Source organism: Hakea prostrata, chromosome 8, assembly GCF_041222555.1.
Source record: "Hakea prostrata isolate BN-2017 chromosome 8, UWA_Hpros_2, whole genome shotgun sequence".
In the NCBI taxonomy this organism is placed as follows: domain Eukaryota; kingdom Viridiplantae; phylum Streptophyta; class Magnoliopsida; order Proteales; family Proteaceae; genus Hakea; species Hakea prostrata.
This window is the reverse complement of record NC_142607.1, coordinates 16,749,166-16,821,254: the sequence shown is the minus strand read 5'-3', so window position 1 is coordinate 16,821,254 and position 72,089 is coordinate 16,749,166. Positions and strand designations below refer to the sequence as shown.

Sequence of the window (72,089 nt, the reverse complement as noted above, 5' to 3'; positions counted from 1 at the left end):
AATGAAATGGTGAAATCGATGTTCAAGAAACTCGTTCAAGTGATAATTTGACAGATTTATCTACTGAGAAGTTGCATACTTCAAATCTTAAGAAGCTGGTATATGATATTGGAATGTACGTACTTAAAGATACTCAATGATGTTATCATCAGGGGGAGTAAAATACGTGCTGCACTCTTTTTCCCTTAACCAAGGTTTTGTCCCACTAGGTTTTCCTAGTAAGGTTTTTAATGAGGCAGCTACCAATAAGTATTATTTAGATATGTATATTCTTTTTCCTTCACTAAGATTTTTTCCCACAGGGTTTTTTCTTAGTAAGGTTTTAACGAGGTACATTATCTATTGATGGACATCCAAGGGGGAGTGTTATAAATAATATTGATTGTGGATATCCATCACCCTCCAATAGACAATACTTCCAATTGAAGATCTCAACCACCTCAGCATACAATCTTGGTGATTCACATTCCCATCTTAACTGAAGATTACAGTGATCTCAACACGCAATGTTGGCAGTCAGTATTTCCATTCTATGCACCTTCTATCTTGGGCGGCAATCTATCTTTCCATATCAAGAATATCTTATTATGTGCAAGAATCATATATTGTATTTCCATATCAGAGTAGATGCTCCTTCTACTATAAATATGTAATAGTTCTGATTGAACTTAGCTTGTCTTTCTTCTTTGTATTCAATATCTTCTTTATTTTATAACAGTATCAATATAGTTTTTATAAATGAGAGTAATGTTATTTTTTTTACTTCTGAATTTTAATGAAGGGAAAAATAAAAATTACATATTCAAAGTTAAACAACCACTTAACACCTGGAGTTTACTCTCTCTAGTCCATATTGTCTCCTTCCTCTCTATTTCTTCCTATTTCTTCCTATGGTGATGATCTGATTACTGCATTTTTGCCTACTATGAGTGATCTCAGATCATACACTCCTACTACACCGATCTAGATATATCTTACCCTTTACACGCCTTACTCCCCCCTCCCTCTCATCATGTTCTGGATCTGGGCACCCGAATGCTGCTACTTTGCCTATAATGAAAATCTTTTAGCTTAGATCTGGACTGAAGGGCTAGAATCTGGTTCCTGAAATGCATTCATTTGCGGTAAGTTTGTCTCCCCCCCCCCCCTTCTTTCATTAATGACTAATACTTAAGTGTTTTGCAGATGATATGTTGAAACACTTCCTTTCCCACTGAGCATGATAATCCCATCACAACAAATGACTCTAAAAATCTTACCTCAATCTCTGAAAACAGCAACTGGGATTCAATGCTACCTACATCCAAATGTTTCAAACCCAGATCTAAATACCCCTTACTTGTACGACTACCAACCATTATGTTACCATTTATGGAAGTATGCTTTACCTTCCATACTCCATATTTGGGTTCCATTACTATCCAAAGACCTGCTGATTGTGGCAAGTGTTTACTTGTTACTGGTTTTGAAGAATGGGGAGGTCGTCTTCTTCTTGGACAAACTCCTCATGCCCTGCTCAACTCCCTCCCCCTGTGGCTGGCATTGGACATTCTCTGTCTCTTACTGAAAAGAAAAAAGCCAGGGCTTCCTCTTGGAGGGACATAAGACATCATGATGCTTAGGCCTCTAGCAATGAGATACATGTTCCTCCTATGATTGAGGACTATAAAATCCTATACGGGTATACTATTGGACTTCAAGCTGAGTCTATTCTAGCAATTGGCCCAAAACTCACAACACTTTGGGCTCCTCTATGAGCTCTACAAGTTTTCTATGCTGGAATAAACTCCTTCAAGGCTACCTTTGTATCTGAGGAAAGGAGGAATCAAGTTTTCTCTTTGTCTCCTTGGTGGCTGGGTACTTCCCCTCTTCATTTGTCATTCAAGTCAATCGCTGAATTTAAATCGAATGAGATCCTCCCTCCTATAGCAGTGTGGATTCAGTTAAGAGGTATTAACTCTAATCTCATTTCTTATCCTATTATCCACCGAGCTGCTACTGCTGATGGAAGAGTGGTTGAGATCCACCTTCGCCCCCACTAATCTTGGACTCCCTTATAACTCTGCCAGAGTCAAGATCATGCTTGACATAAACAACAGAGTTGGGTTTAAAACTGTTGTTTGCAATTCAGCAAGGTTGTGGATTCCAGTGCAGTTACTCTTTGAGGTGAGAACCTTGTGTCTTCACTGAAATGTTCGGGGTTTAATCCCACTACTGGGCTGCCAAGCTCAAAGAGGAGATCTGGGCATTACTGATTTCTTCAAGGGATTGCAAACCGAGCCAATTCCATGGGGACTCAGTAGATTCCATACTACTAGAGTCCTTGAAAAAATGATGGCTTTACCCACTCTAGAACAATATTACTGTTTTGAAGAGAACACACCATGTTCTTCTACAACAGTAAAAGAGAGTTTTGACCCCTCTGATGGCAGTGAGTTCTTGGATGGTGAGGGTATTGATTTGTTGAATGTGAACTTCAATACCTCACCTCCTCAAAATCTGGAGGACATGTTCCCTTTCCCTTATCTTGTTATTACCTCACTTGATGGAAATACCAATTGTAAGCTAATGAAGTGTGATTATCAATCCTCTAATCCCACTCAGCTTGACAGAGAAATCAATGATGAAGGTAATCCATGTCTTGAATTACAAGAGACTCTATGAAATGAAAGTTTTACTGTAGGTGCCTTTCAAATTAGTACCAACCCAAAGCACTACTACCAAATGCATTGTGTTGTATCTCCCCCTGTCAAGTATACTTCAATACAGACTGAAAAAGGCAAGGGAAAGACACAATTTGCTGATAATGTTTTCAATGCAAACTCACCACCTCTATTTGGGTCCCATAAATTGGCCATATGTGAAGAAGGGAAAAATGTTGTAAGAACCATGGACAAAGCTGCTCCATTCACAACATATGATCCTGTTACAGCAGCAAAGAATTTGGGAACCCATCTCAAAAAGCTTGAAGAAGCCATAGTAGGATCTCATCTTGCTGTAAATCCAGATCGGGCAATAGGAGAAATCAGCCCAACTCAAGATCTCATTACGACTACAACTACAGATATGTTTTGCCTTCTTCTCCAACTATTGGTACACTTGCAACTTATGATCAATTTCCAGCTCATAGTCCCACTAGTGAATGAGATGTCTCCTATCATTGTTGATCGAAGCCATAATAGTGCTCCTTACTAGTACTGGGATCGTACCACGAGATACTATTAGTTCCCATTGCTTCCTCTGCTGTATAATAAACGAAAAATATTTCTCTGAACTGGAGCTCGGGATCTCTTCTTCACCTACATAGTCATCTAAAACAACAATTTCCCTAAAGGATGAGCTCAAAAGAATTTAGCAAGTAGTTCACAAACAAATAACCAATATCACCATCTAAATTAATACATCACATAATGCAACATGACACTGAGGCGAAATGCAAGAATGAAATTATACTCTAATGGATGCTAGTCTCTAATTGTGGACAGGCATTAAGATAGAGCACCAACCGCTTCTGAGTAGGTCTCGCCACTTTGATCTCTCACGGGTTGGTTACCAGTTGAGAACTTGGGTAATGGGGTCAAGGCATCCTTCTCGAACTATCCCCATAGCTGGGGTTTAGGTCACTACACTCTCTTACCATACCATTGGTCTGAGTACTGGCACGTGTCAAGGACAAGCCTAACCTAGCAAGTCATCTACTTAGCCACATCATTCTAGGTTCGGATACCTCCCCTCATGCTTATCGCCTTCTTGGTTCAATATCCTTCCCTATCTAGAGTTAATATTTCCTTCTCGAACTACGCCTTCCCTTAACCTTATTGGTCATCCACATATAATGGGCAGGAAGCTCTTGTGTCCCCTCATGCTTCTCCCCTTCTTGGGCGCCCCACGTCCCAAGCCTATTATATGCAAGCCTACCAATGAATGGCCCCACGGCAATGTTGTGTCCCCTCACGCTTCTCGCATTCTTGGTGCCCACCAACCAAATACCGCTGCCATGGGTCACTCGGCACCAATACCCCGCCGATAGGGTTTGATATGATGGGGTACCTAACCAAACTCCATTAGACTTCTTAGTTATGGCATCCAGTAATTGTAAAAAGCGTGTTGAGGGGCATCATAGAATTGTGTCCCATACCACCTCCACTGATGTCCTAAGACAGAAACACCCAAATAAGTATTCCCCAATTCACAATCACAACTCATATTCACATAGCTAGAATGTTCAATCACATTATCAATTCATAAATCAATCTAAGTCCATAAAGTCACATGTTGATCCATATATCAAGAGCATCATTAATCACTTATATATTGTAATTTCAGAGTCATAATCATCAATCCTAAACCCTAAAACAACAATATGTAAAAATATAACCAAGTTTCATAACAACCAAGAAAATAACAATGGTTATGTGCAAGTGAACGTCTTCACCTTGCTATTGATTTGCAACCTTGTAAAATAAGTCAAAGAGTATGTTCAAGCTTCCCAAAAAGTCCTATTCACATGTTGATTCAAAGTTAGAAAATAACCTAGAGGTCTAACATTAAAAAGAGAAACAAACGACCAACACTGCAGGGTGTGGTTGGTCAGGCTGGTTGCTGGGGGCAACCAGGGCAATCAACTAGGGTAGAGGCTGGTCACTTCGGGCAACCAGGACATTCAACCCCCCTGAGAGTACAGATAGAATCTACACAAATCAATAGAAGGCTTTTTGAAAGGGTTCTAAACTATTCCAAAAATACTTAGAAAATTCTAAAATAATACTAGAACATAATCTATCATAGTTTAGACATCAAACAACACAAAAAGAATGAAAACCTAACGAATCCTATATTAGGTCTTCTCCGAAATCAATCCGAAAGATTCACAGATGAGCCAGAGTGAAGAGGAAGAAGAAGTAGGTTGATACAGTAATTAGAAACCTTCAACTAAGTCTAGGCAGTAGGAGGAATCAATCATATAAGAGAACTAGAATAAAGAAGATGAATACTAACCTTTAAGAAAACAAATCATCATTTGAAAACCTTGACGGATGCTCTCCACACTATCTTTCACCCTTGAGGAGTGTTCTCTGACAAGCTGTTCTCTGATGACTTCATATCATAATGACACGTTTTAGAATGAAAACACATTAAATAAGGCTTCAAAAGTCACATTTTCAAAATTGTCCTTTTTCACTCAGAATTAGGCTAGTAGCTTGGGGCAACCAGGGCAATCAACCAACCGCTAGAACTTTTGTTCCAAGAGTAGAATCAATGCCCATAAAGCCCATGCTCTGACCTAGTTCCTATTCTATACTATAGAAGGGTCTTACCTGATTTTCAGAACCTTTTACACGTGTCATTACAATATACTTGATCCATCTACCGAATCCGTCAATGTTCGAGTTAGATCTCCTTCCAAACTTTATCAAAGTCCCAACTCAAGCATCATCTTCATCTAATTCCATTGGTTAAGAAACCAGCCCAACAGTCTCTATCTAGATGGCCCACAGTTACCTTCTACCCGCACTCCGGGTTTTCAGACCTCTAATATGAATTTTAGGGGGGATTTCACAAACAACGTGAACATTATTTGACCTAGTGCACACCATTAGGAACATTAAGCTCCCAACTAGACTTGCATAAGGACTTCTTAACATCCTACTCTTTTCTTCTTTCGTCTTTAGGCTATCATTGGAAGATAATTTGAAATGCCATCCCAATGGAGTCGAAACCGCCTTTTCCTTACACTTGCCAAAATTCTCAAGAATTTTCTTCACAAATGACTTTTGTGAAAGTGATAAAGTCCATTCCTTCTATCTCTTTGAATCTCAACTCCAAGAATTTGTTTGGCTTGACCAAGATCTTTCAATTCAAACTTCTTCCTCAAACACCCTTTGAGCTCTTCAATTTTAGCTTTATCCTTGGACACCAAGAGCATATCCTCCATATATAAAACTAAAATCACACATGAACAATCATCAAAGAACTTAATGTATAAACAATGTTCATATTCACTTCTTTTGTAATCAAGACTTAAAATGAAAGAGTCAAAAGTTTTATATCATTGTCTTGAAGCTTGTTTAAGTCTATATAAGGATTTCTTCAACTTGCACACAAACTTCCTTATGCCTTTCTCAACAAATACTTCCGGTTGCCTCATGTACACCTCTTCAAGAAGATCACTATGTAAAAAAATTGTTTTCACATCCATTTTTTCAAGCTCCATTGATGCATAGAAATAAGTCCAAGCATAAAACCTAGTAGTCACCAACTTTACAAGTAGGACAAATACTTCAAAGAAATCTATACCTTCTTTTATCCAAAGCCTTGGGCAACAAGCCTTGTTCTATACCTCTCCACCTTGCCATCCACCCCTCTTTGTTGTTTATATACCTATTTAAAACTAATGATTTTTCTTCCTTTTGGTAATTCTACAAAATCCCAAGTCTTGTTCTTTCAAAGTGCTTGAAACTCTTCTTTCATTGTGTTCTTATAATGCTTTGCATCATCTTCATTGGTGGCATCAATGAATATACTTGGTTATTTATTTAATGCCACAAAAGCTCTAAAAGTATTTGGATCAACATAGTCCTTGTACTTTTCCTACAAGCAAGTTTGCTTGGTAGGCCTTTCTCCCAAAGGTACCGTAACTTCTTCTTCAACATCAACCAACGTTTCTTTCTTAATATCTCTTTGTACACCTTGATTATCAACATCCATAACATTTTCATCAAGAGACACCTTTCTTTGAAGATTTTGTAGGTTGCATGTGAAATTCTTGGGTATCTTCAACAACTGATTTTTCTTTATCAACTTTCTTTTCCACTCCCTTAATCAACATAGATGATTTATCAAAATGCACATTCTTATGATGATCTTATGGATACTTGGATCCCATAACTAATATTCCTTCACATTCTTGCCATATCTTACAAAAAAAATGCACTTCTTGAATTTTGGATAAAACTTGCTCCTTTGACAATTTGGAATCAAAGCATATGCATCACATTAAAAAATTTTCAAATCCTAATACTCACAAGGAGTTCTATAACACACCTCATTTGGAGTTTTTATACTTAAGGTCATTGAAGGAGACCTATTTACAATGTAGCATGCCATTAACCTTGTCACACCCCACCCACCGGCCATCCACCCTTGGGGTATCCCCCTATTCGGTGACATTCCATACACACAGATGCATATTAGCCTATCGTTCGTATTTATCAACTGTTTCGTTCATCATCCTTATCTGTTATCTGACCGGTTTGGGCTGTTGGTTGCCGTTCTCGTTCCCTTGTCCCCTCTTTCTTTCCGGGCTGAAGCTCCTGCTTCTCTCTTTTTCTCCTCCTTCGCTTGCCCCTCCTCCCTTGGGTCCTCTCCTGCAGAATTTCTTGCTCTTTTTCCGCGCCTCACATCTTATCTCTTCCCCGTTCCCTCTTCTCTTCTCCGATTCCCTCCCTTGCTTGGTTCTTTTTTTGTTTTTTGTGTTTGTTTTGCTCTTACTCTATCTGGTCTCTTGTCCGCTTGTTTGTACCCTCTCCTTTGGGCGGTCTCGTCCTCTCCCTCCCGTCTTTGGTTCTCCCGTTGTTGGGTGTCCTGTCGCCTGTTGGGGTTGTCCCACTCTCTCCTCCCGTTTGGTTGGTTGGTGCGTGTCGTTCTTAGCCCTCTTGTCTCGTACTCTTGGTCCGTTCTCCCCTCTGCCTGTGCCCTTTTGGTTCTCCTTTCCCCTTGTGGATCCTCCGCTCGTTGAATCCTTCCTTCCCGTGGTCGTCCCTTTCGGGTGCTCTCCTGTCCTCTCCGGATCTTTCCCGGTCTTGCGTCCGTCCTTTCTTTTTGCCCCTCCTCTCTTGTGTGTGGCTTGCTTGACTCTCGCCCACCACTACTCCGGTTCCCTTCTCCCCTGCCGGGGGTGTGTCTCTGGGTTCCTGCCCCTTCTGCACTTGCTTCTGTACTTGTCTAGTGCTACTCTGTGTTCACTAGGGTTGGGCCCCCCCCTGTTTGACATTGAGTATTTAGTTCAACATCATCCATATTCTTCATATCTGTTTAGTTTGGTGCACTCAATCCATTCAATCTCATCCATCCAATCTTCTCATTTGTTTTCAGTATTGAATAGAGCATATACTTGCTTACCTTTCATTCGTCAGTCCCCCTTCACAGTATTTTAACATGCAATTTATCACTAATGTTTATTACATATTAAACATACGATGGTTGAGTATATTCCTCCCTTTTTGTTGCATAGCTCTCCAAGTTCCACAAGTCACACTTACGGTTGATGTTATAATCATAACCTAATCATGTAGGATCAATAGACATAATTAGAGTCAATTGGGTTTTAATAGAGTTCCCAAATCACCCAACAGCCTAATCTTCAACTAGTTTTGACCCACCTTTCTCAACCTAGTTTTGGCAAATCATTTCACCATCGATTTGAGGTCGAATCACGCTTTGGGTGTCTAATTGGTAGCAATAGGGTCCTAGTTCCTTCAATTTGATCTAATTCCATCTCAATCGCCCCTTTTGGGCTCTCCAGTGCTCTCCTTCGGGTCCGGGCCAAGGCAAATCGTTTGCCGCTCCCAAATCCTTACAAACCGGGACTTGACTTTTGCAGCATTCCCCTATCGCACCTACTCATCTATCATTTTTGCGGACTACTCCAACTAGCTTGGGGGTTTGATGATTCTTACATTTCCTACGTTTCCGCAATGATCCGGGTGTTAGCATGCGTCCAATGGTTGGATACTTCCTCTCCCTTGGTTTCTCCTACTCCTTGGCCTCAGCCTAGTACTAGCAACATTGCGAGTATGGGGTTGAACTCTAGGGTTTTAACATGCCCGATTCTTCCCCGATCTGGATGGCTAGGGGTTGGGGCGGTCGCCGGCAGTTCAACCGGTCCCAGTTGCCCTCATGGCTCCGTTTTGGTGATTTTGGCTTTGGAGGTCTTTTGACAATCTTCGATTTGATACCTTATTTGCGTCAATCGGATTCTCCATCGCCGATCTCGGACATTCCAATCACCCTTTTACCCATCGAGTTATCTTTTCTTCACTTAAACTTTGGAGGTTGATGAGTCATCACAAGGGTCATCCACCATCATTGGTTCCATTTCCAACCCTTCGGGCTCCACTTGAATGGCTCGCATTTGTCATCAACTCGAGGCCCAATTTTCTCGATTTTGAAACCACGGGTTAAAGGGGTAGATATCTGGGGGGATTTCACAAACCTGCTTCAACCCACAATTCCTTCTTCAAGTTTGCATTGCTAAGTATAGCCCGGACCTTCTCCATCAATGTCCTATTCATGCAATCTGTCACTCCATTTTGTTGTGGAGTGGGTGTATGATGACATACATTTCCTACATTTTTGCAAAAATTATCAAATTCATTCTTTGCATATTCGATCTCATTATCCTTCCTTAAAACTTTGATGCTCCTATCGGTTGTTTTCTCCACCTCAACCTTGAAGTTCTTAAATATCATTAACACATCACTCTTTGACTTGAGAATTATCACACATATGTTCTTTGAAAAATCATCAATGAAAGTAATAAAGTATTGAGTACCACCATAAGACACATTCTATGACGGACCCCAAATATTCGAGTGAATGTAATTAACAATCCCTTTACTTATGTACATACTCACTTTAAAAACCCTTCTATGATGCTTTCCATAGACACAATGCTCACAAAATAAATTTTCTGAAAAATTTAGATTTGGGATAAGTTTCTTTTCCATCAAAATTTTTATACATTTCTCACTTACGTGCCCAAGTCTTCTATGCCACAAGCTAAGACGAACATTTCCTTTGTCAACCATGAACCGCCACATTTACTACATCATAAATCATAGAATTACCTAACAACTTGTACAAGAGATCAACTCTGACTCCCTTCATGATAATAAGAACACCTCTTGAAACTTTGAGGACTCCATCTCTCCCGAATAACTTTCAACCTTTATTTTCTAAGGGCCTGTTTGGTTACATGAATCCAGAGATTTCAAATCTCTGGATTCATGCATCTGAGAATTATACCCGTTTGGTTGTAAAAATCTCTAGATTCATGAAATCTAGAGATTCACCTTTACACTAAAAATGTGAATCGTAGATTTATGGGTAAGGGGTGAAACCGAGTTTCAAAAAAGCTATCATTTGCACATTCACAAAAATCCGTCGACCAAATAGTTTTTTAGGATGAATCCCGGTTCATTCCACAACCAAACATCTAATTTTGTAAATTATAACTCCATGGATTTGAAATTTATAGATTTGAAATCTCTAGATATTTGAAATCTCCAGACTCATGTAACCAAACAGGCCCTAAAGTAGTTAAATAAATGAAACCTTTTGTTATATCCGGAACATGTTTAACATTTTCAAATATGCAAACAATACCATCAAACATCTTCAAACATACCGATCCAATACCAAGTGTTCTACTAGTTGAGTTATTCCCCATCTTCACTAATCCTCCTTCACATGGTTCATATGTGCTAAATCAATATTTGTGTGGGCACATATGATGTGTAATATCGGTATTAAGATTCCAATTTTGGTGAAATTCTGAATTACAATGCACCGTCAACACTTCGTCTTTGACAACACTAGATGTGGTAGCCATAACTTGATTTGCTTCCTTAGAATTGTCACCAACAATCTCTTTGCCTTTCTCATTTTTATATAGAACTCTTTTTCTTTCTTTCCCCCCCCCCCACCCCCCCCCCCCCCCCCCCCCCCCCCCGCCCCCCCCGGGGGTTGGTGCTTCCCCCCTCCTCTTGCCGCCCCCCCCCCCCCCCCCCCCCCCCTTTTCTCCCGGCCCCCCCGCGTTGTTTCGACCGAATCAAAGTCAAGAGAATACCTCTTACTACAACTTAGGGTCGTTACCAAAAGATCATAAGATTCCGGTAGAGTGCAAAGTAAAATCAACGTGTTATCTTTATCCTTCATTTTTTCTGACACTTTCCAATTGACAAAATATGTTGTTGAACTCATTCAAATGTTTTGAAATATTTGAGCCATCCTTCATTCTTAAAGAAAATTCTATTTGTTAGAGATTTTGTTTGGTAGATGCTTTTCAACTTTGATCACAAATTTGCTCATGTGCAATATTAAACAAAGCCTCATTGGATAAGCTCAATCAAATAGTAGATATGACCTTGAGATTCATCTCTTCTCAATCATTATCTTTCATCCCCTCTAATTTCTTGTCTTTTCCCAATAGTGCTTTGTGACAACTATTTTGAATTAACAAAATTTTCATCTTCATTTTTCATAACTCAAAAATTGTCTTTTCATCAAATGGCTCCACCCTAAATGTATAAAGTACTCATTGTTTCTAAAATATATGCATAAAATCTATACTCTAATGCCAATTATAGAAGACAAGGCCCAATCTAAGGATTCAGGTAATTGAACAAATCACCCAGATGAACAAAATAAATCAATGATCTTGTGCAAATAAGTTGAAGACAAGAACAAAGCAAGTAACAATAAACCACCATAATAAAGGAAATAACACATAAGAATTTTACGTGGTTCACTATCCCGAAATGTTTGAGATTATCTACATTCACAAAGAGTGAATCCATTATTTTAATCTTAAATATTACAAGATTTGAGAATAATACAATGGTACCTCTAACCGGTCACACCACCTCTCAAATCTCTTTGAAATACCCTTCTACCTTCATGCTCTTGAGGAAAACCTTTTAATCCAAGCTTGAGCTTCAATGGAGCAACAATGGAGAAGAAAACCCAAGAGAAAAAAAATGCTATTCTTGTAAACAAGAACAAGAAGACCCAAATGCTCAATCCCATTTTTTCTCAAAACCCTTCTTAGAACTCACTAGAAGCTCTCTTTTTCTCACCCCATTTACCTCTCCAAGACCCTTTTAATGATACCAAACACCTGATCCAAGTTTAATACAAAGTGGAACCCACCAAGTTCAAATTAGAACCCAAAAGACAAAAGTGATTTTCATCACAAACCTAATATGTCTAATATTGGTTTTCTTTCTTCTAGTTTTGTTGATTGTGAGTTTTGCTATGTTCTTAGGTTGGCCAATATGGTGGCTGAGTACCTAGCAAATGGGGCATTGTCACTTCCGAGCGTGACTTTTTGGCCATTATCCACTTCGTGGATGAATGACTCTTGTCACATCCCCGCGTGTTCTTCTTGGCCTTTTGAATGAAGAAGCTTTTATATTTCTACCCAAAAAATAATAAATAAAACAAGTGGACAACCAAGAATTAAGACTCCACTTAAGCAAGCCATGAGAAGAACTCAAAAAAATTAATTTTCTAGTTTACATGTAAATTATCTACGTGTTGAGACCTTTTTCTTCTCTTCCCCCCAAGTAATTTGGTAATTTAATTTATCTAGTTTTACATGTACTTATCGTAATGTTGTGAGGGTTGTATGTTTTTTTTTTTTTTTTTTTTTTTTTTTTTTTTTTTGTTTTTTTTAAAAAGAAAAAAAAAAGGGGGCCCCCCCCCCCCCCCGGGCGGGGCTTTCCCCCCCCCCCCCCCCCCCCCTCCCCTGGCCGGTATTTAATTATTATTACAATCATTTTGGTAAGAAGCGTCTCTATTGTGAATCCTCCCCCCACATGGATTGAATTTAATTTCAATCTACATGGGTGAATGGTTGTCAAATGTCATTTTGAAAAACACAATCCTTTTTAATTAACATAAATAAACTTGATGGTGTTAAACTATATTAACCATTTTTTCTACCAAAATAGAAAAAAACAAATAAATAAAATAATTTTAAATGCTTATTAACTTAATTAAATAATCTATCATCCCACTAAAATAACAAATTTATATTGTCTGTCATCTCTCTTTGGAGACTCAGTTACTTAAACTGTTGTCTCCATTTATTAAAAGAAAAACAAGAAAAAAATTACTCTTATTCGTCAATTTTTCTCTTTTTCTTTATCTTTCTCTGTCTTCCACGTGGTATAGTTCAAATATTGAAAAATGATCTCTCTCTATTTAATTCAAGATTATAAAATAAAATTTTTGAAGGAGAAATATATTTGGATCAAATCAGAACAAGAGACAAATTTTAAAGAGAGAGACACTGAAGATATTTTAGTGGAACGATGAATTGTCTAAGGGCTTGTTTGGTTACATGAATCCAGAGATTTTAAATCTCTAAATTCACAAATAAGAGATTTATATTCATTTGGTTGTGTGAATCCCTGGATTCATGAAATCTAGGGATTCACCTATTTACACTAAAAACGTGAATTTGTAGATTTATGGGTTTTACTTTTACTATAAAAATGCTAATTTTGTCCGCTTAAGCAAAGGTTCCGGTATCAAAACCTTGTGGATGCAAAAAATCCCCGCTGGGAGACTCACCCACCACAGCCAGGTGTGCGACCCGGGTCTATTAAGAAACAGTCTCAATGGGAAAAATAGTTGAATGATTTCATATGAGAGAACCTCAAATATATATGCAGCATACATCCCATTCTGTTAGGTAACTATGAATAATAAAAAAAAGATATAAAACATAGAAATACAATACATGGAAATGTTTGTATGTAAATATAATACATGGAAATAATTTAATAGAGAAACCTAATCAAGCCAAAGCCAAATTAGGATATTGATGAAATGGAAGGATGAGATGGTATGGAAAGAACTCAAATGTAAAGAATGATGAATGGAAGGAATTCAAATGAGAGGAGTGATGAATGGAAAGAATTCAAATGAGAGGAGTGATGAATGGAAAGAATTCAAATGAGAGGATGAAATGATATGGAAAGAATTCAAATGAGAGGAATGATGAATGGAAAGAATTCAAATGAAAAGATGAAATGATATGGAAAGAATTCAAATGAAATGATGAAATGATATGGAAAGAATTCAAATGAAAGGATGAAATGATATGGAAAGAATTCAAATTAGAGACAATTAGGGAAATGATGAGAAATCATCCTTATCACGCCTAATAGGGTTGAACACCGGATTAGTCAGGGCAAAGCCTTGGAACCGGGGTTGGCAAAAAAAAAAAAAAAAAAAAAAAAGCTAACCATTTTAAGCATGACTCTATACATATTATTTTAGGATGAAGTTAAGGGCCTGTTTGGTTACATGAATCCAGAGATTTCAAATCTCGATTCAGATCGGAATACCCGTTTGGTTGTAAAATTCGATTCAGAATCGAGATTCACCTTTTCACTAAAAATGTGAATCGAGATTTATGGGGGGGGAAATCCGGGTTTCAAAAAGCTATACATTTGCACTTCACAAAAATCACGCTGTCAAATAATTTTTGGATGAATTCCGGTTTCATTTTACAACCAACATCTAATTTTATAATTATAACTCCATAGATTTGATCTGTGGGGATTTGATCTCCGTCATGTAACCCGGCCTATAATAAAATATCTGAAATAATTAATTTATTTGAGTAAAAAAAAAGTTAATATAATTTAACATCATAAGCTTATTTATGTTAATCTTGATTAAAATAAGATTTTGGCCAAAAAAAAAAAGAAAGATTAAAATAAGATCGTATTTTTTCAAATGACACTTACCAACCAGCCATGTGTGGAGTGGGGAGTTCCGGATTCCTCTCTGTCGTCACCTCATAAAATACAGAAGCGTTGGACTACGTCACTACAGGCCACGAATCAATATCTTCCCAAAATAGTTGGAAAAAAACAGCGATAGAAACTCGAGGTATCTCCGAGTTCAGTTTTCAGAGTCGCCGCCATTAAGAAGTGCAGTGAAGCAAACATCGATTGGCTCTCGTTTTTGTTCTCTTCCTGTTTCTACTCCATATTTGCAAGGATGGAAAGTATTGGTGTTGTGATGATGCAGCCCTTCTCCTCTTACTTGGAAGACGAGCTCGACAAGCGATTCAAACTCTTCCGATGCTGGAAATCCGCCAACCAGAAGGAATTTCTGAAAGAGAATTCGAGCTCTATTAGAGCTCTAGTCGGTAACGCTTCGATAGGTGCAGATGCAGAGACCATCGATATCTTGCCGAAATTGGAAATCGTCTCGAACTTCAGCGTTGGCTTGGATAAAGTAGATTTAGTCAAGTGCAAGGAGAAGGGCATTAGGGTTACTAACACTCCTGATGTGCTCACTGACGACGTTGCTGATTTAGCGATTGGATTGATTATAGCGACGTTGAGGAAGATTTGCGAGTCTGATCGTTATGTGAGGAGTGGATTATGGGTCAAAGGGGATTACAGATTGACTACCAAGGTTTGCTTTCTTTCAAAACCTTTTCTATTTGTTTCTTACCTCTGCCTGTTTCTTCTCATTTTTTGTTCGATATAATACATAGCTCTGATGCAGTCTATCTTTATGTGATTTTCAATTAAATGACTGTAACATCTTGGTACTCCATATTGCTTCCATGGATTAGATATCAGATGGAAAAAATAAAAACAACATACATCCTGGCTTTTTGTTAAAAAATGACAATTTGAACCTATTTGATGGATTGTTGAATAAATGGTTAATTTGTCAACTTACATTTATACTTTTACGGGTGATGTGTAATTATCCCTGTTCTGTGTAGATGCCTTTTAATGATTATAACTTCCACAAGAACAAGGGAAGTACTTAAAAATGCACTTATTATATTGTGATGAAAGTATGCACTTTCACTATAAATGATGTACATTTTCTGTTTTGATCATATAAGTTTTCTTTTTCATCAAAAATACTTTAAGAGAGACATTGCTGATATATAAAGATGTCAAGGAGAATAACAAACTTTATATGTTACTGGCTTAACTAAAGCATAAAACAGGACATGTAGAGATGCAGTAAATTTTCAGAACTGAACACCATTAAGCCTTTTACCCAGGAGGAAAAGAGGGGAAAAAAAAGAAAAAGAACACCATTGAGCCTCTTACCCAGAAGAAGGAAAAAAGAACACCGTTGAGCCCATATCTTATTGTGTGCACAAGTGAATTAAGCATAGATATGAGGAATCCCTATTTTCTGTATCATTTCTTGGTGTGTTTCTATTAACTAAACTAGGGAGGTAGTGAAACCAAGTAGGGAATATGAAGTGTTGCTTTACGATCCTTCATCTAATAAAAGCAGGTTAAACAAAGTATGTGCAGATTAGCAAACAGAGGATTAACATGACAGAACCGCGATGAGTGAGCTACAGAATAAGCAAAAACTCACAGTTAAGTTTCCTTTTTTACTTCTTGGTTTGATAAACCATGGGATGGAAAACTGGAAGGCAATTCTTCCAGTTGGATTAATTCAATATGGAGGTAGTTTAGAGGCATTTTTGAACTGCCTTGTGGTAAGCTCATGCCTTTAGAACTAAAAGGGAAGGGGGGGGGGGGTAAGAATTGGAGGGTAGCCATAAACTATTCATATTATATGGAGTAAAATTTATAGAGAAAGAAAAATGTGTGCAGCAATTGCATTTAGCTTAGTTGGGGATGAGGAATGAGGAGACATGGTTAGACTATTAAAAGGTTGAACTGGCAAGGAGCATAAGTTACAAACCTTTTCAGGATTATCATCATCCAATCCAGTTAAGTAATCATGATAGGGAGGTCCAAGAAGATAAAATATTGCTGGATCATTGTTAGACTCTCATAATCCTCAGTCGTTACACCAACGGAGCTTTTTATTGCAAACAGTTAAAGCTCATTTTAGCCCCCCCCCCCCCCAAAAAAAAAAAAAAAAAAAAAAAAAAAAAAGAAAGAAGAAAAAAAGAAGAGAAGTGAAATATGGGGTTGGTTGAAAAGAGGAATGATTGCAATAATAGAGAGGATCTTCAGATAGTGGGTTAGTTGGTTGCTTTCTCTTTATTAATATGGGGGCTTCAAAAGAGATATGAGTGATACATTGATATGGCTTTAGAAGAGATGTGAGTGAGACATTTATTGGGAAAAAAATATCGATAGACGGTTCACTCTTTTCCCACCTATGTAAAATATCGATGGAGAAAAAGAAATACATCAAAGGTATTTGTGAATAGTGTCTATGAATAGTGCCATGAATAGTGACTTTGTGAATAGTGTCAATGTGGGCCCCGTGGATAGTATTTGTGCGGGGTCCACGTGAAATATAACAAAATAAATGATCACAAAAGGAACACCGACACAACAATATACGTGGTTCGACTTTGCTTACATCCATGGGCGTAATGAGATTTTTCACTATGAGAGAGTAGAAATACACAACACTTGTACAATGCTTGCATTTATAACCAAATCCAACCCTGTATTTAAAATTGGATACCCATATACACCCTTGCTCAACTCACATCCTCAACCCTTAAAGAGTTGCAAACCCACTACTCCAACACAAAAAACACCTCACTCAACCCTCAGAACCATGTACTTAATGAGTTCTCTCGCTCCCTTACACATTCCTTAGGCAAACCCTCCATCTATAAATAGATGGGGAGGGGGCGATTAAGAGAGAAAAACAATCTCTCTCATTAATTGTTTTTGTCTTGTTGTAAATTAATAATGAGATAAGGAGAGAAGAAAACTCTCTTTTATGATGTGTTTCTCCCCTTTTTGTCAACAAAGGAGGCTGAGAGAGAGATGCACCAAATTTGTTAGTAAAATTCAGTGTGTCCTCTTATGAGGAGGACCCACAACAAACTCCCCCTCTGACTCATAAGGAGGGACAACTCATGCCTGTTATGCTTCTACAGTAGTCATTTTGCCTTCTGGTAGAGCCTTTGTCATCATATCTGCTCCATTTTTGTCAGTATGGATTTTCTCAAGTTGTAATTGCTTCCGTTCTAGTACATCTCGTATCCAGTGATACCTTACATGGATGTGTTTGGATTTATAATGGAAACTCGGATTCTTACTTATATGGATTGCACTATGGCTATTAAAGTGAATGGCATACTTTTCTTGTTTCAAAACGAGTTCTTGAGTGAATTGCTTCATCTACAACATTTCTATATATGCTTCAACAACAATGATGTACTCGCTTTTGTGGATGACAAAGCCACACATTTTTGCAGTTTAGATTGCCATGATATTGTTCCCCAGCCACACATTTTTGTAACTTAGATTGCCATGATATTGCTCTCCCTGCAAAAAATAATTAGGTATCCTGATGTGGATTTCCTGGAGTTGATGTCTCCTGCCAAACTCAACATTTGTATATGCTTGTAACACAAATTTCTTGGCCTCCAAAACATAGAGAAATGTTAGTAGTCCTTTTAAGATATCTCATTATCCACTTCATTGCTTCCCAGTGTTCCTTTCCAGGATTGGATAGAAATCTACTAATAACTCCTACTGCATGTGCAATATTAGGTCTAGTACAAACCATGGCATACATCAGGCTTCCTATTGCTGAAGAGTATGGAATGCACTTCATTTCATTCCTTTCTTCTTTAGTTGAGGGATTTTGTTCACTACTCAACTTGAAATGACTAGCATGTGGGGTACTTACAGATTTTGCTTTGCTCATATTAAATCTTTCAAGTACCTTATGAACATACTTTTCTTGTGATAGCCATAACTTTCTAGCTGTTGGGTCATGATAAATCTTTATGCCTAAGATTTGTTGCGCAGCTCCCAAACCCTTCATGGCTTTGCTCAGTTGTTTCTTTAGCTTGTCAATTTTATTGACATACTGACCAACAATCAACATGTCATCAACATAAAACAAGAGAATAATGAAATCTTCTACATAAAATTTCTAACAAACACAATAATGATCTGATGTTGTTCTGATATACCTATGATCCATCATGAATGAATCAAACTTCTTGTACCACTGCCTTGGTGCTTGTTTGAAATCATACAAGCTCTTTCTTATCCTGCAGACCATGTGTTCTTTACCTTTGACTTCAAAACCTTTTGGCTGCTCCATGTAATTTCTTCCTACAAATCTCTATGGAGAAGGGCTGTCTTTACATCTAGTTGATGGATTTCCAAATCCATACTAGCAGTTAAACTTAACACCACCCGTGTAGAAGATATTTTTACTATAAGTGAAAATTTTTCATTGAAGTCAATGTCTTTCTTTTACCTAAATCCCTTCATGACCAATCTTTCCTTGTACCTTGGTTATGAGTTTTTCTATTGGGTTTTTAGCTTAAACGCCCATTTGTTCTTGAGTGCTTTCTTACCTTCAGGTAACTTTACTAGGTCGTATGTGTGTTTCTTATACAGAGAATCCATCCCTTTTTACATGGTTTTCAACCACTCATCTTTATGCTTGCTATCATTTGCTTCTTCAAAGCATTCTGGTTCACTTGCATTTGTTAGCATAACAAATTGATTAGGTGAATAGTTGGTAGATTGACGGCGTGGCCTAGTGGATCTTCTTAACTTAGGCTCAACTAGTGGTTAGTGAGCCGGTTGCTCCCTTTGTCCACCAACGGTGGGAGTGCCATTGTTGTCACTACCTTCTTGAACCTCTCCCCCTTCACCTTGCACTAACAGTAAAGTGTTTGGGCCAAGTCAATAAGATCGTCATTATATAATTGAGGCTTCTCAATCTTGTCAAAGTCTTGGAGTGTTCGGTTTTCTAGAAAGACCACATCTTTACTTTTGATCACCTTCTTATCAATTGGATCCCATAACTTGTAAACAAACTTGTCAGTAGCATAACCCAAGAAATACATTGTTTTGTTTTCTCATGAAGTTTGGTTCATTTGTCTTTTGGGATGTGCATGAACACTCTGCAGCCGAACAACTTTAAGTAGTTATAGGATACCTCCTTTCCACTCTAGACTCACTTAGGAACATCTCCATTCAAAAGAGCTGATGGAGATAAGTTGATTAGGTGAACGGCAGCGCGTTGCTTCTCTCCAATAACACCGTGCCAATTTTGCATGTGAAAGCATGCATCTTATTCTTTCAACAATGGGGAAGTTCATCGTTTCAGCTACACCATTATGGTGTGGGGTCTTTGGAATAGTTTGTTCATGACTTCATGGTGAATTCCATGCTCCTTATAGTACTCTTCAAATGCTCCACTGTACTCACATCCGTTGTTAGTTCGGACACATTTAAGAATTTTACCTATTTCTCTTTCAACAGAGGCATGAAAAGTTTTAAATACATTAAAAACTTGATCCTTAGTTTTTAATGCATGTCCCACACTTTTCTAGATGCATCATCTATGAAAGTTACAAAATACAAAGCTCCCCCCAGAGTTTTTACTTTCATAGGACCACATACATCGGAATGCACTAATTCTAAAATTTTTCTTTTTCTTTAGGAGATGTTCTATTAAAGGTTACGCGATGTTGTTTTCCTTTTAAACAATGAACACATCGTTTTTGGTGTGTACCTTTAATGTTTGATAGAAGATTTTGTTTTGTGAGAATTTGCATACCTTTCTCACTCCGGTGGCCAAGTTTTTGATGCCATAATTTTGTAATGGATTCTTCCTCTACTACTATTACTTCTGCTTTACATATTTGCATTTGTGTTTTGTACAAAGTGCAACATTTTCTACCTCTTACCATCACTAGGGATCCTTTCGTAAGTTTTCATTGACCATTGCTAAAATGGTTATGGTATCCCTCTTCATTTTGCTTTCTTGCAGAGATTAGATTTAAATGGAGATCTGATATATACCTCACTTCCTTAAGAACCAATTGGCATCTGACATTTGTCTTGATGCACACATTTTTCCCATGATTTTTGAAATGCCATTGTTGCCCATCTTTACTGTACCAAAATCACCTGATTCAAAAGTGATAAATAATTCTTTTATAAGGTTAATATGGAAGGATGCATCTGAATCAATGATCCAATCCAAGTCCATATAGAAGTGAGGCAAAACTCGTCACTAGTTGAGATGATGATAATATCTCCATTTGAGCTAATGACAATGGTTTCTTGATCTTCTTTGTCCTCACTTTGATTCTCCATTTGTGCCTTTAACTTTCTGCAATCTTTTCATATGCCTTATCTTTTTACAGTAGTAGCATGTAATCATGCTTCTTGACTTGGATCTTCCTCATGATTTCTCACGAAGATGAGGTGGTCTAGTTTTACTTCTCCCCCACTTCTTAGTGATAAGTGCTTCACTGTGAGATGAGATCTAGGATTTTCTCCTTGTCTCTTCATTCAGTAGGCTTCAAGCCACTATATCCATTGTGAGCTTTCTTTTAGGAGTCGAGTTACTAAGGGATACAACAACGGTCTCCCAACTTTCTGGCAACGAATTAAGCAATGACAAAGCTTGCAACTCATCATCAAGTGTCATTTTCATAGAATTGAGTTGGTTAACAATACTTTGTACCTCATTTAAGTGTGCTGTCACAGAGCTTTCTTCCTTGTATTGAGATTTACAAATCTCCTGATAAGGAATGCTTTGTTGCAGGCAAATCTTCTCTCATATAGACATTCTAGCTTTTTCCATAGTGAATACGCCGAACTTTATATGGAAATGTAATGATAAACAGAATCATCTAACCATTGGCGAATGAAGCCAACGGCCTTCCGATCTAGGACTTTCCATTATGCTTTAGACATCTACTATGGTTTTGACGATGCACCTTCTATGGAAGCATACAAGTCTTTGCAATATAGCAAATCTTCCATCTTGGATTTCCATATCATCCAGTTGCTCCTGTTCAAGCTGATCATCCGTCCTACAACCTTGCCTCTATTAACATCTTTTACGAACAATCATGTGAACTAGACTCTGATACCACTTGTTAGGAAAAAATACCAATAGACGGTTCACTATTTTCCCACCCGTGTAAAAGATAGATGGAGAAAAAGAAATACAACAACGGTATTTGTGAATAGTTCCTTTGTGTATAGTGTTTACATGGGGTCCACGTGGATAGTATCAGTGCAGGACTCACGTGAAAGATAACAAAATAAATGATCGCAGAAGGAACACAGACACAATAATATACATAGTTCGGCTTTGCCTACATCCACGGGTGTAATGGGATTTTCCACTATGAGAGAGTAGAAATGCACAACACTTGTACAATGCTTGAATTTATAACCAAACCCAACCTTGTATCCAAACCTGGATACCCCTGTACACCCTCTTTCAATTCCTTTAGTTCCATGGACTCTACCATGAGTTGCTAAGAGAGTTTTCAAACATGCCAATTTGATCATTGATCCCTTGAATTTATTCATTTATATTGTTGGCCTCCCTTAAGCCGAAAAATGAGGATTGGGGATATCTTAGGATATTGCTCAAGGTCTCTTCCTTGTTACTTATCTTTGTCTTCCTCATAGCTCTTAGTTCATCACTTTTTGCCTATCCTTGATAGGCTTCATTAGAAGATCCAGTGCCGGAAAAGCAGATTACTTTCCTATTCAGGCAGACTGGAGCTCATTGGGTCAGGTATGCAGGTTTCCTATCTTTATTAGGGTGCTTATCTTTTGTGTGTTGGGGGGGGGTTAAGGGTTGGTTTAATCCATTTGTGCATCGTCTCCAATTTGAATCTTTAATGTGCTCTTCCTTTTGGAAAGGAAATCATTCCTTGAAATCATTCATCATGCTGGCTGGGAATCGAGGTTTGGACATTATAAGAGGTATATAGCAGTGCCCTTATAAGGGGCAGGCCTTGGCGCAATGGTTGGTGGGCCCCATTTGTACCCTATGGTCAAGGCACTGAAGCAGCCTCTCAGCAAAAACTGCTCGGGTAAGGCTGCATAGAAAAATTGCCCCTGTGGGGGAGCCTTCAGCACTGGGTTTGTCTTCCTATAACAGTGCCTTTGTCAAGCATATTGGAGGATCACTCTCAATGAATATTTTATTTGGGGTTAATTGGAACTACTCAGAAATCCTCAAAGAAGATTCTATCTGGATGGTGAATTGTCTTTGGACATCTCTTAGTCCTGGAGAATATTCTTCCACTTAGGCCTTGGGCTGCTTGTTCCTTTTTCTACCTCTACCAATGATGGTAAAGATAATTTCCTTTGGCCGGATAAGTGGCCCGTAAGGTTCTTGCTATTCCTGCTCTAGTGATAGGATCCGGTGATCCAGTATGATGCAGGGTCACTCACTGTGGATCCTCTGTCCTTATGGATGGGTCCTTTTGTTTCACTTTTTCTAGCTGAAGTCTAGGGCGACCTCCACCTTGATCCACACAGGCACAGTGGATCTGGGCCTCTTTGGATGGCATTGTCAAAACATAGGTTTTCTTCCACCTCTGCTTGGAACCTGGTCTGAACTACTAAGCCTGTTGTTCCTTGGCACAAGCTGAATCTAAGGTAATGATAACATTTCAAGCCACATCTTTATTGTGTGAAGGAGGGCAATGAACTCCCGCCTGCCTAGCTCTTTTCCGCCTTAAACAATAATCATTCCTAATTGTGGGTTTTGTTGTAACTCTAGAAGATAGTGATCATCTCCTTTTCACATGCCTATTTTCTGAAGGTTTTTCTTGTGAAGTGTAGTGCTTCTCCTGGGCCTGTTAGTTACTTCTCACAGAAATGGGGCTTGGCTTCTATTCCATTTTTTAATTGTTATTATTATTAATTTTTTAATTTTCTAATTTTTTTTTTGTTGGGGTTGGGGAGGGGGAAGGGGGAGAAAAGGAGAAAGGGCTTTATTCTGTGGTTTTCTCAGTATAACTGTTTTCTATCCCATGATTTATCATATCTTGTGGGAGATGAATATGAGAAGCTGGTCCAATGTACTTGCTCCCATCTGCAGATCTGGGAATGCATAAGCTTTGAAGTCAAGCAGAAGGACCTTACTGACCACTCCACATCTCCCCCCCCCCCCCCCCCCCCCAAAAAAAAAAAAAAAAAAAACACAAAAAAACACAAAAAACAAGGTGTATTGAAAATAATGGACAGGCATATCTCCACCTGCTGGAACATGTGGCTCTGCTGCTCCCCAAATCTGGCTCCTTCCCTTCCTACTCCCTTACTTCCTTCCCTTTATTTCCTTTTTCCTTTTTGTTTGGCTTTGGGTTGTTTGTCTTGATGTGGTTGTTTTACCGGACTTCTGTTTTTTGCCTCTCCCGAGTGAGGTTTGACTGCTTGAGCAGCTTTTGCTTTGGTTTTGAGGGTTTATGTTTGTTGCCAGAATTCCAGCTTGATATTTCATTTCTGTTATCCCCATTGTGTTTTGTTAAATTATTTTTCACCCTAAAAAACTGCACGTGGGATGTGCTTTATTTTATTGTTTCATTATTTTTGGGTCTAAGAGAATATACTGGCTTGCTATATCTTTTTGTTTTGGGGGTTGGGTTGGGGATGAGGGAAGGCTTGGTTTGCCTTTTGTTTGTATGCTACATTTGATGGTTGTTACATCGTGCACTATATTTTGATAGCTGTTTGTCGTCATGATTATCTGCTTCCTAGGATTTGTTGAACCTTCATTATCTTCTGTTAGAATTATGTAAGAAATCATTTTGTGTACTTTTAGATCAGCCCTAGGTGGATTTGATCCAAGGCTCTGCACTCTTTGTTGTATAAAAACACATGAATTAGATGGAATGCTGAATATTCTGGTTGGCATTCATCTTAATTAAAGTGGACACAAATTTTTTAGTTTAGATTCAACTGTAGTACATTGAAGAAAATTTGTGTGTTCTTTCGAAGGATTAATGCTAACTGCTGATGGAGACCAAAGGAGACTGGTTGGTAACAAAAGAGTAGGGTTAAGGGTTTGACTCAGTAAATGAAATCTAGAAAGCACCATAGAGAACTGTTTGTATCTGAGAAGGCTTTTGTAGGTTGATACTAGTTTATAGTTTATCTAAGATAGTGAAAGAAAAACTATGGAAATAAACATAATAATATATCTCATGACTAGTGTTCCCTGCATTCTCTTCCATGGGAAAGAGTTCATGGTTACATTTTTAAACTGGTTTCCAGAACGTCCCAGTTTGATATAGAACTTATGTCTTCTTTGCTTTTCATGTCTATCATTTTCCCTTTTGCAGTTCACTGGCAAATCAGTTGGCATCTTGGGGCTGGGCAGGATTGGTTCTGCAATTGCAAAAAGAGCAGAGGCATTTGGCTGCCCGATCAGTTACTACTCCAGGTCAGAGAAGCCAAATACTGATTACAAGTACTATCCAAGTGTTCTTGAACTTGCAAAGAATTGTCAAATACTTGTAGTTGCATGCCCCTTGACAAAAGAAACATACCACATTATCAACCGTGAAGTAATTGAAGCCGTGGGTCCGAAGGGCATTATCATAAACATTGGGCGTGGCCCTCATGTTGATGAACCAGAGCTTGTGTCAGCACTGATTGAAGGTCGACTGGGTGGGGCTGGCCTTGATGTATTCGAAAAAGAGCCTTACGTCCCAGAGCAATTGTTTGGTCTGGATAATGTGGTACTCTTGCCTCACGTCGGAAGTGGAACAGTTGAAACCCGTGAGGATATGGCAGATCTTGTGATCGGGAACTTGGAAGCACACTTTCTTAGCAAACCACTTTTAACTCCAGTGGTTTGATTGTGATAGCAGATTTAAGTACATTATTGATTGGAACAGAGACTTGATGCTGCTCTCTTCTTTGCATAAACCTCTCAGTTCTGTTGGAAGTACACTTTCTTAGCAAACCAGCATCAACTCCAGTGGTTTTGTCCTGTCAGGAAGCAAGTAGATTATTGATTCGAACAAAGACTTGTTACTGCTCCTTTCTTTGCATAACCTCACAGTTCTGTAGGTATATTTTTTAATGCTATAGCAACTTTGGTCATTGTGAATCCTCTGGCAGGTTTTTTTTTTTTTGGCCAAAACAAACAAGTAGAGATTAAATTAAATGAAAGAGTTAAGGTCATAAGACCTATACAAAGGGGAGGGATCTACAATAAACAAAGGCGGTATACCCCACCAAGATCTATCTAGAGATAACCTGCAAGCACCCTTAGCAAGAAAATCAGCATAGCCATGGCAATTCTAGGAATATAACTAAAAGAATCCTTTGGCAGTTGTGAGAGCCAGGAGTGGATAAGGTTAGACCTGAGAATGTTCTCTACCAGTCGATTCAAACCATCGCGTTTGGATGTTAACTCGGAGAGCCGATCCCTTGAATAAAAAACCTTAAAATTCACGGGTTTGGATATATTATTTGCTTCTTTTTTCTGATTGCCATTTATGTGGTTTCAAGTTTCAACCAAGTGCAGACCTAGTTTAGGAAGAAACAGCTTTTATGTCCTTTTTTTTTTGTAAGAACAGCTTTTATGCCCATTTTTATATAATTAAACTATTCCAATCAAGTTGCAGGAGTCTGCATATTTGAACCATGGTTGTAACTTAATCGATCAACTGGGAATCCGATGCTAGCTTGAGATTAACAAAAGGGAAAACTGGGATAGTGTCTGGAAGCATACCATAAACCAGAGTTGGATGTAAAAATAAAATGGATCGCAGAGAGGGGTATGTAATTTACCTTAAATTTTAAGGGGATCACGGGACAACTGTTTCATAGTGGGACTGGGATGTAAGTGGAGAGATCATGGGTTTAGGGCTTAAAAAATAATAATCTTTTAGTTACGGTTTTATTGATGAGGGCGTTTTGATTTTCTTTTATATTCTTCAGATGAAATATGGAAAAAATTATTGCACCAGCCGGGAATCGAACCCGGGTCTGTACCGTGGCAGGGTACTATTCTACCACTAGACCACTGGTGCGTGATGATGTGTTTGACTCTTTTCTATAAATTCTACAACTTTTCACACTAACTTTTGCCTTCACATTTCTACCCATTTAAGGGTATCAATTCATAACATGTGTCATTACTAAAATCGGAACACCATGTTGCTTATCCTGTACTGAACAAATACAGCATGATATGGATATGACATAGCTGTACCATTTGATAAATGGTTTCGAAATTGTTGCATCAATGCCATACTATACATCAAATTTTTTTATTTTTTTTTATTGTGTAAATATGGTATGGTAATGGTTTGAGATACTTGTACCATTTCTATTTGATATAATGATGATATTAGGTAAATTTATTTGATACTACATTAACACTATATTAACTACTGACTGTACCGAATTGACACCCCATAGAAAGAGGAAGCTGCATGAAGGTATCATGTAAGCCCTCTTTAAGGAATAAATAAACCGTCCAATGGTGCTTAGCTTTATGGACCAATGTCGATATCATTTGGTGGCAAGTGTGACAGAATTCAAGAGTAGAGTGACCCACACAAACCTGAGGGGTGGCTCAATTTGTATTTGAATTCCCTTAAGGCGTTGAAGTAAGCATACCTACCTCTTCCGTTTTCAACATCCTATGTATTGGGGGAGGGCCTTTGGAGTGTCTCAAGTAATTTGTTGGTGTTGGAAAGGTGGAATCGTGAAGGGGATTGGAGCTTTACCACAATCGATTTCTGGATTCAGTTCCATAGGCTTTCACAAGATCTGTTAGCGCTGACTATGGGGCAACAAATAGCGATGAAGCTCGGTCATCCATGAACTGTAATGGTCATCCAGGGTACCAGATTTAGTAAAGTAGTGTCTTACTTGAGGTGAAGGGTTACCCTTGATATTAGTCGACCTTTGTGTGCTATGTATTCTTGTAAAAAGGAGATCTAGAGACACAGTGGAGGTGTCTATCATGCATGAGCATCTACTGACCTTTTGCTATATTTTTGGTGTGTTAGGACATGAAGATGAGAGATGTGGATACCTATTTGATTTGCAAGAGGATAGAAGTTGTACATCCAGTGAATTGGCGGAGGTACTAGCTTTGTCGTTGAGACGATTTGGCTCTTTTATGGAAGGATTCCCTCTTGAGAAAAAGGTTGATTAAGGAGGCGGTTCTCCATGGTTTGTTGTTGCATTTAGAGGATGTGAAGAACACCTATAACACAACAGACATTGCAATCAAATGAACCCTAACACCAAAGACTAGGAAGATGAGGCCAAACAACTGGTACGTCCCTCTCTGTTCTTCTAGTGAATTAGATTTTCTTAGGCATCCACCAATCCCTATCCCACCCACCTAACACCCCTTTTTCCTTCTGCAAGCCCGTGGATGCCGTCACAGTCTCAACCCCTCTCCATTTCTTGTGGTCCCAAAGAGAATGCCCTAGTTGTACGACAAAACCCAGAAACACTTGTCCCCTCTATGGCAGCCCTAAACCCTTCCTTTACTGACAGTCGTATAGCCATATCTTCCATTTTAGCTCACCTGCAACACCCGTCTGCTTTGAGGCTTGTGGAGAGGGACAAAACGATCCGGATATTTCCTTTTTACTTCTTTCCCTTATCCCGCACTTGTCATCAGTCTCACTGTCCAACTTTGAACATCAATTTGCAAACCTCTACAACTAGTAGCCCATCGGATGGAGGTGACTCGCATCCATTCCCCTATTTCGATAACCTAACTCAGACTACTTTTAGCCCTCTTGCACTAAGCCCAACTACCTTTATCCTAGCCCACATATTATAGTACCTTATGAGCCCATTCCCTATATGGATCATGTGAAATCCCCTATAATTCTAACCCAAAACCCTTATTGTAGGTCCAAGAACCTGCAACACAAGTAGAAGACAACAGTGGGCCATCCGGATTGAGACTGTTGAATTAGAACCTGAACCAATGGAAGTGGATGGTGAAGATGAAGAATTTGGAACTTTGTTAAGTTTTGAAAGAAGAACTGACTTGAACATTGATGGACTGAGAAAATGGATAAAGACTTTGTGGCCGACACTTTTAAAAGGTCCTAAAGATCAGGTAAGAACCCCCTAAAATGTGGGTTTAGTGTTGAAGAAGAGCCTTGAGAAATTGCCTTTGAAACTGACTCCTGGAGAAATTTCTAGGGGTATGGTCTCTTGGGTATAGGTCTCTCGAGCAAGGAGACCCCTACTTGGTGCTTGTGAGTGAAAAGGGGTAAAATTGGGATTTTAGTTTCAGACCCTATTTAATGAGTTTTTGACCTAAATCGTATTTTTACTCCCTAGCCATCAGAGAACGTCAGAGAGTTCATTGAGAAGAGGGAGAATACTACGAAGATCGTCCCAAGATCTTTCTGTGCACCAATTGAGTTTTCCTAAACTTAGTTTACTTTTCCATTTGTAAAGTTTATCTCCTTTTGATTCGTCAATGTCATTGCATCCTTGTGGAGGGATCCTTAATTAAAAGAGACCTAAACCTTATTTTTTCTATTGTGCTCTAGAGTGATTATGAAATCATTATATTTTGCAATTCCCTTTCCGGATAGATTTTGGAAAATACCTATTTATGATCCGTTTGGGTTTTGTTAGATTTGAGTATTGGGATGCTTTTCATTGATAGATCTTGTTCTTAAGTGTTTTTTAGAATTTTCTTTTCATTCTAGAAGTAGTTTAAAACCCAAATTCATAGCTATTTGAGCAATTTGTCGATTGTTGTCCATACTCAAACATGGGTCTCCCAAGCGACCCCTACTAGGCACTGTTCAAGCGACCCTACCCCCATGGGTCTGCTGACAGGGGTCTCTCGAGCAACCCTCCCCCCCTTCAAGCAACCCCTACCCTATTGTTTTGGCTTTTGTTTCTATTTTAGACGTAGGACTCTTAGGGTTGTTTCTAACTTTTAACCAACATTTAAATAGGATTATTTGGGACATGTTAGATAATCTTTTGATTCTTTTGAAGAAGTACAATTTACTTGCAAGGTGAGGACATTCATTTATCAATGCTTATCTTTAATTATTAATATAATATTAGACTTGCATGATGAATTGTATGCTATTGTTTAGAGACTTTTATATTCATGCAGTGTTCTGAAATTGTAGAATCATGATTGTTTACTGAATTATAAGTGTTACTGTTGAGTTGGAATAAAAATGGACTTGAACTGGAGTTGTGGAGTAACTATTGCCCTAGGAGCCTTAGAAAGAACATATAGCTTAGGTGGCATCCCTAGGTTGTCTAGATGAAACATGGTTAGGCACCCCATCATGTCATTGCCCTATTGGCGGGGGTATTGATGCCGAGTGACCCGTGGCAGTAGTGTGGGGGTGGTGTGTCACATCCACCCAGCCGGTACCCCATTTGGCATACCCAGGAATGTGATCTACAGTCCAAGGATCAAGAATCGAGGGACCATGCCTCCCACATACATGATAACATAATCATGAACAATAATAATCAAGGTAAAAGCAACTAATACTAAATATCATGAATAAGATATGATTCAATAAATCAGAGTGCGGAGAAGCAGATAATATCAAGGTGTAAATGTGATCATAAAGGTGAGAGAATGTATGATAATCACCCTCTCAAAGCAGCGGAAATGAAGTATGACTAAGTTAATTACAATCCCAAGTATAAAAAGATAATCCAAAACAAGTTAGTTACATGTCCAAAGGTTCCATAAATAGACCAGGGAAATGGGGCACTAAGCTAGGGTTTCTTCTGTCCTAATGATGGTCTCCTCAATGGTGTGGATGAAGAAAGCCCAGCTCTGCCGCTCCCGCACTATCGTGGGGCTAACCATGGTGCGAATAGTAATCCTCCTCGGCACCAACACTCTGATCTTCACCGAAGATACCACCTGGAGGGTAGTATGCGGGATCAAAGTCCGTCTCGAAGGGGGTGCCATCATAATCTTCGGTACCTGTAGGATAATCTAAAAACATTTGTACAAAAGGAATGAGTTCGAAGAACTCAGCAAGGTAGTTATCCTATAATTAAAATCATACATATACAAAACATAACATAATGCGATGTGATATGGAACATATGATGCAAATATGATTCTAACTCTACGAATGCTAGTCTCTATGGTAGACATGCTTTAAGTCATAGCACCATACTTCTTTGGGTGGTCAGTCACTCCCCCTCAATCATACAAGATATCTTGGGTCTGCTAGGGAAGTTAGATAAAGTCATCTCAAAAACCATGGTAAGGGAATCGGTCACCGCTCTCTCACATCACCGTTTGGTATAAGTACTGGCGCATGTCATAGTAAAGCCTAGCCCAATGCAAGTCATTCACTCAGTCGTATCAAGTCAGATCCAGATACGTCCATTCCTCGCCCCCGACGATCCTTTCCGGTATCCTTCACACTAGAGTCAGCGAAATCCCAGATTTCGGACTCATCAACCCTATTGGTCATCCACAAATAGTAAACGGGAAGCTCTCACGTCCTCTCACGGATTAGTTACCGGTCTTGAGCACCCGTGAGCCCAAGTCTAGCCATTTGCAACTCTACCAATAAATGGCCCCTTTCGGGTATTCGTAGCATGATTTATGTCCCCTACCGGATTGGTTACCTGCCTAGAGCGCCCATCAAACCATACACTACCACGGGTCGTTCGGTCTCAATGCCCTTCCGATTCGGGTTTGACACGACAAGGACAATCCTAGCCACTCAACTAGACAATCCTATGTATGTCATCCAATAACCCGGGAGAGTGTCAATAGGCACCTTCGGAGAACATCCCATACTATTCCCTCCGATGCCCAAGGACAGAAGTGTCAATAGGACACTCCCCAATCCCAAGTTATACGTAGGCAATCACATATTCAAATTCATCATTTCTCATGCATCTAATACATCTTCATAATAAAAGTTAAATCATGATATTGAAATGAATCATCATAGACATAAGTAATCAATAATAATTTAACATGACAAGAGTATAAGAATTCCGATGCTACTGTCCTAACACATGTATAACAGTCTTATGACAATTAAAAGTAATCAAGAGATTCTATTTTTTAAGTAAGAACATAATTCATAAGTTGATGGCCTATATTGTTTATGGATATAACCATCCTTACCTTGGGTTGAGTTGATGATGAATTGAGAATACCAAGAAATGGTCCAAAAGAATTGTTAAAACCTTAAACAAACATCAATAATAAGTTAGAGAAGAAATCGGAAAGATCAGATGTGAAATGGGTCTAAACCTGCTAAAGTTGCTGTCAGCAACAACTTTGGTCGATGGCATTGACCAAAGAGGATCGACCAAAATTCTCTTCGGGACAGAATAGTGGATTTTTGGGGTTTTCATCCGAAATTGGTTTTCCGGTGTTCGGATCAATCTGAAACTTGGAGGAATGCTTAAGAACAGTATGAGGGTACTATAAATCAAGAAAACAACATAATCCAATGGTCTAAATAGAAAGCCCCAATTTGAGCTATCAAGTTCAAGTGACAAGCATTATGGCATGGTTTGGGATTGATTGCATTGACATAGAAATGGCATGAAATAGCTAGGGGAACTTATAGAAATTTGTTTCGAATCAAATAATAGTGATAAACATGAACATAGCATACCATACAACTCAGTTTTGTACAAAATGACATGATGTTGAGAGGAAAATCAAGAAATACATATGCTAGGCTTGAGATGGGGGCATAGCATCAATAGATAGCTAAGGAAATCATAGGTTAAGCATGAGTGGACACTTGGAGTGATGGTTGCAAGGTTGCAACACCATCTCCAATGTCTCAACAGCAAGAGAGGAATAGAAAAGAATAGAAAAAGGTAGAATAGATAGTGGAATGATGATTCATACCTTGATGTTGAAGATGGAGGCAAGAATCAATGATAGACAATGTGTTTTTGGTGGAGTACCCTTCACATATACCTAGGAGTTGCTTTGGGAAGCTCTCCCCACATTTTTAGGAGTGAAAATGATTGCAATAGGGCTCAAGGCTCGAGGTTATAATAATTAGAAAAGAGAATATTCCATGGAATCATTAACTTGGTTGACTGGGAAACTTTGGTCGATGGCATCGACCAAAGAGGATCCACCAAAATATTTCTCAGCAGAAAAATAGGTTTAGTTCAGCAACTTCAAGTGGGGTTTTGAAAGGCTATACAAGGTCAAATTGAGTGAGGTTTTCTTATACAATTCAATCAAGAAGTCTAGTTTCGGGGAATACCTTCGGATTGTGCACGGGAGGTCATCAAGTACTTCAACTAAATCAATCTTCTCCGATGCGCAGACTTTCCTTAAACACTGACAATGCATTTAAGCAAGGGGTATCATCGTCAATGTCCATGGGCTCGGTCTTCGCATCATAGTTATCAATCAGAAGGGTCCACAAATCTCTTCTACCACCGCTTCGGGTCTTCGGGCCTAAATACAACAGTGGATCTGGGTTAGGGTCAGGGTTAAAATAGGGCTGGATATTACTGGATATTACATGGTGGGCGCTCAAGACTAGTAACCAATCCATGAGAGGACACAACCACATTGTGGGGGCCATTCATTGGTAGGGTTGCATATAATAGGCTTGGGCTTATGGGCACTCAAGATCAGTAACCAACCTATGAGAGGACATGAGAGTTTCCTGTCTATTATGTGTAGATGACAAATAGGGTTAAGAGAAGGCGTAGTCTGAGTTGGTTAGAGTTATAGGATATGTTGACTCTAGATAGGGAAGGATACTGAATTGAGTTAGTTGGTGCCATAGGGAAGGTATCTGAACCTAGACTGATGTGACTAAGTAGAGATTTGCATTGGGTAAGGCTTTTCCCTGACACACACCAATACTCATGCCAATTGTGTGGTGAGAGAGTGGTGACCTAAACTCCAACCAAGGTGTGAAGTGATTGTAACCCTTACCCAAGATCCCAATAGAGGTAACCAGTCCATGAGGGATTAGAGTGACAGACCTACCTAGAAGAGGCTGGTGTTATATCTTAATGCGTGTCTACCTAGATAGAGACCTACATTGGTTAGAGTATATGAGCATTATCTCATTGCATTGCACAATCATGTCACTTCATATCATAACAACGTATAATTATTATTATCTCTTGTTTGAATAATGGATATGCATATTTATTTGAATTACTCACTGAGTTCTTCGGAACTCATCCCTTGTGGAATTTTTGTTTTAGATTTTATTGCAGATCCTAATGCCTCGACGTTTCAAGTTTACGAGATGCCGACAACGAATATGTACAAAATGAATATGTATAGGATTACGGGAGTGACGACGTACAAAATGGCACATGCGCATGTCACAACTGTGTTTATCTAGAGTAGTCCCACCCTTGGGAAGATAGAGATTACTTGGGGAAATGGGACATTTGAAATTCATTTTTATCATTTCATTAAAAACACTTGTAGATGTAATTCCTTAGGAGACATGACTCATTCCTTTCCCGTTTAAGTTTCCTTTGAGGATTAGCATTTTTAATTTCATCCATTGCAGCAGATGACGATCTAATAGATGAAATTGAAGAAGCGGAAGAAACATAGCATTTAATTGATGAGAACAACACAACAGGAAGTTGATTTGGAAGAGGCATTTGGAGCTATTTTTAATGTCATCACCCATGGAAGTTGTTGATGCATAGATCCACGAGCAACAATAAAAGTCTGTAGTTGAAATTGTAGGGGCCTTGGGAGGAACTATACAATTCGATCTATAAAGTTCACAATTAAACATTCTACCCCTAATTTTTGTTTTTTTTTTGGAGACTAAAGCTGAGGATGTAAAAATTAAAAAATAGCAAAGTCTTTGAAATTCGATGGTTATTTCACTATCCCTTGTGAATTTAGTAGGTGGACTATGTATCTTGTGAAATCCTCTAGAATCCTAGCCCGATAAACCTTCATTTCAGGTCCACGAACCTGGAGTACTAGTGGAAGACAGCTGTGAGCCATCAAAGTAAAGGCTATAGGTCCGAAAATTGAACCCATGGACATGGATGGTGTAAGAGATGACTGAGCCACCATTTGGATTTCAAAAGGAGAGGGAAAGTCCACCCGGAGGCATGCACAAAAACCAAGGCAAGAAGACTCCAATGCCAAGGTAAACAATACCATTGAGACGAGCATGATTGGAGTTGTCTACCCTCCGAAGCTTACCAAAAACTGCTTTCGGATGAAGAAGATATATAGGTGGTTGAATGGGGGTGATTAATCAAACTTATTGACTGCACCCTACCCAGGTAAAGGGTATTTTAGGGTTTTTGCTCTTAAAACCCTATTTTATTGTTCTTTTGGCTCATGGATGAATTGTTTATGTTATTTGGAGGCTAAGAACTTGGGAGGAGAGAAAGGAGTGTTGTTGTGTCAAATCATTGAGGATTGAGGTGTGCCAAAGCACGGATTGCGAAGATAATCACATGTGGAGGTAAGGGAATCCTCTTCCATCATTTTCTCCAAGTTATTTAAGTTGGTGGTTGACATTTATGATGGATAATGTTGGTAGATGAGCTATTGAATGTTTCTGATGAGTTGTTGAAGCCTCATATCATGTTTCCTAGCTCTTTTATGTGTTGATTGGTTTCATTTCACCCATTTGAGACCTATTGACCATCTCAGAGACACCCGCGGGCAACACTCTGAGAACCAAATTGGGGCTTTTTAATTGGAGGCTTGTTTGAATGTTTAGCAAGTGTTTTGGGGACATTGTTGCTATTTTATTGAAGTCCCAAAAATCCCCAAAAGATTTGGGTTTCAAATTAGAGAAAGTGAGGCCATTTTTGTTTAGACCCCAGGGGCGGTCTATATAACCCCCATATTCCTACTCTGAAGGCCAAATTGCAGATCCAAGTACTCAAGGTTCTAATTGAAAGAAGTTGTGGGCTATCCCAATTGAAGCCCATGGATTTGAATGGTGTTGATGAAGAACCTGCCTTATTAGGAACTGGAAGAAGATCTAGCCAGAACCCACATGGATTGGGTAGATGGGTATCCAACGTGAGAAATGTCAAGTTGGAAGATGTCTACAAGTAGGTAAGAGCCCTCCATATGTTGGTTAAGGTTGTAACAAAGCTAGGGATCAACCGTCTTAAAAAACCGCCCCCTAGTACTGAAACTACTCAGGACTGCATTCCTATTCTTGGGCTCCTTCCAAAACAAGGATTTTTCTTATTGACACTGCATTTAATCTCCAGAAAGTTTTTTTTTCTTCTTTCTTCTTAGGTTCATTTCTTTCCTATTGTCTTGTTGAAGGGATTGTTCGTGCTCACTATCTGCTGTTATTCGCTTTGAACTGCGCAGATTCTTCATTGAAGCATAGAGTGACCAAAGCTCAAAACAAACTGGGTGTTGGAAAACGATTCCCGGGTTTGAGTTCGAATGCTCTAAAAAATCCAGATCTTAAAGAAATATATCTGGGTTCTTTGTGTGAAGTTGCAGATGATGCTGCTTACCCATGGCAATATTGGATGGTGATGTTTTCTGGGTTGTGTCCGCAGAATGGGAAACCTATGAAGCCTTTCAAAGGAGGATACTTCCCTTGCTTTGGTAATGGGTGCATGAACCAACCAAACCTGTATCATCAAGCCACAACTTTATCAGAAATGGGTGAGATGAAAGGGGATTTCAAAACAATCAGGAGCTATTGGGAAGATGGTGGATCAATCCAATGTTAAAGACGACCGTATTCATATGGTTCGGAACGGGCTGATTCCACGGTCCGAGTTAAAACCACTTAAAATGCTTTTTATTGCACATGTTGATAATCAACAGTTAAGATTTAATCCAAACTTAAAAAATGAGATCCAACCGTTCACTGCTAGGAGTAGTGCCACATAAGCACTGCTCCCAAACAAAATCCTCCCGCTCAAGCTGGTTCTTATAAGCTTAATACCCGTGCAGCAAAGTGTAAAAGGTTAGGTAAATCGAGTTTGGGAGTGGTGATAAGGAAAACCGAGGGCCTGCCTCTACTTGCAAGGTCTATTCCAACGTTGTTTGAGGCAGTTATTGATGGTGAAGTACTGAGGTTTGAGTTGGATTGCAAGGAGCCATGGAACTAGGACTCTCACAGGTAGTAGTTGAGTTTGATAACTTGGAGCTAAGTTTAATCCTTAATGATACAGTGAAGCCTATCTCATTGAGCACTTAGCCTATAATTGAGGATATGTTTCATTTAGCTTCTCATTTTAGTGATTGCGTCTCTTTTGTTTCTAAAGAGATCAATGTTATGGTCGATAATCTAGCAAAACTGTCCTTATCGGTCTCGTGAACACCAAATTGGCTAAGTACTACAACTAGACCTGTAAACGGATCGGATTCGACCCGGATACATCCGAATCCAATCTGATTAGCAAAACCGCAATCCGAATCCGAATCCGGCAAAAATTTAGAGAAAGCATCCGAATTCGGAATTTTATCGGATATCCGATAATAATCTGATCAGATAAAGTATCCGATTATTGATTGGTGATTGTCATTTTTTTATTTTTTTTATTTTCGATTTACAATTTCCAGTTACTGATTCCCAATATCCGAATCTGATTGTCAACCATTTTTTGTGAAAAATGTGTAATATTTTACTCTAACTGGATAATTTTTTATTTTCAATTATCTGGATTACCGGTTTCGAATCCCATTATCATCCATTTTCAGAGAAAAAAATGTTGAACACTTTACTCTATTCGGATAATTTTTTATCCGGATATTATCCAATCTGACAATCAATTATCTGAATCCGAATCCGATTGTTTAACAGACAAATACCAAATATTTTCAGGTAAGAAAATTTTCAGATAAAGAAAGGTGTAACTACAATCTAGTTGGACGACTCTTGTTCTACGAGTTCTTCACGGGCTTATCACTAAAAATCTTCTTACCAAAAAAACAGGTCAAAGGGCAAACCTCCAAATCTCCAATATGTATGTAACGTTGACGTAAGGATGTAGTCAAGTGAGCCTAGAAAGAAAGGGAGTGTGACCCACTACATAATACCATATACAGCCGTTGACCATGTCTGCTTACGAACTGAAGGCACAATGATGTCTTCCCTGGGATAGAGACAGAGTAACGGATTACGCCTTTAACCAGCGAAGTGAAAGGAGCAATGAAGAAGCAACATTACGCTTTCACTTCTTATCGATAATTTCAAGGATGGAGAGTATCGGTGTTGTGTTGCTGAAGCCCTTCTCGTCGTATTTGGAAGAAGAACTCGACAAGCGATTCAAGCTCTTAAGATGCTGGGAATCCCCCAACCAGTTTGAATTTCTGAAAGAGAATTCCAATTCCATTAGGGCACTAGTTAGTAATGGTATGTATGGTGTCAACGCGGAGACCATCGGCATCTTACCGAAACTGGAGATCATTTCTAATCACGGTGTTGGCTTGGATAAAGTCGATTTGGTAAAATGCAAGGAGAAAGGTATTAGGGTTACCAACACTCCTGATGTTCTCACCGATGATGTCGCTGATTTGACGATTGGATTGATTATAGCGACGTTGAGGAAGATTTGCAACTCCGATCGTTATGTCAGGAGTGGATTGTGGGTCAAAGGGGAGTACGGATTAACTACTAAGGTGTGCTTTATTACTAAATCCCCTCATCAATTTTTGTTTGATAGTAATGACTTTTAACATCTGGGTACTCCAGAAAAAAAAAATATTCTAATCTGTATGCCATTTTATGTTAAGCAGATGACCATGGGTACTAATTATCCACTAAATGGCGATGCATACATGGTTGTTACTGACAGCTAATCGTCAAAAAAAGAAGAAGAAAATTTTCCCTTTTTTTGGGTCTTAGGGTTTGAGTAATGACAAGTGAAATCTAGTTGATGGATGGTTGATAAATGACAAAAAAGCTTTTGGGTAATACGTTGTTTTTCTTATGATGCCTTTGATGATTACTACTATTACAAGAACAAAGGAAGTATAAAGCTGCTCATGTTCTGCAATGAAATCTATGGACTGTTAAATAGGAGCTAGGCATAGAGAAGAAAAATCCCTATGTTATGTATTATTTCTTTATGTGTTTCTATTAACTAGATTTTGGAAAATGGTGATACCAAGTTTGGAATATGAAGGTTGCTGTAGGATTTATATTCTAATGTAGGAACTTACGGAATAATTATGGTCAATGAGCTACTGAATGAGGGACATCTCAAAGTTCTGTTCTTTGTTACTGCTTGGTTGGATAAACCATGGGGAAAAAAAGATAGAAGACACAGTTTCCAGTTGGATTAGATTAAGGAGTATGTAGTTTAAAGGCACTTTTGGACTGCCTTGTGGTTAGCCAAGCCTTTATAACCGAAGGGAAAATTTGTGGGACAGCCATATTACCAATCGTGTCTGATGGAATAAAATTTTTAGAGACTGAACTAGAAATAGGAACGAACATAAGTTGGAAACTAATTCTGGAATATCATCCAATGCAGTTCAGTGATCAAGATAGGGAGGTTATAGAATGCAATATTGCTGGATCATCTTAATAGTCTTGGAGTCCTTGGTCCTTACACCATGGACATGGAGGCTTTTTGCAACAAAATAGAATTCAGTTCAAACAAAGGTGGGCAGGGAGGAGAAGAGATGGTTACAATCACAGGGAGGCATATTCAGGTAGTGGGCGAGCAGCATTTGGTAATTTGCCTTTTCTTTTTAAGTAAGTGGCATGCAAAGAGTCACATATGCTATATCGGTATCCGCGTAAATGTGGAATTTAGCAAGAGTGGCACCAAATTGGTTTTAGGAGTTCTTATCTCTCTCTCTGTTTTTTTTTTTTGGTTAATTATTTTTATTAAATGTTGGGAGTTGTTGATGCGTTTATTTGTTTCTGGAATCAAAATTAGATTTAGTGTTTAGTGTTGGATGACGACCCATGTTACTAGGATGGGGATGTTTCTGATAGATTTTGCACTTGTGGTATATGCTTTGAGATATTTATGGCCTATGGAATGTTTTGATAGTCATTATATGTAATGGATCATCAATTACACAGCAATCAAGTCACTTGCATTTTTGGATCTTTTAATTCCTTGGCTTATGTGTGGTTTATATTTTATCTAGATATTTGAAGAAATACCAGCTTTCACCAATACCCATATAACCTTGTGAATTGTCTTCTTGTATTGATTTCAACTGTTCTTTCTTCAATCTATTAATTAGTCAGTCTTTTTGTTCTCTATTTCCTAGCGTTGATACTGCTGCCTCTTTTTCAGCATACAGACCCATTCCTTTAATAATCTTCTATACAAGTTCATTGCAAAGTTCCTGGCTAATAGGCTTAAGATGGTAATTTAGACTTGGTCAGTGCAGTCTGAATGGCTCTCATTTCTGGTTAAAACATTGTGGACAATTGTTCTTGAGAGAGGCTTCTAGGGATTTGCTCAATGGTCGTAGGAAATTTTAAAGATTTAAAACTCCTCCCAGAATGTTTTGAGAATAATAGAAGTAGGCATATTGAGCTTCTTGCTCCCAAATTCTAGCCCCTAACCTGGGCTTCTCCCACACCATTCCCCTCCTCTCCACCACTTTTTCCTCCAGTCTACCCTCCCCTTGCCTAATTTCCTTTTTCCTTTTGTGTGGCTTTGCATGCCTCTGGAGCATGTATTGGTGTGGTTGTATCCCTGGTCTTCTCTTTTGCTTGTGTGGAGTGGGCTTGATTAACCTCTACTTGGGTTTTGTTGGTACGGTGATTATTGCTGGATTTCCAGTTCCATCCCAACTCAGACTCCTCTCCAGCACCCAACTCCCTCCAACCTTAAACGTGGTACCAATGAAATGTCCATCCTACCCCTGCCCAAAAACCTGCCTGAGGTAGGGTTCACCTCTGCCTGTGTGAGGTTGGAGAAAGTTGGGATGGGCAGGGAGTTGGCGAGGAGCCAGATCCATCTTCATGTATCTCTGTTCTTCCCTTTAAGTTTATTATGTTGTGTCTCCACTTCCAATGAAGACTGCCTGTAGGTTGCCCGTACTGTTGTGTTTCCATTATTTTTGAGAACTGACTAGGGGAAGGTGAGAAGGAAGGCTTATTTTTACTTTTGTTTGTACACAACATTCAACTGCTGTTACACTGTGGACTACGTTTGGAAGAAATGATTGCCTGTACTTTTGGGTCAGTCCTTGATGGCTTAGAGCAAAAGTTGAACCTTCTTTGTTGAACAAAACACAGAGATTAAAGGAATGCTGAATCTTCTGTTGAACATGATGTTGATTGATATAGTGCAAATGATTGCTCTAGATGGTCAGATATTGTGTGACAAAGATATTGAAAGCTGATGGAGGACAAAACATGAAGAAATAAAAGCCAACACCATGTGAACAGTGTCACAGCCCCTTAGTGAGAGATTATTGGGAGATCCTTGGTGGAGATTACACAAGAACCTAAGCTTTGACAAGAAAGTTGATTGGCTGCTACAGGACTTGAAGATCTGATTTTATTTTGTCATTATTTCCTTGGTCGTACAACTACCTAGTTGCTAACACTGTTAGTTTCTATTTTAGCTGTTCTTGCATGTGGCTGTTTTATAAAGCCTTGCTGTTTCTAACTATAGTTAGTTTCTATTTTCCATAAGTTTCTTTTGTCATGAGTTGCTAGGCTTATTGGTTATGATTTTCTTACTTTCCAATAGCCTACTTCACTAAATGGGAAAAAGAGATAAGTAGATCTAATCTAGAAGCACTCATAAAAATTGCCCGTTTCAACATGAGCTTTTGTAGCTTGATACTAGTCTGTACTATGGAAACATAGGTGAGTCAAAGAACAACCGTGGAAAGAAACATAGTATCTCATGATTAATGTTCCCTGCATTCCTTTCCACGGGAAAGGAGATTTCTTTAACCTGGTTCTTAAAGCCAATTTCGTATAGAATTTACTGACTCTTTGATCTTCACATTTATCCATTGGCTTTTTGCAGTTCAGTGGCAAATCAGTGGGCATTTTGGGGCTAGGAAGGATTGGTTCTGCAATTGCAAAAAGAGCTGAGGCATTTGGCTGCCCTATCAGCTATTACTCCAGATCTGAGAAGCCAAATACCAATTATAAGTACTATCCTAGTGTTTTAGAACTTGCAAAGAACTGTCAAATACTTGTAATAGCATGCTCTTTGACAAAAGAAACATACCATATTGTCAACCGTGAAGTGATTGAAGCTGTGGGTCCGAAGGGCATTGTCGTAAACATTGGGCGTGGCCCTCACATTGATGAACCAGAGCTCGTGTCTGCACTGATCGAAGGCCGGCTGGGTGGGGCTGGGCTTGATGTATTCGAGAAGGAGCCTTACGTACCAGAGCAACTTTTTGGGTTGGACAATGTGGTACTCTTGCCTCACATGGGAGCTGGAACATTTGAAACCCGTAAGGACATCGCAGATATTGTGATCGGAAACTTGGAAGCCTACTTTCTGAACAAACCCCTACTAACTCCAGTGGTTTGATTGTCATCAGGAAGTTTGTATATGATCTGATGGATTGGAACTGGGACATATTGCTCCTCTCTTCTTTGTTTAACTCTCAAATTTTACAGAATTTTCTTTGAACATTCCCACATAGCTACCGTGTCACAGAAGACTTAAAGTTGAGAACCCAGCTGATGGACACTGTACTATTGTTCTTCACATGTTCAGAATTTTCTGCTGGGTTGGAGGACCTGAGGTGGATCCCTATCCAACTTATCAAGTTTAAATTTGTAAGTTTTTCCTTTTTATCTCAGGCTGATTAAGTTGGATCCAATTCGGGATCCTTTGAATGTTGTATATAAACCAAAATTTTGGAGAACATTGAAATATTTATATCTAATTGGATTACGTGAATTTGCCTTATCAATAATGTCGTTTCTTGTGTCATCATCAATCAAGGTGTGCTAGGTTTTCCTTCTTGCGGGACCTGGTAGCTGCTGGCGCTTGGCAGCTTCTTTGAATTTGGATTGAGTAGTCAGAAACAGATTTAGTGAATCACACAATTCAAATTGTAAGTTGCTCACTCACTCCAAACATGATTCAAGCTGATTTTGAAACCCTCTTTTGAATTGATGATCTGTCATATTTTATCTTCATTTCCTCCCCTTTTTCCAGTTAATAAACTGCTAAATGATTAATGTGACTTGCATCATCTAGGCTTCTAGCATGAATTCAGATTTATTTGATCAAAAACCTTAAAATTTCCCAGATCTTGTGTATCTTTGATTTAAGTTCCCATACCAATTTTAAGAAGATACCGGAAAGTGGGACTCCTTTTGCACCGAGAAAAGATTTAGGTAATCTCGAACTGTAACCAGAATCACACCTTGGGGAACAGGTTTATTCCTCCCGCACCCATACCTAGGGGCGGAGCCAGGAGCCATGATTGAATGTTGGGGGGCCAATGCAGGACTAAAATAAAGTAAGGGCTAAAATTGTGGGAGAAAAATTTTAAAAAATCATGAAAGAAAAACGTGAAAAAGAAATTGAGGGAGAAATTATAAAAAAAAGATAGATTTGAAGTCTATTAACTAAATATGGGATAAACACTTATCATAAATTAATTTTAAAAAAATTTATGATTAGATATAATAATATTAATGACAAAAACTTAAAAATTAAAACTTAAAATTTAAGTATATTGAATGGTTAAGATTAGATATGATAAAATTGATGGCTGAAATCCTAAATGAGATTTAAATTTTCATTAAGGAAATGAAATTTTAAGAGAACAATTTAGGATTAAAAAAAAGAAATCAATGATTATGATTAGATTTGATAAAATCAATGGCTAAATTCTAACGAGATTTAAATTGCTATTAGTAAAATAAAAAATTTAGGAGAAAAAAAATGAAAAAAAAATATTTTATGAAAAGAATTCTAGAAATATCGTGAGTGTGTGAGAAAGAGAGAAATAATTTGAGAGAGAGTGAATACCTGATAACTGTGGAGAAGATTTAGGAAAATTCCAAATGTTTGCTAACTACTCCAGTATTTTGTGAGACGTGTGAGGAAAAAAAAAAAGAGAGAGAAAATAAAATAAAAGAGGAGATTCATGAGAGAATAAATAGGAATGAAAATACGAGAGAATATATAGGGAGAAATTTGACTTAGTTTTTAATTAGAATTTAACCTTTTATCCTTAAAACTAGGGATTTAATGATAACCATTAGATAATGATTAAAAATGACATTTGTACCCATTATCTTTATCTTAAATTTTTATTTTCAATTTATGGAAGGGGCCAAATAGTGATATTTCACATGTAAAGTGAGAGAAATAACAAAAAAGTATAGGTATAGTGTAAAATTTCAAAAAATCTGGGGGGCCATGCCCCCGGCCCTAACGCAAAACTAGAAACTACATTCCATCGACCGGCTCAAAGACAAGCTGGATCGGTTCGCTTACACACCTCAAGCATCGTAGGGGTAATGACTTGAAATGGGAGAGATTAGTATATGTTGTTTTTTTTTTTTGGGGAAGGGGGTGTAAAACACTAGAAATTTCATTAGATAAAGCACTCAAGACCCAGAGTGCAATATCTTGGTGAAGTTCACTGGTTCGCCACTTGGCGAACTTGGCGGAACCAACCAATTTCGCCAACTTGTCACCGATATTCAGGTGGGGAGTTCGTGCATATCGCTGGCAACGGAGGCAAAGTTGAAGAAGCAGAATCGTAGAGATAGATTTGTTGGATTGACTCATGTGTAAGCTTTTCTTATAGATTTACAGGAAAATAATCGTTTTCAACTGAATCAAACCAACGATATTATAGGAAAATAGATTTAGTAATCATTTTTCCGGCGATAGAAGGAGTTGCAAAGAAGCAGAATCGTAGAGATAGATTTGTTGGATTGACTCATGTGTAAGCTTTTCTTATAGATTTACAGGAAAATAATCGTTTTCAACTGAATCAAACCAACGATATTATAGGAAAATAGATTTAGTAATCATTTTTCCGGCGATAGAAGGAGTTGCAAAGAAGCAGAATCGTAGAGATAGATTTGTTGGATTGACTCATGTGTAAGCTTTTCTTATAGATTTACAGGAAAATAATCGTTTTCAACTGAATCAAACCAACGATATTATAGGAAAATAGATTTAGTAATCATTTTTCCGGCGATAGAAGGAGTTGCAAAGAAGCGGAGGTTTTTCTCATGTTCTTTGGCTATCGAACCTGCGAGGCTTCTGGAAAATCGTGTATTTCGCCGAAGTTTCAGAGATATTTGCCAGAAAATTGCCGATTTTCCAGCGAAATTTTGCAATATTGTTTTCGCTTCCTTTTTTAAGTCGCTCTTTGTTGAAGTCGGCGAATTTTGCCGAAATTTTGACAATATGTTTTACCTTGTCAAGACCATGTGAAAAAGAAAATTACTATACAGCCCTCAACAAACTACCCTCTTGGAAATCGCACACCAGACCAGGAGATAAGATCAATTGAAGATAGAGCTAGTTATGTTGGATTTGAATTTGAATTCAGAGACTTATCCTTTACACGGTGAATATCTCCCGCACGATACTTGTATCGTGATGCATAATTTTTTTTTTTTCATTCTTTTTCAAATCTAACGATTAGGAGCTCTTTTGCCTTTGCAATTTCAACCATTTGGATCTAAAAGATATGCATGCAACAACAAAGAAAAATTTCCCTAACCTAAAATATACCATTGTCCAATGAAATCCAACAGAAATGAATCTCGCATTATGGATTCCATTGAATACTTCAATTCCATTCAGTGTCATGTATGCGAAGATTCTTTTGACTTCAAAAGCAGCCCTACTTCAATGACTAGAAACCCACAATATAAGCATTTACATTATTAGTAATTGTTATCATCCTCATGGGAAGAAGAATGAAGATATAATTATTCCCTGAAAATAACATAGAAAATTGAGGTCCAAAATCCATTAGAAAGAGAGATGTGTAACCATGACAATGCGATAGAGACATTAACGTAACATCCATCATCATCATCATCATCATCATCATGAGTAATAAGAGAGAGAGTGCACAGGCCATGCCCCGATAGAGCTTACATACAACCTCACTCTTACATCCATCATCTTTATTATATCATCATCAGTATTCACATAGGAAAGATCTCTACAAAGCTTCTGCTCAAGAGCCTCTGAATTCCTAAGCAAAATTACCAAAAAAAAAAAAGAATTCCTAAGCAAAAGATGCAAATCTAGAGAGCCTAACGGGTGTGTAAGGGTTTCCCTTCTAATCTCCTATACAACCTTCTCTTCTTTCCTTATCTTTTCTCATCCACACCAGAAAACAAAATATTGCCCAAAAAGAGATGTGGTGAGAGATTTTTTTATTTGTTATTTACAGCAGCAGGAGGAGCAGGAGGTGGTGGTGGAGGAGGAACAGAGATCCCTTTGAATATGAGGAAATTGAGGGTTTCCAATGCAAAATAGATGAAAGTTCCCTTTGAATGAGTGAAGAAACAACCAAAATTGAAACCCACAACGCACTGCCACCCAGGTCCATAAATCGTATCGAATTCCTATTCAAAACCAAACCCAGAAGTTCATCAGAGAAAGCAAACCCTAAGAAGAAAAAAACAAATATTTCTTCTTTTGGACAATTTAGTAAACAGATGGTGATGGAACACAGAATGTGATACCTTCTTTATGTGGGCAGCTATGGATTTGCAGTCAAAGACATCATAGAGATCAAGAGCTTGATGAGCAGCACTCATGGCTTGGATCTGCATCTCCACAGGCATGTCTGTATCCTCAATCAGAGCTTTACCTTCCAACATCTTCTCCTTCAAAATTCTCAAACACAAAAAAAATAGAAACTCAACAGTCAAAAATAAAGCAGAAGGAAGCTTGGGCAAAGGGTTAAAGTCCTTCAGGACCTTCTCATTGATTTTCTCTCCCTTATTATTCTTCTTCTTGAATCTACGAGGAAAGCGGCACAACTCTAGGCTTTAAGTAAACAAGGAAGATTTATCGCTTTATCTCTCTTTTCCAAAAGTGAAGGGGAATTGATTAATGGTTCTCAGAGCTTACGTGTTGGATTGTGATCAAATAACAAAAATTACACAAAAAATAAAGAAATATAGAATATAAAATCAAATAAATAGAATAAAAAAAACGATAAATAAATTGAAAAAGAGAGAGTACTTAATTGTGAAGTATATTTTTTTCAAAATTTTGATGAATTAGTTTCTAATTAGGAATGAAATTTTAAATACCTAATAAAAAAAAATTTCAAAATTTTTTTTAACCCAAGTTTATAGAAAGATAAGAGAATAAATAAGAAGAAAAGATAAAAGAGAAGAGAGGAGAGAATAAATAGGGATTGAAGAGTTAGTTTTTAATTAGGAATGATATTTGTACCCATTATTTTATCTTTGAAATTTGTTCTCAATATTAGGGGTCAAATAATAACATTTCATATGTGAGAAGAAAAAAAAACTGAAAAAATTAAATAAATTTATATAAAAACTAAAAAAAATTAGAGAATTAGTTTTATTTTTTTTAAATCGCGGGGCGGGAGGCAGCCCCTCTATAGCCTAGAGTCCAGATCAGCTACCTGTCAGGGGGACCCAGTGGTTGGGCAATGGGATTTTTTTTTTTTTTTTATCTTTTTCTTTTTATCTATGGGTCCCACAGAATTTGTAGTGGTAAAGCCGTCGGGGAGAGTGCTCCTCTGACGGGGTGATGATCCGGATTCTATAGCCTATATGTCCGCCCTGACTGTATCCCAATCTTTTTGTCACAAAAAGAATATAACAAATTTCATATTAATATTACAAATCTTATCTCAATCATGGTTGGATTATTTAATCTTGGTAATCCCATGAATATATCCATCGTATGATCAGATTAACATTAAATCGATCAATCACATAAATCATTGGTTGTTTGTTGTTTTTGATTCAGCATTATATCATGTACCCATCAACCTATGGGCACTTCCCAAAATTAAGCCAAAATAAAATTCGACTAATAACACAAAAAATTAAAAATATGATTGTATATACGAGTCATCAGTCATATTACATTAAAAAAAAAAAGACTATCAAGCAAACAGAGACACTTGGAAACAATTAAGATGTTTCATCAAACAAGTGTATGAACCAAAGTTACTGACACATATAAATTATATAATCATCCAAGCATATGTCTATATCAAAAGAAAAATAATCCATTCAATAAGTGTGTTTGATCAACATCCCCCTCAACAAGGTAGTTTCCTCCATGTGGGCAGTTGAAAAGGTGATGTTGAGGTTTCTTTTGGATTTTCTACTGTCCACTTCTGACTCACATAATGACTCAACATGATGAAGATGTGCATTTTGGTTGTTGATATGAATGGTTCCATTAAGTGGAGGAGAGAAGAAAGGGTATAATTGCCTCGAAAGGGTGAAAAATTGATCAGATGTTTACTAGTTAGCAATTGAAGTGTTTTAATTCATGAGTGATGTAACTGGCAGAAGAATAGGTTTGCTTGGTAAAAGAATTTGTAGTTTTTATAAATTGGGAAGTGCTATAAGTTGTAGACAAATGATCAACAAACACTAAGAAAAATGAAACCTATAAAAATAAAGGATGGGAGACTATAGGGGCTGAGATGGATAATAGCTCTCTAGTCCTTGCAATGAATTATATCTCCGTATCCCCTTGTCTTGAAGCAGAGTTAGCACGACTATCCAAGAAGTCCAGCAGTCAATGCAGGGTTGATAGAGTGGTAAGATCTATACTTTTCAGTGGAGAAGTCATGGGTTTGACCCTTGCGGACGACAAACCTTCCCCCTAAGGATGTAATCAAAGTGCGCGTAAACTAGCCCGGATGAACCTCAGATACCCAAAAAAAAAAAGAAGTCCAGCATCTAAAAACCCGATTCGTATACTGTACAGTGGAGCATGTTGTTTGGGAACTAAACCAGGTGATAGACTCCCTTTCAAGGAAGGCCAGGGTTTAGTCTTGTGAGACCCTATGGTTACTTTCTGCTCTTTGGCTATGGAAGTTATGTAACTCAAGACTACATGATGAGTACGGATAATGACAATGATCTAACTAGGTCGAACATGATCGGGTTGGTAGCGATTGGTTCATGCCAAATGGAACCGATGCAAACAAACAACCCAAGGCGTTAGTTGGGTGCAAAGGATTCTGATCACTGAGGGAAGAAATGTGGTCCCGATAAACTCGGGATAGGCGATTGTGTTTAAATAAAGAACCATAAATAACTCGCAAATGGATATTAAATCAAATGATCTAGTGGCTAAGGAGAAGATTTTCCAACTTATCCGATGGTCGAGAGCAATAAGGTAGGATCTATATAAGTTAATGACGAACACAGGAGGGAACTAACTAAATCGTTTTCCCTCTTTTCTATCTTTCAATTAAGCTTTGCAACTAGCCAGAGATCTTTGATGGTGCTCCTATTGATTTAGCTATCAGAGGAGACTTCCCAACCGACGAGTCAGCTCACATATGACTATTGTTTTGTAGGCCTCCGACAGTTGGACAATTTTTGAACATATCACTATATGTCTAATAGTTATACCTCTTCAACCTTACAGTTTTCACGCTCTTTTGAATAAGATTGTTTTTTCTCCAAAAAAAAAATTAAAACATCTTCTATTTATACACAATTCAAAATCCAGTCAACTATATCAAAGATACAAGAATTGTTCCTCAGGAAGATGCATTAGCCATAGAATTTTCTTTTCTCAATTAGCATACATTTATATCCTAGGGAAATATTGAAAGAAATTAGACATCCAGACAGGAGCAGCACTGCAGCAGGACCCAATACTCAATTTTGAGTTCTGTGCTCAGAATAATTTTTCTACAAAATCAGAGATTCATAGTCAATGCAGTTGTCATGCAGCAGAAAACGAAGCCCATGAGAGAACCACTTGTAAACCCATTTCTACTAGGCGACAGATAAAAATGGATTAGTCGGTTACTCTTGTCTGCAGACCACCTCATCAATCAAGGTTTTGTAACTATGAAAAAAGAAAGGCTCATGAGAGGGGACAAGAACAATTGAACCCACATGTCAGAACTGATGAGAACACACAAAACCCAAAGAAAAGACCTATTGACCAATTGGCTTCTCCACGAGACACGTGGGCTGCAACAGGGCCGGACTGACTGGACTTTTGTAATTCAATTTCGGTCTTATATGTTCTAATCGGAGCTCATTTCGATCATGAACCTAATTTAGAGTTGTTATCCACCAAAACTTTATGAATCGGAAGTCGTCATTTGGACCAAGCTCAAATGTCCCAATTTGGGCCAAAGCGATATAATAAGGACTTCTCGGAAGATAGTACTTCTCAAGAGATAGTTCTTTGAAGGAATTAAGCAAGGGGTAATACAGTACGTCTACTAATAGAAGACTTCCTGGCGAAGATGAAAGACCTCTCGAATGTCTTTCTCATGCTTGACGCATACGGAGGATTTCTTGTATCCCATTGAGGATTTAAAATTTAGTAATACATTTAAATTATATAAATCATTGAATGCGAAACAATGTATTTTTGGGGAAAATTTTTGTTGCCTCCGTATATTATAGTTCAATTACTAAAGGGACATTCTTTATGAAACTATTATTGTCTCTCTCATTGTTAATGGTGTTAAGTGACTGCAGGGTTGGATGCTTAATATATGTTTTGTCCTTCTAGAATTAGGAAGTCGAATAATAATATTATCATCATTTAAGGAGAAATAGAAAAGAAAATGCAATACGAATTTTATTTTTGTATTATTGTCATTTTTATTGAGAAAAGTCAAATCTTAATGAGATGAAACTTACCGGAACTTCCTAAAATTGATAGTCAAGAGGAAAATGAAGAAATACCTTTATTTTTACAAGAGAAAGAAAAGAAGACAATTTTTTTTATTTATTTATTTTATTTAGAAAAGAGAAGAAAACAATTTAACACTTTAAGATTAAGTTTTTCCCTAATTAATAAGGATAGTAACGTAACATAATATAACGTATAACTAAGCAATATAATACCTCAAGATTATTTTGAGGTTTTTTGAATAAATCAAAGATGTCATGTTGTCACTTAATTAACGGAATTTAACCGTAGGAACATCAATATATAATTACAGATAAAGTCTGAGGTTAGATTAAAATTTTCAAAAAGTATAACAATTAAGGTAATAATTATGCTATAATATATATTATTCAATAAGAGGTGTTGGTTATTACTAATTTAGTAACCATTTCACAGAATTATATCCCTTTTTCATACTTTTCGTCAATTGATTGTTTTATTGTCTACAAAAAAATTTTTGCCATGTAATTACATTCTTTCTTGTGAATCGGATCTTAAAAGAAAGGGATAATTACTATTGCCCCCTTGTACTTTAGTTTTATTACTAATCAAACCTCTGTCTTTATGAAATTACTGTTGCCCCCCTCACTTCTAACGGTGTTAAGTGGTTGTTAACATCAAATATGTAATGTCTATTTTGCCCTTTATTAAAATTAATAAGTTAAAAAATATGACATTACCTTCATTTTTAGAAACTATATTGAATGTCAATTATATCATTAAAATCTTATATTTTACAATAAATTTTGGCTTTGGTGGGACCACACACTTTGTACAATGGTTAGCATATATTAGGAGATTTTCAATTTTCAACTTTGAATTACATTTGATATTTCCTAATATTTTAGTTTCTATTTTAAGTTTTATTTAATCACATATTTTCTTTATTCGGTGAATTCTTTTTAGAGAGGAAAAATCAAGTCTTTTCTTTATTCGGTAGTTTCTTTTTAGAAAAGAAAAATTAATTTAAAGTTAAATTTTCTCCATAGTTAATTAATGTAGTATTATAACTTGCAAAATAGTAAATAAGGAAAGAGATAATTGTAGGGTTATTTTTGGGTTTTTGAAAAAAATATATAGATGCCACATCATCAGTAAACTAATTGAGCTTAACGGAAGGGGGCATTAGTAATTTTAGACAAAGTTAAAGGTTGGATTAGCAATTTTAAAAAGTAGAGGGGATAAAGTAGTAATAAAATCAGAGTACAAGGGGACAACAGTAATTATCCCTAAAAGAAACTATTAGTTTATGACTTCTATTTTTATTAGTTAGGTGTAACTAATGAGGAAAAATCTTTATTCCAGAAATAAAAAGAGAAACAAAAATTGACAAAGAAAACTCAAAACAAATTAATTATTGTTAGAGCTCCATGAAATGTTTTTGTGTACTCAAGTCATTGGTTTTAGAATGAGTGGTGCTCTGACTTAGTTCAGTTATTTCATTTTCATTATCACATTGTTTGCTACTTTTACGTGTAAGCTTTTGCACTAGTACTCTAGTATAAATATGAAAGCATTCTCGAGCTTCTCCCATCAAGAAGGCCACAAATCACATATAAATTCATTCAATCCTCTGCAACAATGGATGCAACAAGAACAGTAACTATAGCTTTGCTTCTTCTATTGGTCGCTCAAGTCAACACCTCTAATGGTACTAATGCTACTTCAGGTAACAAAGACAATCTCGCTCGCTTGTATAAAAATATATATAAGAATATATAATGCAATCTTTAAATATTCTTTATACATTATCTATTCATAATTCATGCTTCAATTAAATCTGGATTAATTAGCGAAGGAGAAACTGTTTGTACCCGTCAAAACGATGCAACGTGAAATCTACTACAACAAAGGACAAGATGGACAACAGAAAGTAACACAAAAGTGTGGAAAATGTACATGTTGCAATAAGAACAAGAGTTCGTGTGCCCAAATGTGTTGCAATTATACCATCAGTTGCCTACCTAACAGATGTGTCTCTACTCCCACATCTTGCAATTGTAACTCTTGTGCTAAATGAAGTTATTAGCTAACTACCTATGAATAAATAATAAATAAATAATAAAATACTTGAAAGACTTCAAGTTCAAATTAATGTTTTTCAGATTTTATCATTTAATTAGAATAAAGTTTTGACTTTCATTGTACTGTATAAGTGGAAATGCCCAAAAGTTATTACAGATGGATCTACTTGAAAGGTCCATTTGCTGTCCACATATTATATCTATTTCAGGAGTTAATATTGAAACAGTGAAGGCAGGATAGCCTAGGTCTCAAAGCCAGTGAAAAATTTTAAATTCTCAAAGCAAGTGAAAAAATTTTAACAGTAAAGGCTTTCCGTAATAGGAGTAATCAATTGTACATACTAAAAACATATTTCCTTAATAAGAGAAATCAATGGTAAATTTCTAAATATATTTCCACAAATCTCACATTCTCAAATATATAATCATGTATTTCCACAAATCTCACATTTCTAAATCAATAATCATGCATGTTTTCCCTAAATATCTTAATAAATTTTCAAAAATAAAAATTAGGGTTAGGGATTGGGTAAATCATGGTCACCCGACCCTATCAAACTAATCACGGCCAACCCGACCCTACCCCCTATCAGGATTAATCGAGGCGGGCTAGGTTGGGACGATCCTGTCATGGTCGGGTTAGGGTTTGGGATTTTTAAACCTTGACTGGGTTGAGAGGCTTGGGCTTCAATTTCAGTTTCTAGAGTAGGGTTAGAGTTTGGGGCTAGCCCACCCAACCCTTTCCATTGACTCCCCCTGTTTTTATCAGTCTTAGATGTGAACCCTACCTATGTCACATGGCGAAGAAACCTCTGGGGAGCAGTATGTGCTTCCCCTACGAGAAGGTGATCCAGACTTGATTTCTAACCTAGGAACGATATGAAAAATGATATTGTATATGGTTAGGTCAAGTTTTGTTTAACACTGAAAAAAACACAGAACTTAGTTGTTTGGGGAATTGAGGCATCAATTGGGCTATGTATGACCAAAGATAATTCTTTTGAAACAATTTTTCATAGCATAAACAATTAAGTATAAGTCCGTTTGTGTAGATGATACGAGGAGAATTTTCGCAAGACTCAAGGAGAGGCTTTACACTTCATCTCTTGTTGCTTGGTACATAAAAGGGTATTCAATTTAGGGGAAGAAGAGAAATAATTAAATAAGTTAAACAAACAAAAGGAAGAAAAAATGAATTAAAAGCCTCATAAAAGTGACTCAAAAAACTGAACTATAAAACAAAAAATTAGAAGACTTAAACTTGAATATATAAGGAATCTGGATCTGGACTCTCTAATACCTTTTTGTATTCAATCTATTAGACCTTTGTATTAGTAATAAATGATGTCTATAATGGTCAATTAAAATTTATGCATAGACCATTCAATTTCCATGGCCAATACATGCAAGGTGATTGATAAATACCTCGTGCATTTGCACGTGACGCTTTTACTAGGAATGAATAAATTTAGATATAAAATACGCATCAAAGTTGCCAACACAGAGCTATTCTAGTGGTTGAACTCTTAGTGAAGAGGTTGTAGGTTCGACTCTCGCTGATGCATATTAATATCCCCATCCCCCGGCTTTGTACGCATCAGAGTTATGAAGCAGTGAAATGTTTAAATAACAAAAAGGGGTTGAAAATTGGTGAAATCTCATAAGTACCCAAAGAATAATGGAAATCTCATTATTGTCCAAAAAAAATAATAATAAGGGCAGTTGTTGCATTGCCTCAGTATTCCCTCAATCTCAACCGTTAGATTATTTAACTTTTAATCCCAACTTTTAACTTTAGCAGTCATTTACTTCCACCATACAGAGAATAAATTAACTCCATTCTCTCATTTGCCATCATTTTCCCTTAAAATGTGACGATAATATAAGAATTGAATAAATAAACTAATTGAGACTAACGGGTGTTAGCAATAGAGGTCTTGATTGATAAATTGGATAACTTAAGGGATGGCGTGAATATTAAGGGTTAGTGTTGAAAATTTTCCTTTTTTCGACAATTTTTCTTTTTATCCTACACGAGGACGGTTGTTAATCCATGAATTTAATTCTTGTATATTGAAGGATAATGCAAGTTTTTTTTTTCTCTCTCTCGCCTCTTTTTCCTCGTAAAATTTAGTAATACATTTAAATTACATAAATCACTGAATGCGAAACTATGTATTTTTTGGGAAAATTTTTGTTGCCTCCGTAAATTATAGTTCAATTATTATAGGAACCTATTCTTTATGAAACTATTATTGTCTCTCTTATTGTTATTGGTGTTAAGTGACTGCTGGGTTGGATGCTTAATATATGTTTTGTTTTTCTAGAATTAGGAAGTGTTAGGTTTTTTATTAAAATCTATATTATCTATATATTAAGTTTCAAAATTAGTTTTTGCATTTCTTTTATTTAATTGTTTTGTTTGTGTGTGGGACCCTTGAGGTAAGGGTGGTAATGAGGCACATGAGGTAAGGGTGGTAATGAGGCACCATGAGTAAAGGAGGCCCTTCATGACCTTGGTTATGAGGCTCTTCATGACATTGGTCATGGGTCTTAAAGGTCTTGATCATGGTGATGAGGTGGGCTAACTTGAATGGTAGAATTACTCAAATTCTAACTCTTGACCTTTATTTCTCATTTCAACTTCATGACCATTCATGGCCATTACCATGAGTGGGGGTTAAGGTCTTTGAATGGGTTAAAGCCTATTCATTCCAAAGAAGTGAATATGAGAGTTACTTCCCCAAGTAGTGGGGAGGTTAGGTCAAGGGGGTTTATTCACATTAGTGGAGGAGGGACAAACCATTGATTCTCCCCTTGTGGGGAGGTGTGGTTTGGGCCTATATAAACCCATCCCTTCCTTGCATATTGTGTGCTATTGTGACTCTCCCCACTCACATTATTTGTTTTACAAAGTTCATTTCTTTCTTGAGTTGTCTAAGTGTTGTGCTCTAGCTTTTGGCTCCTTTAAGGGACTAGAAGAACTACCTCATCTTCTAGTTGGAGGTTGCTTTATCTTGGAGGTGGTGGTGCGAAGAACCCTTGGTAGTAGGGTGCATCAATTACCTTAAAGACAGCATCAAGGTGTGACTCAACCTCATCAATCAGTGGTTCGTTCGGTTGCTACTTCAAGCTCTTCAAATTTGTTAAAGACGATCTTTATCTCTCAATTGTATTGCGATTTCATCTTTGTATGTTTGAAGGATTTGTAATACAATTACCCCAACAAGTTTAAGGTAATTGATCTGGAAGATCCAATGGCAAGTCTTGGAGATGGCGACTTCAACAAAGACGGAGACAACAACACTGAGGTTGTTGATGGAATTAACACCGGAGGAGATCCTTCAAACAATACCGTTGAAGGTAATGTCAACAAACAAGGTGACGACACTTTCGTTGCCATAGATGGTATGAGATATCCATTCCTTGCTACTCATGATTCAATCCCCACTAATGTAATTCCAACAGTGACAGATCTTATCCCGGATTTGGGTAAGATGAGAATTGTCACTGAGTTCGACAAAATCGAACAGTTTGGAGGTCAAAACTTCAAAAGGTGGAGGCAAATGTTGCTATTTGCCTTAGCCCAAATTGGGGTGGCATTTGCCTTGACTGAACCCATGCCAGAAAAAAGTATTGATCCTGTTAAGGAGGGCAAAAGGGTGGCTTGGATTCAAGCGGACTACCAATGCAAGAATCGAATTCTGAATGCATTATCTAATGACTTATACCATGTGTATAGTTCATTAGAATATGCTTATTCGATTTGGGATGCTTTGGTTAAAAAGTATTCTTTTGAAGATGCTGGTTCAAAGAAATACTTGGTGGCTAGCTTACTAAATTTTACTATGAAAGATAGTGACACAATATCAACCCAAATTGATTTATTTCAAATTGTGGTTGGGAAGCTAGCAAAAGAAAAAATGGTCTTACCTGAAGAATTTGTAACCGGTGCCTTGATTGAGAAACTTCCACCTTCATGGAATGCTTTCAAGATGTCTATGAAACATAAGAAGACAGGATTGACCTTAGACCAGTTGGTTGTAAGGATCAAGATTGAAGAAAGGAACCGGTTCAAAGACAAAGGTGAAAAAGACCTTGGAGAAAGTCGCCTAAAAGCGAACTTGGTGGAAACCAACAAGCAAAACAAGAAGAGGAAAAGTCATCAAGAATATGATGAGTCTTCTAAGAAGAAGAAACTGACTTGTTTTGTTTGTGGAAAGGTTGGCCATTTTAAGAAAGATTGTAGGTTCAAGAAGAAAAAAATTGAAAAGGTGAACCTAGTTGAAGATGATGTGTTTGTAGCTATGATCACAGAAGCCAATTTGGTTGAAAAACCAAAGGATTGGGTGTTGGATAGCGGTGCTACAAGACATATCTGTGGTGATCTCAAGATGTTTTCCTCCTATTCCATGGGCTCAAATGATGAAAAGGTATTTATGGGAAACTCCCAAAGTGCCCCTGTTATGGGAAAAGGTAAGGTGACTTTGAAACTTACTTCGGGAAAAACTATTGTTCTCACCAATGTTCTCCATGTGCCGGATATTAGGCGAAATTTAATTTCAATTCCTTTGCTTAATAAAGTAGGAATGAAGTTGGCTTTTGAAAGTGATAAGGCAATTATCACTAAAAACAATGTATTTGTGGGAAAGGGATATCTTAGTGAGGGATTGTTTGTACTTAGTATTTCCAATGTTGTAATTGAAAAGGCTAGTACCTCTTCTGCTTACTTTGTTGTTTCGTCTAATTCTTTTGATTTGTGGCATGGTAGGTTAGGTCATAGTAGTGTAAAATATATCACCAAACTATGCAAGTTAGGGATGATCACTGAAAAGGTGGAATCTCCCAAGGACAAGTGTAAAACTTGTGTGGAGGCTAAGTTAACCAAAATGCCTCACAAGACTATGGATAGAAAGAGTGATCTCTTGGAATTGATCCATAGTGACTTATGTGACTATAAGTCATATGAGTCAAGGGGAGGAAACAATTATGTTATCACCTTCATAGATGATTATTCTAGATATACCATGATTTATTTGCTCAAATCAAAGGATGAGGCCAGAAAGGCATTTATATCTTACAAAACGGAAGTTGAAAATCAACTTGGCAAGAAGATTAAAAGACTTAGAACCGATAGAGGGACTGAGTATTTTAATCTTGATAAGTTTTGTGAGGAAAATGGAATTATCCATGAAACGACCGCTCCTTACCAACCGGAATCAAATGGGGTAGCGGAAAGGAAAAATAGATCTCTTAAAGAGATGATGAACTCCATGTTGTTGAGTTCTAATTTACCACTTGATATGTGGATGGAAGCCATGTTGACTTCATGTTATCTATTAAATAGAATCCCACATAACAAGACACAAGACCGGTATGGTTCCATTTGAAAAATGGTTTGGTAGAAAACCAAGTATAAAACATTTACGTGTTTGGGGCTGTTTGGCTAAGGTGTTATTACCGGATTCCAAGAAAAGGAAACTAGGTCCCAAAACATGTGATTGTGTGTTCTTGGGGTATGCGATAAATAGCACGGCATACCGATTCATGGTAATTAAATCCATGGATGATGTTATTGAACCAAATAGCATCATAGAATCAAGGGACGTTGAGTTCTTTGAAAGAATTTTCCCCTTTAACTCCGCCTTACCTATAAGTAAGGAGAGCCAATTGATCAATGGGGAGTTGGATCCAATTGAAGAGAATATCAATCAATTGGGTATTTGTGATGGAAATCAATCAAGAACAAGCAAACGACTCAAAAGACCCAAATATAAGGATGATGAGTGGCTCGTTTACTTGGTAGATAAGGATCCTCTTAATTATAAAGAGGCTATCACATCATTAGATGCCATCTTTTGGAAGGAGGCAATCAAGAGTGAACTTGATTCAATCTTGGCGAATAATACTTGGGAATTGGTAGATTTACCAATTGGCTCTAAAACTTTGGAGACCAAGTGGATATTTCGAAAGAAGTTAAAAAGTGATGGGTCCCTTGATCGTTTCAAGGCTAGACTTGTTGTCAAGGGATTTACGCAAAAACCAAACATCGATTATTTTGACACATTTGCCCCTGTGTCAAGAATTGCCTCAATAAGAGTTATGTTGGCAATTGCGTCAATACATAACTTGGTCATCCATCAAATGGATGTAAAAACTGCTTTTCTAAATGGTGATTTAGAAGAGGAAATTTACATAAAACAACCAGAAGGTTGTCTTGTAAAAGGACAAGAGCAAAAAGTTTGCAAGCTTAGAAAATCCTTATATGGATTGAAGCAAGCGCCTAAGCAATGGCATGAAAAATTAGACAAGGCTCTAATTTCAAATGGCTTTATCATCAACAATGTCGAAAGGTGCTTATATAGCAAGTTTCACGGTGGTAAAGGCGTATTTATTCTACTATACGTAGATGATATGTTGATAATGGGGACGAGCTTGGCAGTAGTGAATCAAACTAAGCATATTTTGATGTCTAATTTTGACACAAAAGACTTAGGGGAAGCTAATATGATTCTTGGGATCAAGATCATCAAGCAAAGGAATTGTATTTCACTATCTCAAGCTCGTTATGTGGAAAACATACTTACAAAGTATGGCTACCATGAACTTTCAGCAGTCAAAACACCTTTTGAGGTGGGATGTCAAAAGGAACTTGGGTGAACCAGTGAACCAGAAAAGGTATGCACAAATCATTGGTTCAGTTTCATATCTTATGAATTGTACACGTCCGGATATTGCTCTTGCGGTAGGAAAGTTGAGTCAACATACTCAAAATCCAAGTAAAGAGCATTGGAGTGCAATTGATAGATTACTAAGGTACCTAAAAGGTACTATAGACTATAGTTTACACTATAGTGGTAAACCAACAGTTTTAGAAGGGTATTGCGATGCTAATTGGATTTCGGATACAAACGAATCCTTAGCCACTAGTGGGTATGTGTTTACACTAGCAGGCGGTGCAATATCTTGGAAGTCCACAAAGCAATCATGTGGAACAGGCTCTACCATGGAAGCTGAGTTCATAGCCTTAGAGAAGGCCGGAACAGAAGCCGAATGGCTTAGAAGTTTAATGGCGGATATACCATTGTGGGAAAAACCGACGCCATCGGTATCACTACATTGTGATAACCAAGCGGCTATTCACTTAGCCAAGAATAAGGTGTACAATGGTAAAAGGAGGCATATACGCCTTAGACACAATCTTGTGCGACAGTACATAGATGAAGGAATGATAGCTATCAATTATGTGAAGTCAGAAAGGAATCAAGCTGACATGTTCACAAAGGCTATGTCTGTCAAAAACTTGTGTATTGCATCTACAGGAATGGGGTTAATGCCTTATCCTCGGGTCACATGATGGATACCCTACCTATGTGAAGAGGCTAAATACCTGAATTAGGTTCAAGGGGTACAAACGAAGTCATGGGAAGACCGGTTCAGTACTACCATTTATAATTATTCCATTCTAGGGTGTAGATGAAGGTAATAGTACTACCACAAGGTTAAGGTTGAGCGAAGCTCTTAATTAGTCTACACCCAAGGAATGTGGGGGTGTGTTAGTTGTGGTGCACATCAAAGACTAACCTAAGTGGATGTAGGTGGTTTGGCCGCCACTAATGAGAACTTATAGGCGAGTGCTCTAAACATTCATGAATCCAAGATAAGGGACATGGCCGGTTCAAAAGTCCAATGTGTAGTGTAAAAGGTAGCTCCAAAAGTCGACCTTTAGGACATGGATGATGGGGCGGTCAGCTACACTAATGAGGAAAGGTTCAAGGAGTCTGACTCTACCCGTACTTTGTAGCGCGACTCATTAGACCTAGTGTAGGTTCAAGTCCGAAAGACACCTACAACGATGTGTCCTTTAGTGTCTAATAAAGTCACAACACGAGTCCTTTTTTGCAATTTTGAAACTTGTGGGGGATTGTTAGGTTTTTTATTAAAATCTATATTATCTATATATTAAGTTTCAAAATTAGTTTTTGCATTTCTTTTATTTAATTGTTTTGCTTGTGTGTGGGACCCTTGAGGTAAGGGTGGTAATGAGGCACATGAGGTAAGGGTGGTAATGAGGCACCATGAGTAAAGGAGGCCCTTCATGACCTTGGTTATGAGGCTCTTCATGACATTGGTCATGGGTCTTAAAGGTCTTGATCATGGTGATGAGGTGGGCTAACTTGAATGGTAGAATTACTCAAATTCTAACTCTTGACCTTTATTTCTCATTTCAACTTCATGACCATTCATGGCCATTACCATGAATGGGGGTTAAGGTCTTTGAATGGGTTAAAGCCTATTCATTCCAAAGAAGTGAATATGAGAGTTACTTCCCCAAGTAGTGGGGAGGTTAGGTCAAGGGGGTTTATTCACATTAGTGGAGGAGGGACAAACCATTGATTCTCCATTAGTGGAGAATTGATTCTCCCCTTGTGGGGAGGTGTGGTTTGGGCCTATATAAACCCATCCCTTCCTTGCATATTGTGTGCTATTGTGACTCTCCCCACTCACATTATTTGTTTTACAAAGTTCATTTCTTTCTTGAGTTGTCTAAGTGTTGTGCTCTAGCTTTTGGCTCCTTTAAGGGACTAGAAGAACTACCTCATCTTCTAGTTGGAGGTTGCTTTATCTTGGAGGTGGTGGTGCGAAGAACCCTTGGTAGTAGGGTGCATCAATTACCTTAAAGACAGCATCAAGGTGTGACTCAACCTCATCAATCAGTGGTTCGTTCGGTTGCTACTTCAAGCTCTTCAAATTTGCTAAAGACGATCTTTATCTCTCAATTGTATTGCGATTTCATCTTTGTATGTTTGAAGAATTTGTAATACAATTACCCCAACAGGAAGTCGAATAATAATATTATCATCATTTAGGGAGAAAAAAGAAAAGAAAATGTAATACGAATTTTATTTTGTATTCTTGTCATTTTTATTGTGAAAAGTCAAATCTTAATGAGATGAAACTTATCGGAAGTAAGAACTTCCTAAAATTAATAGTCAAGAGAAAAATGAAGTAAGACCTTTATTTTAACAAGAGAAAAAAAAGAAGACAATTCTTTTTTTCTTTTTTTTTTTCTTTTTATATTTTGAAAAGAGAAGAAAACAATTTAACACTTTAAGATTAAGTTTTTCCCTAATTAATAATGATAGTAACGTAACATAATATAAAGTATTACTAAGCAATATAATACCTCAAGATTATTTTGAGGTTTTCGAATAAATCAAAGATGTCATGTTATTACTTAATTAACGGAGTTTAACCATAGGAACATCAACAATATATAATTACAGATAAAGTCTAAGTTAGATTAAAATTTTCAAAAAGTATAACAATTAAAGTAATAATTATGCTATAATATATATTTTTCAATCAGAGGTGTTGGTTATTACTGATTTAGTAACCATTTGACAGAACTATATCCATTTTTCATACTTTTCGTCAATTGATCGTTTTATTCTCTACAAAATTTTTTTGCCATGTAATTACATTCTTCCTTGTGAATCGGATCTTAAATGAAACTATTAATTTATGACTTCTATTTTTTATTAGTTAGGTGTAACTAATGAGGAAAAATCTTTATTCCAGAAATAAAAAAGAGAAACAAAAATTGACAAAGAAAACTCAAAACAAACTAATTATTGTTAGAGCTCCATGAAATGTTTTTGTGTACTCGAGTCATTGGTTTTAGAATGAGTGGTGCTCTGACTTAGTTCAGTTATTTCATTTTCATTATCACATTGTTTGCTAGTTTTAGGTGTAAGCTTTTGCACTAGTACTCTACTATAAATATGAAAGCATTCTCGAGCTTCTCCCATCAAGAAAGCCACAAATCACATATAAATTCATTCAGTTCTCTGCAACAATGGATGCAACAAGAATAGTAACTATAGCTTTGCTTATTTTATTGGTCGCCCAAGTCAACACCTCTAATGGTACTAATGCTACTTCAGGTAACAAAGACAATCTCGCTCGTTTGTATAAAAATATATATAAGAATATATAATGCAATTTTTAAATTTTCGTTATGCATTATCTATTCATAATTCATGCATCAATTAAATATGGGTTAATTAGCAGAAGGAGAACTGTTTGTACCCGTCGAAACGATGCAACGTGAGATCTACTACAACGAAGGACAAGATGGACAACAGAAAGTAACACAGAAGTGTGGAAAATGTACATGTTGCAATAAGAACAAGAGTTCGTGTGTCCAAATGTGTTGCAATTATACCATCCGTTGCCTACCTAATAGATGTGTCTCTACTCCCACATCTTGCAATTGTAACTCTTGTCCTAAATGAAGTAATTAGCTAACTACCCATGAATAAATAATAAATAAATAATAAAATACTTTAAATACTTCATGTTCAAATTAATGTTTTTCAAATTTTATCATTTAATTAGAATAAAGTTTTGAGTTTCATTGTACTGTATAAGTGAAAATGCCCAAAGGTTATTATAGATGGATCTACTTGAAAGGTCCATTTGCTGTCCACATATTATATCTATTTCAGGAGTTAATATTGAAACAGTGAAGGCAGGATGGCCTAGGTCTCAAAGCCAGTGAAAAATTTTAAATTTTCAAAGCAAGTGAAAAAATTTTAACAGTAAAGGCTTTCCGTAATAGGAGTAATCAATTGTACATACTAAAAACATATTTCCTTATTAAGAGAAATCAATGGTAAATTTCTAAATATATTTCCACAAATCTCACATTTTCAAATATATAATCATGTATTTCCACAAATCTCACATTTCCAAATCAATAATCATGCATGTTTTCCCTAAATATCTTAATAAATTTTCAAAAATAAAAATTAGGGTTAGGGATTGGGTAAATCATGGTCACCCGACCCTATCAAACTAATCACGGCCAACTCGACCCTAGCCCCCCTATCAAGATTAATCAAGGCGGGCTGGGTTGGGATGATTTTGTCATGTTCGGGTTAGGGTTGGGGATTTTTAAACCTTGAAAGGGTTGAGAGGCTTGGGTTTCAATTTCAGTTTCTAGAGTAGGGTTAGGGTTCGGGGCTTGCCCACCCAACTCGGCCCATTGACTCCCCCTAGTTTTATCAGTTTCAGATGTTAACCCTACCCGTGTCATGTGGCGAAGAAACGTCTTGGGGAGCAGATGTGCTTCCCCTACGAGAAGGTGATCCAGACTTGATTTCTAACCTAGGAACCATACGAAAAATGATATTGTATATGGTTAGGTCAAGTTTGGATTAACATAGAAAAAAACACAGTACTTAGTTGTTTGGGGGAGTTGAGTATGACCAAAGATAATTCTTTTGAAACAATTTTTCATAGCATACACTAGTATAATTCCATTTGTGTTGATGATACGAGGAAAATTTTCGCAAGACTCAAGGAGAGGCTTTGCGCTTCATCTCTTGATGCTTGGTACATAAATGAGTCTTCAATTTATGGTCGAAGAGAGAAATAATTAAATAAGTAAAATAAATAAAAGGAAGAAAATATGAATTAAAAGCCTCATAAAAGTGACTCAAAAAACTGAACTATAAAATGAAAAATTAGAAGACTTAAACTTGAATAAATTAGGAATCCGGACTTCAGATCTGGACTCTCTAATACCCTTTTGTATTCAATCAATTAGACCTTGTATTAGTAATAAATGATGTCTATAGTGATCAATTAAAATTTATGCATAAACCATTCAACTTCCATGGATAAGAATTAAGTTTGTGGTTCGGCCAATCCATTTGAATTTCAAAAAGTCCTTGTTGTGGGTAAGAGTTCTTATCAAATTGGAAAACCTTTCTTTGGAGTGTTCATTGGTGGGACCCGAAGCTGAGATGGTAATTAGATATTCAGCCAATGAAGGAAAGTGTTTAAGAGGGAGCTCAATGGGGGCTGATGTCCCAACTAGGGAGGATGATTTGGAATCTAGGGGGACCCATCAGAGTTCGGCTAGGTTGGAAAGTGATGGAACGCTGCCATTGGAAGTGGTTCTTCCTCGTCGAAAGCCTGGTCGTCCTAAGAAGGCTTACACATGAGGAAAGTGTTAACTAGTAAAAAGAGTTCTATGGCCGAGAAATTCAAGAATGTAGATGCAACTTTAGAAAAAGTATCTACAATAAATAAGAGCTTCTCATTGGGAGAGGACAGTGTTGCTATGTAATTGTTACTATTAAGCTTTGCTTTTGGAATATTCGCGGCATTATTTAACTTTTGTTAATGACTAATCAACCAGATATTTTTGTGTCACTGAACCAAAAATGGATGTCAGTAAGTGCCCAATTCTGATGGGTTAAATATGAGTAGGAATCAGTATGGAAGGGTGTATTGGGGGCAACTTTTGTTGCGGGTGAGTGAGGTTGGTTCCTCTTAAGGTTCTAATTGCTGTATTTTTGTTCTTTTTCTTCTTCGCTTTATAGAAAGACCCTTTTAGCGGGAAAAAGAAAAAAAAAAAAAAACTTCCATGGCCAATACAAGGTGATTGATAAATACCTCGTGCATTTGCACGTGACACTTTTACTAGTAATGAATAAATTTAGATATAAAGTACTCATCAGAGTAGCCAACACAGAGCTATTATAGTGGTTGAAACTAACAACTCTTAGTGAAGAGGTCATAGGTTCGAGGCTCGCTGAGGCATATTAATATCCCCATCCCCTGGCTTTGTACACATCAGAGTTATGAAGCAGTGAAATGTTTAAAAAACAAAAAGGGGTTGAAAATTGGTGAAATCTCATTAATACCCAAAGAATAATGGAAATCTCATTATTATCCACACTATAGATGGGCCTCTTATGCCCACTACTTCACATGGTTTAACCTCCCCACTACTTGACATGTTTCTTCTCGTGAACCACTTACAAAGCACCCAATGCTCTTCAAGAGGAGTTTAATGCTTTGGTTAAAAACAGAACCTGGATCCTTGTTCCATTGCCTCTAAATCAAAATATTATTGGTTGTAAGCCTGTAAATGGGTGTTTGGATGCGAAGGAATCCGATCACTATATCACTATTAAGGGAAGAAACGTGATCCTGATAAACTTGGGATAGACAATTGTGCTTAAATAAAGAACCATAAATAACTTGCAAATGGAGATTAAATCATATGATCGTGCAACTAAAGAGAAGATTTTCCAACTTATCCGATGGTCGAGAGCAACAAGGTAGGATATATATAAGTTAATGACGAATATAAGAGAGACGTAACTAAATCATTTTCCCTCTTTCCCATGTGTCAATTAAGCTCTACAATTAGCCGGAGCTCTTTGATGATGCTTTTATTGACTTAGTCATCAAAGGCAACTTCCCAATTGGCGAGTCTGACTATTGTTTTGTAGGCCTCCGACGGTTGGACAATTTTCGGACACATCACTACATGTCTAGTAGTTGTACTACTTCAACCTTAAAGTTTTCACGCTCTTTTGAATAAGATTATTTTTTCCCTCAAAACAAAAATTAAAATAAACTAAAATATCTTCGATTTATACACAGTTTCAAAATCTAGTCAACTATATCAAAGATACAAGTTTCATGTCCTCAAGAAGAAGCATTAGCCACCCAATTCACCATGAATTAATTAGGGTAAGGTTACTTTGATCGCCAATTGGTGTTAGACTATGTATTTTACCTAATCTAAGCAAGAAGAAGAGAGGAGAGATTGATTACAGAGTTCGATTCTTTCGAATCTACATCTCCGGGACTCTAGATAGAATCCAATCCACTATGATTGTAAACAATTACAGATATCAGGGGAAATGAAACGTACAGGAGTAACCATATATGGCAACCATTTTAGCTCAAACCTCCATCGAGTCTCCCTCTTCTCCTGATGAACACACGTCCTTCAGAAGCTCCTCAAAGAACCTTCAGGATCGAAGAACCGAAGCAAAACCAGAGAGCTCGAAGTAGCCCTGAACGAATCGCTAGAGAGCTCAGAAATCCCCAAATCAAAAAACCCCAATTTGTGTAATGTGACCAACTGATTAGAACCAACCCAACACATAATATACAAACAAGTGAACAGCCGGTCCAATAGAAAACTAACTTAACACATGAAATACCCAGATTACCCTTACAATTACAATTAAAGGTCAAGTAGGAATGGAATAGATTGAGCCAAGGACTCAACCCTATTAGGATTTAAGGCGAACAAGGGCAGGCGTAGGTAGTCACGGTGGAATTTACAGGTCTACCAAGTAATATTGTGTTTAAGTTATTCTAAGTAAGCTCCGAACACTGCAATGCTTCATTTTGCTCAATAACCGAAAAAAAACTTCAGCTAATCCATAAACAAAAACAAAATCAATAGCATTCTATCGAGTCCACAGCAGCCCAACAAAGGGTCTAATGATACCATTTTTTTTTGGGTAAGTGTGTCTAATGATACCATGGGGGAAGAGAATAGAAGCAAATCAATTTTTTTTGTTTTTGTTCTTACTTGGAACTTAATTTCATCGAATTTCAGTGCGAACCGAAACCAGGGGGTGAAACGAAACTTGCGGGATATCTCGCCAGTTCGGCGATAAATACCGATTTCTCGCTGAAATTCGCCTAGAATAAACAAAAATTACAGGAAAGAAGAAAGAACTCAAATTAATTAACGGCTGGCGTTGCAATCAAATCAAACCGGAGGGCGAGAAGAAGATTGCCCTGTTCCATTAATCTTCTACTCCATCGCAGCGACGACTCCTCAGATCTTCTGCTACCTCGCAACGACGACTTGAGGCTAAAGGGTCAGGGAGGAAGAGGTGGTGCAGCAGCAGAAGCAGCGATCACCGACGAAGAATCACCGTCGTCGATTGTTGTCTTCTGCGAATGAACTGAAGAAGCTCTCATGAAGAACGGCAGAGTCATCAAGAAAACCCATCCTTCTGCTTTCTCCCCCAATTCCAGCCTCTAAAACCTTGTTCCTCTCCCACTTCCTTCGCCGGACATTCGGTAACCTCTTCTTGCCGAGAGATCGGCGATATTTTGCCATGGGCAGTGAATCGGGCGAAACGAACAAATTTTTGTTCTATGCTCTTATGTTGATTTTGAGATAATATAAACACGATTACCAAAAAAAATAATAATAATAATAATATAAACACATAAAACAATGATCACGTCATCATCATTTTTGTCATAGAATTTTCTTTCTTTGATTAGCATACATATATATCCTAGGGAAATATTGAAAGAAATTAGACACCCAGACAGGAGTAGCAGGAGCCCTATACTCAATTTTGAGTTCTGTGCTCGGGATAATTTAGAGTCAATGCAGTTGTCATACGGGAGAAAACGAAGGCCATGAGAGAATCACTTGTAATTTTGTAAACCCATTTCTACTAGGCGACAGATAAAATTGGATTAGTCGGTTACTCTTATCTGCAGACCACCTCATCAATCAAGGTTTTGTAACTATGAAAAAAAAAAAGCTCATGAGAGCGGACAAGACCAATTGAACCCACACGTCAGAACTGATCAGAATACACAAAACTCAAAGAAAAGACTCCATTGACCAATTGGCTTCTCCATGAGACACGTGGGCTGCAACAGGGCGGACTGGCTAGACTTTTGTAATTCAGTTTGGGTCTTTGATGTTCTAATCGGAGCTCATTTCAGTCATGAACCTAATTTAGAGTTGTTATCCACCAAAACTTTATGAACCGGAAGTCGTCATTTGGACCAAGCTCAAAGGTCCCAATTTGGGCCAAAGCGGTATAATAAGGACTTCTCAGAAGATAGTACTTCTCAAGAGATTGTTCTTTGAAGGAATTAAGCAAGGGGTAATACAGTACTTCTACTAATGGAAGGCTTCCCGGTGAAGATGAAAGACCTCTCGAATGTCTTTTCTCATGTTTGACGCATACTGAGGATTTCTCGTATCCCATTGAGGATTTAAAATTTAGTAATACATTTAAATTATATAAATCACTGAATGCGAAACTATGTCTTTTTGGGAAAAATTTTTGTTGCCTCCGTATATTATAGTTCAATTACTAAAGGGAGTTCAATTACTAAAGGGACATTCTTTATGAAACTATTATTGTCTCTCTCATTGTTAATGGTGTTAAGTGACTGCAGGGTTGGATGCTTAATATATGTTTTGTCCTTCTAGAATTAGGAAGTCGAATGATGATACTATTATCATTTAAGGAGAAATAGAAAAGAAAATGCAATACGAATTTTATTTTTGTATTATTGTCATTTTTATTGAGAAAAGTTAAATCTTAATGAGATGAAACTTATCGGAACTTCCTAAAATTGATAGTCAAGAGGAAAATAAAGAAAGACCTTTATTTTAACAAGAGAAAGAAAAGAAAACAATTCTTTTTATTTTTTAATTTTGAAAAGAGAAGAAAACAATTTAACACTTTAAGATTAAGTTTTTCCCTAATTAGTTTTTCCCTAATTAATAAGGATAGTAACGTAACATAATATAATATAACGTAGAACTAAGCAATATAATACCTCAAGATTATTTTGAATAAATCAAAGATGTCATGTTATCACTTAATTAACGGAGTTTAACCGTAAGAACATCAATATATAATTACAGATAAAGTCTAAGGTTAGATTAAAATTTTCAAAAAGTATAACAATTAAGGTAATAATTATGCTATAATATATATTATTCAATAAGAGGTGTTGATTATTACTTATTTAGTAACCATTTCACAGAACTATATCCCTTTTTCATACTTTTCGTCAATTGATCGTTTTATTGTCTACAAATTTTTTTGTGCCATGTAATTACATTCTTCCTTGTGAATCGGATCTTAAAAGAAACTATTAGTTTATGACTTCTATTTTTATTAGTTAGGTGTAACTAATGAGAAAAAAAAACTTTATTCCAAAAATAAAAAAGAGAAACAAAAACTAACAAAGAAAACTCAAAACAAACCAATTATTGTTAGAGCTCCATGAAATGTTTTTATGTACTCGAGTAATTGGTTTTAGAATGAGTGGTGCTCTGACTTAGTTCAGTTATTTCATTTTCTTATCACATTGTTTGCTAGTTTTAGGTGTAAGCTTTTGCACTAGTACTCTAGTATAAATATGAAAGCATTCTCGAGCTTCTACCATCAAGAAAGCCACAAATCACATATAAATTCATTCAGTCCTCTGCAACAATGGATGCAACAAGAATAGTAACTATAGCTTTGCTTCTTCTATTGGTCTCCCAAGTCAACACCTATAATGGTACTAATGCTACTTCAGGTAACAAAGACAATCTCACTCGCTTGTATAAAAATATATATAAGAATATATAATGTCTTCTTTATATATTCTTTATACATTATTTATTCATAATTCATACTTCCATTAAATCTGGGTTAATTAGCAGAAGGAGAACTGTTTGTACCCGTTGAAACGATGCAACGTGAGATCTACTACAACGAAGGACAAGATGGACAACAGAAAGTAACACAAAAGTGTGGAAAATGTACATGTTGCAATAAGAACAAGAGTTCGTGTGCCCAAATGTGTTGCAATTATACCATCAGTTGCCTACCTAACAGATGTGTCTCTACTCCCACATCTTGCAATTGTAACTCTTGTGCAAAATGAAGTTATTAGCTAACTACCCATGAATAAATAATAAATAAATAATAAAATACTTGAAAGACTTCAAGTTCAAATTAATGTTTTTCAGATTTTATCAGTTAATTAGAATAAACTTTTGAGTCTCATTGTACTGTATAAGTGAAAATGCCCAAAAATTATTATAGATGGATCTACTTGAAAGGTCCATTTGCTGTCCACATATTATATCTACTTCAAGAGTTAATATTGAAACCGTGAAGGCAAGATGGGCTAGGTCTCAAAGCTAGTGAAAAATTTTAAATTCTCAAAGCCAATTAAAAAATTTAAAAAGTAAGGGCTTTCCGTAATAGGAGTAATCAATTGTAAATACTAAAAGCATATTTCCTTAATAAGAGAAATCAATGGTAAATTTCAAATTATATTTCCACAAATCTCACATTCTCAAATATATAATCATGTATTTCCACAAATCTCACATTTCCAAATCAATAATCATGCATGTTTTCCCTAAATATCTTAATAAATTTTCAAAAATAAAAATTAGGGTTAGGGATTGGGTAAATCATGGTCACCCTACCCTATCAAACTAATCACGGCCAACCGGACCCTATCCCCCTATCAGGATTAATCAAGGCAGGCTAGGTTGGGACGATCCTGTCATGGTCTGGTTAAGGTTTGGGATGTTTAAACCTTGACTGGGTTGAGAGGCTTGGGTTTCAATTTCAGTTTCTAGAGTAGGGTTAGAGTTTGGGGCTAGCCCACCCAACCCTTTCCATTGACTCCCCCTGTTTTATCAATCTTAGATGTGAACCCTACCCGTGTCATGTGGCGAAGAAACGTCTGGTGAGCAGTACGTGCTTCCCCTAGGAGAAGGTGATCCAGACTCGATTTCTAACCTAGGAACGATATGAAAAATGATATTGTATATGGTTAGGTCAAGTTTTGTTTAACATAGAAAAAAACACAAAACTTAGTTGTTTGGGGAATTGAGGCATCAATTGGGCTATGTATGACCAAAGATAATTCTTTTGAAACAATTTTTCATACCATACACAATTAAGTATAACTCCGTTTGTGTAGATGATACGAGGAGAATTTTGCAAGACTCAAGGAGAGGCTTTACACTTCATCTCTTGTTGCTTGATACATAAAAGAGTATTCAATTTATGGTTGAAGAAGAGAAATAATTAAATAAGTTAAACAAATAAATGGAAGAAAAACTAAATTAAAAGCCTCATAAAAGTGACTCAAAAAACTTAACTATAAAATGAAAAATTAGAAGACTTAAACTTGAATAAATAAGGAATCCGGATCTGGACTCTCTAATACCTTTTTGTATTCAATCTATTAGACCTTTGTATTAGTAATAAATGATGTCTATAATGGTCAACTAAAATTTATGCATAGACCATTCAACTTCCATGGCCAATACAAGATGATTGATAAATACCTCGTGCATTTGCACGTGACGCTTTTACTAGGAATGAATAAATTTAGATATAAAATACGCATCAAAGTTGCCAACACAGAGCTATTCTAGTGGTTGAACTCTTAGTGAAGAGGTCGTAGGTTCGACTCTCGCTGAGGCATATTAATATCCCCATCCCCCGGCTTTGTATGCATCAGAGTTATGAAGCAGTGAAATGTTTAAAAAACAAAAAGGGGTTAAAAATTGATGAAATCTCATTAGTACCCAAAGAATAATGGAAATCTCATTATTATCCAAAAATAATAATAATAAGGGCGAGTTGTTGCATTGCCTCAGCTTTCCCTCAATCTCAACCGTTAGATTATTTAACTTTTAATCCCAACCTTTAAACTTAGTAGTCATTTTACTTCCACTATATAGAGAATAAATTAACTTCATTCTCTCATTTGCCATCATTTTCCCTTAAAATGTGACTATAATATAAGAATTGAATAAATAAACTAATTGAGACTAACGGGTGTTAGCAATAGAGAGTCTAATTGATAAATTGGATAACTTAAGGGATGGTGTTGAAAATTTTCCTTTTTTCAACAATTTTTCTTTTTATCCTACACGAGGACAGTTGTTAATGCATGAATTAAATTCTTGCATATTGAAGGATAATGCAAGTTTTTTTTCTCTCTCTCTCTCTCGCCTCTTTTTCCCCGTAAAATTTAGTAATACATTTAAATTAGAGTAAATTGCACTGACACCCCACTTTATGTTTAAAAACCACATAGGTCATATTCAATTAGAATGGTTATTACTTGGTTAGTCATA

At 37.2% G+C, this 72,089-nt stretch overlaps 3 protein-coding genes and 1 non-coding gene across 5 annotated transcripts; 2 read left to right on the top strand and 2 right to left on the bottom strand.

Moving 5' to 3' along the window:
* Positions 1 to 14,616: 14,616 nt before the first annotated feature.
* On the top strand, positions 14,617 to 25,708 carry LOC149007300 (D-isomer specific 2-hydroxyacid dehydrogenase family protein). The gene is made up of 2 exons (XM_089164557.1): positions 14,617 to 15,222; positions 24,857 to 25,708. The coding sequence occupies exons 1-2, from the start codon at positions 14,800 to 14,802 to the stop codon at positions 25,373 to 25,375; spliced, it is 942 nt and encodes a 313-aa protein (XP_089020683.1). The 5' UTR covers positions 14,617 to 14,799; the 3' UTR covers positions 25,376 to 25,708.
* A 778-nt stretch (positions 25,709 to 26,486) lies between these two features.
* TRNAG-GCC (transfer RNA glycine (anticodon GCC)) lies at positions 26,487 to 26,557 on the bottom strand. Its single transcript has one exon. It is a non-coding gene; the product is annotated as a tRNA-Gly (tRNA).
* A 10,977-nt stretch (positions 26,558 to 37,534) lies between these two features.
* Positions 37,535 to 43,974, top strand: LOC149007298 (glyoxylate/hydroxypyruvate/pyruvate reductase 2KGR-like). Of its 2 annotated transcripts, XR_016174943.1 has the most exons (3): positions 37,535 to 38,118; positions 41,454 to 42,223; positions 42,393 to 43,974. XR_016174943.1 is itself a non-coding variant. In XM_089164556.1 (2 exons), exons 1-2 carry the CDS (start codon positions 37,696 to 37,698, stop codon positions 41,970 to 41,972), a joined length of 942 nt encoding a protein of 313 aa, XP_089020682.1. In that variant the 5' UTR covers positions 37,535 to 37,695; the 3' UTR covers positions 41,973 to 42,378. The 2 variants fall into 2 exon arrangements, 1 of the variants encoding a protein (XP_089020682.1); XM_089164556.1 differs by lacking the exon at positions 42,393 to 43,974 and having other exon boundaries at positions 41,454 to 42,378.
* Positions 43,975 to 45,552: 1,578 nt separating this feature from the next.
* Positions 45,553 to 46,993, bottom strand: LOC149007297 (uncharacterized). Its single transcript, XM_089166243.1, has 2 exons — positions 46,127 to 46,993; positions 45,553 to 46,006 (listed from the first exon to the last, which is right to left on the bottom strand). Exons 1-2 carry the CDS (start codon positions 46,262 to 46,264, stop codon positions 45,815 to 45,817), a joined length of 330 nt encoding a protein of 109 aa, XP_089022369.1. The 5' UTR covers positions 46,265 to 46,993; the 3' UTR covers positions 45,553 to 45,814.
* Positions 46,994 to 72,089: the final 25,096 nt, after the last annotated feature.

What these genes read in the sequence shown, in the direction of transcription:
- LOC149007300 (XM_089164557.1), top strand. Translation starts at nt 14,800, where the DNA reads ATGGAAAGTATTGGTGTTGTGATGATGCAGCCCTTCTCCTCTTACTTG. An exon ending in ATTACAGATTGACTACCAAG is followed by an intron (nt 15,223 to 24,856) that starts GTTTGCTTTCTT and finishes TCCCTTTTGCAG; the next exon opens with TTCACTGGCAAATCAGTTGG.
- LOC149007298 (XM_089164556.1), top strand. Translation starts at nt 37,696, where the DNA reads ATGGAGAGTATCGGTGTTGTGTTGCTGAAGCCCTTCTCGTCGTATTTG. An exon ending in AGTACGGATTAACTACTAAG is followed by an intron (nt 38,119 to 41,453) that starts GTGTGCTTTATT and finishes GGCTTTTTGCAG; the next exon opens with TTCAGTGGCAAATCAGTGGG.
- LOC149007297 (XM_089166243.1), bottom strand. Translation starts at nt 46,264, where the DNA reads ATGTTGGAAGGTAAAGCTCTGATTGAGGATACAGACATGCCTGTGGAG. An exon ending in TAGCTGCCCACATAAAGAAG is followed by an intron (nt 46,007 to 46,126) that starts GTATCACATTCT and finishes GGTTTTGAATAG; the next exon opens with GAATTCGATACGATTTATGG.